At 36.7% G+C, this 53,909-nt stretch overlaps 2 protein-coding genes across 2 annotated transcripts; both read right to left on the bottom strand.

Moving 5' to 3' along the window:
• Positions 1-35,765: 35,765 nt before the first annotated feature.
• Positions 35,766-40,868, bottom strand: LOC112229045 (arylsulfatase I). Its single transcript, XM_024394930.2, has 2 exons — positions 40,133-40,868; positions 35,766-37,523 (listed from the first exon to the last, which is right to left on the bottom strand). Exons 1-2 carry the CDS (start codon positions 40,438-40,440, stop codon positions 36,113-36,115), a joined length of 1,719 nt encoding a protein of 572 aa, XP_024250698.1. The 5' UTR covers positions 40,441-40,868; the 3' UTR covers positions 35,766-36,112.
• Positions 40,869-46,337: 5,469 nt separating this feature from the next.
• Positions 46,338-47,371, bottom strand: LOC112229046 (NADH dehydrogenase [ubiquinone] 1 alpha subcomplex subunit 2). The gene is made up of 3 exons (XM_024394931.2): positions 47,218-47,371; positions 46,640-46,746; positions 46,338-46,524 (listed from the first exon to the last, which is right to left on the bottom strand). Exons 1-3 carry the CDS (start codon positions 47,319-47,321, stop codon positions 46,433-46,435), a joined length of 303 nt encoding a protein of 100 aa, XP_024250699.1. The 5' UTR covers positions 47,322-47,371; the 3' UTR covers positions 46,338-46,432.
• Positions 47,372-53,909: the final 6,538 nt, after the last annotated feature.

The following is a 53,909-nucleotide window of genomic DNA, read 5'->3' as shown; positions in this document are numbered from 1 at the left end:
CCCCACAACAAGTTCTTAATAACTTCCTCCGCCCTTTAATCTAATGACATTCAGTGGCTTATCTAATCACCCCGTTTTAGAACTGAATGCCATGCGTTCCCCAGGGAGTCCCGAGGCTCCTTCCTGCAGTTCTGCTCCTGTGGAGCTTGGCTACCTGACAGACAGAATCAGCATCAATGGTACCTCTGCCAGGGGTACGATGCTAGGCTCAAGGTCTCCAAGAGAGCTTCCCACTGACATTTATTCCTGATCGGGGCCTCCAGTGGAGACTTAGAATAAAAAGTATGAAGATTTAATTTCATATAGTAGAAAACACTGAGTATACAAAATGACAGAGACTGACCAGGTGAACCCAGGTGAAATCTATGATCCCTAATTGATGTCACTTGTTAAATCCACTTAAATCAGTGTAGATGAAGGGAAGGAGACAGATTAAAGAAGGATTTTTAAGACTTGAAACAATTGAGACATGGATTGTGTATGTTTGCCATTCAGAGACTGGGCAAGACAAAATATTTAAGTGCATTTGAATGGGGTATGGTAGTTGGTGCCAGGCACACCGGTTTGTGTCAAGAACTGCACAGCTGCTGGGTTTTTCACACTCAATTGTTACCCGTGTGTCTCAAGAATGGTCCACCATCCACAGGACATCCAGCCAACTTCACACAACTGTGAGAAGCATTGGAGTCAAAATGGGCCAGCATCCCTGTGGAAAGCTTTCGACCACGTTGTAGAGTCCAAGCCCCGACAAATTGAAGCTGGTCTGAGGGAAAAAAGGGGGGGGGTGCAACTCAATATTAGGAAGGTGTTTTTCTACCTTAATTTAACTAGGCAAGTCAGTTTAGAACAAATTCTTATTTACAATTACAGCCTAGGAACAGTGGGTTAACTGCCTTGTTCAGGAGCAGAACGACAGATTTTCACCTTGTTAGCGTGGGGATTCGACTTAGCATCTTTTTGGTTACTGGGCCAACACTAACCACTAGGCTACCTGCCGCCCCTAATGTTTGGTATACTAAGTGTATGTGGCTATTTACTAGATTTACTATACTATTATTGGTGAGGAATGCTCTGTAGACAGAAGTCAAACTCGGGTCTAACAAGTCTGAGCAGATCTTTCCACCCCAATCTGACTATGATTGAAAGGCTGTGCATTGTGTAGAGGAAAACGCAGAGGTGCGTGAGAGCGAGTCAAGGCAAAGGTCAAGTCTGACTATCCCCCAGGCTCCAGGATGCTAATGATGCTGGAGAGTGTAAATCACATGAACATCAACAATGTTGACAGCCTCAGTTACTGTATGTACTGTATGTTTCTACAGTGCAGTGGACCATAACCTTGTTCCCCCACTACTGCATGTTGCCACTCGCATGAGAGACTGCTGGTGTGCAGGATGCGCACTCCAATCCAGAAGCTAGGTGCCTGTAGGATCTGCTCGTCGACATTATTAGATTACCTCTGGGTGAGATCATTAGCTATGACCACTGACAGGAAGCCTACTGACAACTGAACCGATGACGTAGCCAGCAGGCCAATATAATGTTAACGTGTAGGCAGTCTGTGTGTGTGTGTGTGTGTGTGTGTGCGTGCGTGCGGACGAGCGAGGGAGCGAGAGGGAGAGGGATGTCAGAAGCCAGTGGTGCACAGGTAGCAAGACGGGTTGATGTGACTGTGTAACTAACTTTAATAGCCCAAACCAGATCTCCAAGACCACCAGTGAGCAGAGAACATTCTTTGGCAGTCGTAGTCAATAACGCATGGTAATCTGAGATGAGACTGAGGCATGACAGTACAGCAGAGTGCTGGATCAGATTAGGAGACTTTGAGGTTGATTTTGTCTGCAGGGCCTGCGAGTGCAGCCAGGGATACAGCATACCATAGAATCAAGCTCTGAAAGAGAACTGGCAGGCATTGAGGTAGCAGTGTAAAAACCTGATCTTGACTGCAATGTCCTGATAGAAATCTGACCCAGTCATTAGGAGCGAACCACAATGATGAGAACCTGGAAGTGATTGTCCTAAACAAAGAACATGGAGAGTGAAAGAGGCATGAGTCAGTCAGCACAGTCCTCCCCACTGGGCACACACTGGTTGAATCAACATTGTTTCCACGTCATTTCAATGGAATTACGTTGAACCAACATGGTATAGACCTTGAATTGACTGACGCCTCTGCTGAGAACTGCACTGAGCTAAGAACTTCGACAAGCTTATTTTCTGAGTGCTCACTGATAGAAATGTTCCACCATTCTGGAAAAAAATCATAAATCATCCTCTACCACATCCATCCTTTTCCCTTTAGACGTGTCTAATATTCCTAGCAGGGAATTGAGAATAACAATGAATCATTTTCCTTGAAGATATTCTAGAGGGCTGTACAGAGTATTATCATCAGGGCTGGTGTTTAAAGAACCACTGAACACGTCAATTGGCACCTGTGTTTATGTGTTGCTAATTTGAAGGGAAAAAAATACTTCAGTCTTGGAGGTGTGTTTCCTGAGCGATTCTGCGTTTGGTTAACGATGTTTGTCCCTTATGAGACAATGTAGACACAGAAGCCTATTTCACTTCCTCAAAACCCCCGGAAGGAATCGAAATAACTGTAAATAAAGAAATATGTCATTCATTTTGATGTTTTTCCCGAGGATGTTTAAGTTGCGCAATTTTACATCTAACCTATGTGTTTGGTGCAGTATTTCTCAAGTAAAACAAAATGTGTAAACGAAGTTGGAGCTGCTGGGCAGGTCTGTCTCACTGTCTATGCTATTGGATAGAGACCAATCACCACATGTTAGTGGGCAAATGGACATCGTCAAATCAAAACCCAACCTTCATTTACTCGTTGTGACGCATGGGGGTTCCAAACTCTGTTTTAGACGAGACTGACTTGGTGACCAAAATTATCCTATTTACACTTTGTAGTACATTTTGACACGAGAATAACTGTTTCTGACCTATATCGGCGCCACATACTGTAGGCCGTTTTCAAAGGGATTCGTTGCTTTTTTAAAGTCAGCCGCTCTTTAATGCCACTGGATGGGGGGCAGCCAGTACTGTCTCGTCATGCCGATGACTTCTCTGAGGGGGTTATAATAGGAGGTGGTGAGATGTACAAATATACCCGTCTAACACATCCCTAATCGGAAGTGGAACAGAAGAGATAGTGTCTGAAATACATGTGAATCATGCCAATTTGAAATATTATGTGAGTCATGCCAATTTGAAATATTATGTGTGTCATGCCAATTTGAAATATTATGTGAGTCATGCCAATTTGAAATATTATGTGGATCATGCCAATTTGAAATATTATGTGAGTCATGCCAATTTGAAATATTATGTGAGTCATGCCAATTTGAAATATTATGTGAGTCATGCCAATTTGAAATATTATGTGAGTCATAACAATTTGAAATATTATGTGAGTCATGCCAATTTGAAATATTATGAGTCATGCCAATTTGAAATATTATGTGAGTCATGCCAATTTGAAATATTATGTGAGTCATGCCAATTTGAAATATTATGTGAGTCATGCCAATTTGAAATATTATGTGAGTCATGCCAATTTGAAATATTATGTGAGTCATGCCAATTTGAAATATTATGTGAGTCATGCCAATTTGAAATATTATGTGAGTCATGCCAATTTGAAATATTATGTGAGTCATGCCAATTTGAAATATTATGTGAGTCATGCCAATTTGAAATATTATGTGGATCATGCCAATTTGAAATATTATGAAATATTATGAGTCATGCCAATTTGAAATATTATGTGAGTCATGCCAATTTGAAATATTATGTGAGTCATGCCAATTTGAAATATTATGTGAGTCATGCCAATTTGAAATATTATGTGGATCATGCGAATTTGAAATATTATGTGAGTCATGCCAATTTGAAATATTATGTGGATCATGCGAATTTGAAATATTATGTGAGTCATGCCAATTTGAAATATTATGTGGATCATGCGAATTTGAAATATGATGTGGATCATGCCAATTTGAAATATTATATGAGTCATGCCAATTTGAAATATTATGTGGATCATGCCAATTTGAAATATTATGTGAGTCATGCCAATTTGAAATATTATGTGAGTCATGCCAATTTGAAATATTATGTGAGTCATGCCAATTTGAAATATTATGTGAGTCATGCCAATTTGAAATATTATGTGAGTCATGCCAATTTGAAATATTATGTGGATCATGCCAATTTGAAATATTATGTGAGTCATGCCAATTTGAAATATTATGTGAGTCATGCCAATTTGAAATATTATGTGGATCATGCCAATTTGAAATATTATGTGAGTCATGCCAATTTGAAATATTATGTGAGTCATGCCAATTTGAAATATTATGTGAGTCATGCCAATTTGAAATATTATGTGAGTCATGCCAATTTGAAATATTATGTGAGTCATGCCAATTTGAAATATTATGTGAGTCATGCCAATTTGAAATATTATGTGAGTCATGCCAATTTGAAATATTATGTGGATCATGCCAATTTGAAATATTATGTGAGTCATGGCAATTTGAAATATTATGTGAGGCATGCCAATTTGAAATATTATGTGAGTCATGCCAATTTGAAATATTATGTGAGTCATGCCAATTTGAAATATTATGTGGATCATGCCAATTTGAAATATTATGTGAGTCATGCCAATTTGAAATATTATGTGAGTCATGCCAATTTGAAATATTATGTGAGTCATGCCAATTTGAAATATTATGTGAGTCATGCCAATTTGAAATATTATGTGAGTCATGCCAATTTGAAATATTATGTGAGTCATGCCAATTTGAAATATTATGTGAGTCATGCCAATTTGAAATATTATGTGAGTCATGCCAATTTGAAATATTATGTGAGTCATGCCAATTTGAAATATTATGTGAGTCATGCCAATTTGAAATATTATGTGAGTCATGCCAATTTGAAATATTATGTGAGTCATGCCAATTTGAAATATTATGTGAGTCATGCCAATTTGAAATATTATGTGAGTCATGCCAATTTGAAATATTATGTGAGTCATGCCAATTTGAAATATTATGTGAGTCATGCCAATTTGAAATATTATGTGAGTCATGCCAATTTGAAATATTATGTGGATCATGTCATGCCATTTGAAATATTATGTGAGATCATCCAATTTGAAATATTATGCATGCCAATTTGAAATATGATGTGGATCATGCCAATTTGAAATATTATGTGAGTCATGCCAATTTGAAATATTATGTGGATCATGCCAATTTGAAATATTATGTGAGTCATGCCAATTTGAAATATTATGTCATGCCAATTTGAAATATTATGTGAGTCATGCCAATTTGAAATATTATGTGAGTCATGCCAATTTGAAATATTATGTGAGTCATGCCAATTTGAAATATTATGTGAGTCATGCCAATTTGAAATATTATGTGAGTCATGCCAATTTGAAATATTATGTGAGTCATGCCAATTTGAAATATTATGTGAGTCATGCCAATTTGAAATATTATGTGAGTCATGCCAATTTGAAATATTATGTGAGTCATGCCAATTTGAAATATTATCATGCCAATTTGAAATATTATGTCATGCCAATTTGAAATATTATGTGAGTCATGCCAATTTGAAATATTATGAAATATTATGTGAGTCATGCCAATTTGAAATATTATGTGAGTCATGCCAATTTGAAATATTATGTCATGAGTCATGCCAATTTGAAATATTATGTGAGTCATGCCAATTTGAAATATTATGTGAGTCATGCCAATTTGAAATATTATGTGAGTCATGCCAATTTGAAATATTATGTGTCATGCCAATTTGAAATATTATGTGAGTCATGCCAATTTGAAATATTATGTGAGTCATGCCAATTTGAAATATTATGTGAGTCATGCCAATTTGAAATATTATGTGAGTCATGCCAATTTGAAATATTATGTGAGTCATGCCAATTTGAAATATTATGTGAGTCATGCCAATTTGAAATATTATGAGTCATTTTGAAATATTATGTGAGTCATGCCAATTTGAAATATTATGTGAGTCATGCCAATTTGAAATATTATGTTTGAAATATTATGGAGTCATGCCAATTTGAAATATTATGTGAGTCATGCCAATTTGAAATATTATGTGAGTCATGCCAATTTGAAATATTATGTGGAATCATGCCAATTTGAAATATTATGTGCCAATTTGAAATCATGCCAATTTGAAATATTATGTGAGTCATGCCAATTTGAAATATTATCATGCCAATTTGAGTCATGCCAATTTGAAATATTATGTGAGTCATGCCAATTTGAAATATTATGTGAGTCATGCCAATTTGAAATATTATGTGAGTCATGCCAATTTGAAATATTATGTGAGTCATGCCAATTTGAAATATTATGTGAGTCATGCCAATTTGAAATATTATGTGAGTCATGCCAATTTGAAATATTATGTGAGTGAGTCATGCCAATTTGAAATATTATTTGAAATGAGTCATGCCAATTTGAAATATTATGTGAGTCATGCCAATTTGAAATATTATGTGAGTCATGCCAATTTGAAATATTATGTCATGAGTCATGCCAATTTGAAATATTATGTGAGTCATGCCAATTTGAAATATTATGTGAGTCATGCCAATTTGAAATATTATGTCATGAATTTGAAATCATGCCAATTTGAAATATTATGTGAGTCATGCCAATTTGAAATATTATGTGAGTCATGCCAATTTGAAATATTATGTGAGTCATGCCAATTTGAAATATTATGTGAGTCATGCCAATTTGAAATATTATGTGAGTCATGCCAATTTGAAATATTATGTGAGTCATGCCAATTTGAAATATTATGTGATCATGCCAATTTGAAATATTATGTGAGTCATGCCAATTTGAAATATTATGTGAGTCATGCCAATTTGAAATATTATGTGGTCATGCCAATTTGAAATATTATGTGAGTCATGCCAATTTGAAATATTATGTGAGTCATGCCAATTTGAAATATTATGTGAGTCATGCATGCCAATTTGAAATATTATGTGAGTCATGCCAATTTGAAATATTATGTGAGTCATGCCAATTTGAAATATTATGTGGATCATGCCAATTTGAAATATTATGTGAGTCATGCCAATTTGAAATATTATGTGAGTCATGCCAATTTGAAATATTATGAAATGAGTCATGCCAATTTGAAATATTATGTGAGTCATGCCAATTTGAAATATTATGTGAGTCATGCCAATTTGAAATATTATGTGAGTCATGCCAATTTGAAATATTATGTGCCAATTTGAAATATTATGTGAGTCATGCCAATTTGAAATATTATGTGAGTCATGCCAATTTGAAATATTATGTGAGTCATGCCAATTTGAAATATTATGTGGATCATGCCAATTTGAAATATTATGTGAGTCATGCCAATTTGAAATATTATGTGAGTCATGCCAATTTGAAATATTATGTGAGTCATGCCAATTTGAAATATTATGTGAGTCATGCCAATTTGAAATATTATGTGGATCATTTGAAATATTATGTGAGTCATGCCAATTTGAAATATTATGTGAGTCATGCCAATTTGAAATATTATGTGAGTCATGCCAATTTGAAATATTATGTGAGTCATGCCAATTTGAAATATTATGTGAGTCATGCCAATTTGAAATATTATGTGAGTCATGCCAATTTGAAATATTATGTGAGTCATGCCAATTTGAAATATTATGTGAGTCATGCCAATTTGAAATATTATGTGAGCCAATTTGAAATATTATGTGAGTCATGCCAATTTGAAATATTATGTGAGTCATGCCAATTTGAAATATTATGTGAGAAATCATGCCAATTTGAAATATTATGAAATTTGAAATATTATGTGAGTTATTATGTGGATCATGCCAATTTGAAATATTATGTGGATCATGCCAATTTGAAATATTATGTGAGTCATGCCAATTTGAAATATTATGTGAGTCATGCCAATTTGAAATATTATGTGAGTCATGCCAATTTGAAATATTATGTGAGTCATGCCAATTTGAAATATTATGTGAGTCATGCCAATTTGAAATATTATGTGAGTCATGAAATATTATGTGAGTCATGCCAATTTGAAATATTATGTGAGTCAATTTGAAATATTATGTGAGTCATGCCAATTTGAAATATTATGTGAGTCATGCCAATTTGAAATATTATGTGAGTCATGCCAATTTGAAATATTATGTGAGTCATGCCAATTTGAAATATTATGTGAGTGCCAATTTGAAATATTATGTGAGTCATGCCAATTTGAAATATTATGTGAGTCATGCCAATTTGAAATATTATGTGAGTCATGCCAATTTGAAATATTATGTGAGTCATGCCAATTTGAAATATTATGTGAGTCATGCCAATTTGAAATATTATGTGAGTCATGCCAATTTGAAATATTATGTGAGTCATGCCAATTTGAAATATTATGTGAGTCATGCCAATTTGAAATATTATGTGAGTCATGCCAATTTGAAATATTATGTGAGTCATGCCAATTTGAAATATTATGTGAGTCATGCCAATTTGAAATATTATGTGAGTCATGCCAATTTGAAATATTATGTGAGTCATCATGCCAATTTGAAATATATTATGTGAGTCATGCCAATTTGAAATATTATGTGAAATATTATGAGTCATGCCAATTTGAAATATTATGTGAGTCATGCCAATTTGAAATATTATGTGAAATATTATGTCATGCCAATTTGAAATATTATGTGAGTCATGCCAATTTGAAATATTATGTGAGTCATGCCAATTTGAAATATTATGTGAGTCATGCCAATTTGAAATATTATGTGAGTCATGCCAATTTGAAATATTATGTGAGTCATGCCAATTTGAAATATTATGTCATGAGAAATCATGCCAATTTGAAATATTATGTCATGCCAGAAATATTATGTGGATCATGCCAATTTGAAATATTATGTGAGTCATGCCAATTTGAAATATTATGTGAGTCATGCCAATTTGAAATATTATGTGAGTCATGCCAATTTGAAATATTATGTGAGTCATGCCAATTTGAAATATTATGTGAGTCATGCCAATTTGAAATATTATGTGAGTCATGCCAATTTGAAATATTATGTGATTTGAAATCATGCCAATTTGAAATATTATGTGAGTCATGCCAATTTGAAATATTATGTGAGTCATGCCAATTTGAAATATTATGTGAGTCATGCCAATTTGAAATATTATGTGAGTCATGCCAATTTGAAATATTATGTGAGTCATGCCAATTTGAAATATTATGTGAGTCATGAGAAATATTATGTGAGTCATGCCAATTTGAAATATTATGTGATCATGCCAATTTGAAATATTATGTGAGTCATGCCAATTTGAAATATTATGTGAGTCATGCCAATTTGAAATATTATGTGAGTCATGCCAATTTGAAATATTATGTGAGTCATGCCAATTTGAAATATTATGTGCCAATTTGAAATATTATGTGAGTCATGCCAATTTGAAATATTATGTGAGTCATGCCAATTTGAAATATTATGTGAGTCATGCCAATTTGAAATATTATGTGAGTCATGCCAATTTGAAATATTATGTGAGTCATGCCAATTTGAAATATTATGTGAGTCATGCAATTTGAAATATTATGTGAGTCATGCCAATTTGAAATATTATGTGAGTCATGCCAATTTGAAATATTATGTGAGTCATGCCAATTTGAAATATTATGTGAGTCATGCCAATTTGAAATATTATGTGAGTCATGCCAATTTGAAATATTATGTGAGTCATGCCAATTTGAAATATTATGTGGATCATGCCAATTTGAAATATTATGTGAGTCATGCCAATTTGAAATATTATGTGAGTCATGCCAATTTGAAATATTATGTGAGTCATGCCAATTTGAAATATTATGTGAGTCATGCCAATTTGAAATATTATGTGAGTCATGCCAATTTGAAATATTATGTGAGTCATGCCAATTTGAAATATTATGTGAGTCATGCCAATTTGAAATATTATGTGAGTCATGCCAATTTGAAATATTATGTGAGTCATGCCAATTTGAAATATTATGTGAGTCATGCCAATTTGAAATATTATGTGAGTCATGCCAATTTGAAATATTATGTGAGTCATGCCAATTTGAAATATTATGTGAGTCATGCCAATTTGAAATATTATGTGAGTCATGCCAATTTGAAATATTATGTGAGTCATGCCAATTTGAAATATTATGTGAGTCATGCCAATTTGAAATATTATGTGAGTCATGCCAATTTGAAATATTATGTGAGTCATGCCAATTTGAAATATTATGTGAGTCATGCCAATTTGAAATATTATTTTTGAAATATTATGTGAGTCATGCCAATTTGAAATATTATGTGTCATGCCAATTTGAAATATTATGTGAGTTTGAAATATTATGTGAGTCATGCCAATTTGAAATATTATGTGATCATGCCAATTTGAAATATTATGTCATGCCAATTTGAAATATTATGTGAGTCATGCCAATTTGAAATATTATGTGAGTCATGCCAATTTGAAATATTATGTGAGTCATGCCAATTTGAAATATTATGTGAGTCATGCCAATTTGAAATATTATGTGAGTCATGCCAATTTGAAATATTATGTGGATCATGCCAATTTGAAATATTATGTGAGTCATGCCAATTTGAAATATTATGTGGATCATGCCAATTTGAAATATTATGTGAGTCATGCCAATTTGAAATATTATGTGGATCATGCCAATTTGAAATATTATGTGAGTCATGCCAATTTGAAATATTATGTGAGTCATGCCAATTTGAAATATTATGTGAGTCATGCCAATTTGAAATATTATGTGAGTCATGCCAATTTGAAATATTATGTGAGTTTGAAATATTATGTGAGTCATGCCAATTTGAAATATTATGTGAGTCATGCCAATTTGAAATATTATGTGAGTCATGCCAATTTGAAATATTATGTGAGTCATGCCAATTTGAAATATTATGTGAGTCATGCCAATTTGAAATATTATGTGAGTCATGCCAATTTGAAATATTATGTGAGTCATGCCAATTTGAAATATTATGTGAGTCATGCCAATTTGAAATATTATGTGAGTCATGCCAATTTGAAATATTATGTGAGTTTGAAATATTATGTGAGTCATGCCAATTTGAAATATTATGTGAGTCATGTTTGAAATATTATGTGAGTCATGCCAATTTGAAATATTATGTGAGTCATGCCAATTTGAAATATATTATCATGCCAATTTGAAATATTATGTCATGCCAATTTGAAATATTATGTGAGTCATGCCAATTTGAAATATTATGTGAGTCATGCCAATTTGAAATATTATGTGAGTCATGCCAATTTGAAATATTATGTGGATGCCAATTTGAAATATTATGCATGCAATTTGAAATATTATGTGAGTCATGCCAATTTGAAATATTATGTGTCATGCCAATTTGTAATATTATGTGGATCATGCCAATTTGAAATATTATGTGAGTCATGCCAATTTGAAATATTATGTGAGTCATGCCAATTTGAAATATTATGTGAGTCATGCCAATTTGAAATATTATGTGAGTCATGCCAATTTGAAATATTATGTGAGTCATGCCAATTTGAAATATTATGTGAGTCATGCCAATTTGAAATATTATGTGAGTCATGCCAATTTGAAATATTATGTGAGTCATGCCAATTTGAAATATTATGTGAGTCATGCCAATTTGAAATATTATGTGAGTCATGCCAATTTGAAATATTATGTGAGTCATGCCAATTTGAAATATTATGTGAGTCATGAAATATTATGTGAATTTGAAATATTATGTGAGTCATGCCAATTTGAAATATTATGTGAGTCATGCCAATTTGAAATATTATGTGAGTCATGCCAATTTGAAATATTATGTGAGTCATGCCAATTTGAAATATTATGTGAGTCATGCCAATTTGAAATATTATCATGCCAATTTGAAATATTATGAGTCATGCCAATTTGAAATATTATGTGAGTCATGCCAATTTGAAATATTATGTGAGTCATGCCAATTTGAAATATTATGTGAGTCATGCCAGAAATCATGCCAATTTGAAATATTATGTGAGTCATGCCAATTTGAAATATTATGTGAGTCATGCCAATTTGAAATATTATGTGAGTCATGCCAATTTGAAATATTATGTGAGTCATGCCAATTTGAAATATTATGTCATGCCAATTTGAAATATTATGATCATGCCAATTTGAAATATTATGTGGAGTCATGCCAATTTGAAATATTATGTGAGTCATGCCAATTTGAAATATTATGTGAGTCATGCCAATTTGAAATATTATGTGAGTCATGCCAATTTGAAATATTATGTGAGTCATGCCAATTTGAAATATTATGTGAGTCATGCCAATTTGAAATATTATGTGAGTCATGCCAATTTGAAATATTATGTTTGAAATATTATGTCATGCCAATTTGAAATATTATGTGAGTCATGCCAATTTGAAATATTATGTGAGTCATGCCAATTTGAAATATTATGTGAGTCATGCCAATTTGAAATATTATGTGAGTCATGCCAATTTGAAATATTATGTGAGTCATGCCAATTTGAAATATTATGTGAGTCATGCCAATTTGAAATATTATGTGAGTCATGAGAAATATTATGTGAGTCATGCCAATTTGAAATATTATGTGAGTCATGCCAATTTGAAATAAATATATGTGAGTCATGCCAATTTGAAATATTATGTGAGAAATATTATGTGAGTCATGCCAATTTGAAATATTATGTGAGTCCAATTTGAAATATTATGTGAGTCATGCCAATTTGAAATATTATGTGGATCATGCCAATTTGAAATATTATGTGAGTCATGCCAATTTGAAATATTATGTGAGTCATGCCAATTTGAAATATTATGTGAGTCATGCCAATTTGAAATATTAAATATGAGTCATGCCAATTTGAAATATTATGTGAGTCATGCCAATTTGAAATATTATGTGAGTCATGCCAATTTGAAATATTATGTGAGTCATGCCAATTTGAAATATTATGTGAGTCATGCCAATTTGAAATATTATGTGAGTCATGCCAATTTGAAATATTATGTGAGTCATGCCAATTTGAAATATTATGTGAGTCATGCCAGAAATCATGCCAATTTGAAATATTATGTGAGTCATGCCAATTTGAAATATTATGTGAGTCATGCCAATTTGAAATATTATGTGAGTCATGCCAATTTGAAATATTATGTGAGTCATGCATGCAATTTGAAATATTATGTGAGTCATGCCAATTTGAAAATATTATGTGATCATGCCAATTTGAAATATTATGTGAGTCATGCCAATTTGAAATATTATGTGAGTCATGCCAATTTGAAATATTATGTGAGTCATGCCAATTTGAAATATTATGTGAGTCATGCCAATTTGAAATATTATGTGAGTCATGCCAATTTGAAATATTATGTGAGTCATCATGCCAATTTGAAATATTATGTGAGTCATGCCAATTTGAAATATTATGTGAGTCATGCCAATTTGAAATATTATGTGAGTCATGCAATTTGAAATATTATGTGAGTCATGCCAATTTGAAATATTATGTGAGTCATGCCAATTTGAAATATATTATGTGAGTCATGCCAATTTGAAATATTATGTGAGTCATGCCAATTTGAAATATTATGTGAGTCATGCCAATTTGAAATATTATGTGAGTCATGCCAATTTGAAATATTATGTGAGTCATGCCAATTTGAAATATTATGTGAGTCATGCCAATTTGAAATATTATGTGAGTCATGCCAATTTGAAATATTATGTGATCATGCCAATTTGAAATATTATGTGGATTTGAAATATTATGTGAGTATAACCAATTTGAAATATTATGTGGTCCAATTTGAAATATTATGTGAGTCATGCCAATTTGAAATATTATGTGAGTCATGCCAATTTGAAATATTATGTGAGTCATGCCAATTTGAAATATTATGTGAGTCATGCCAATTTGAAATATTATGTGAGTCATGCCAATTTGAAATATTATGTGAGTCATGCCAATTTGAAATATTATGTGAGTCATGCCAATTTGAAATATTATGTGAGTCATGCCAATTTGAAATATTATGTGAGTCATGCCAATTTGAAATATTATGTGAGTCATGCCAATTTGAAATATTATGTGAGTCATGCCAATTTGAAATATTATGTGAGTCATGCCAATTTGAAATATTATGTGAGTCATGCCAATTTGAAATATTATGTGAGTCATGCCAATTTGAAATATTATGTCATGCCAATTTGAAATATTATGTGAGTCATGCCAATTTGAAATATTATGTGAGTCATGCCAATTTGAAATATTATGTGAGTCATGCCAATTTGAAATATTATGTTTGAGTCATGCCAATTTGAATATTATGTGATTATGTGGTCATGCATTTGAAATATTATGAATTTGAAATATTATGTGAGTCATGCCAATTTGAAATATTATGTGGATCATGCGAATTTGAAATATTATGTGGATCATGCCAATTTGAAATATGATGTGGATCATGCCAATTTGAAATATTATGTGAGTCATGCCAATTTGAAATATTATGTGAGTCATGCCAATTTGAAATATTATGTGAGTCATGCCAATTTGAAATATTATGTGAGTCATGCCAATTTGAAATATTATGTGAGTCATGCCAATTTGAAATATTATGTGGATCATGCCAATTTGAAATATTATGTGAGTCATGCAAATTTGAAATATTATGTGAGTCATGCCAATTTGAAATATTATGTGAGTCATGCCAATTTGAAATATTATGAAATATTATGAGTCATGCCAATTTGAAATATTATGTGAGTCATGCCAAAATTTGAAATTTGAAATATTATGTGAGTCATGCCAATTTGAAATATTATGTGAAATATTATGTCATGCCAATTTGAAATATTATGTGATCATGCCAATTTGAAATATTATGTGAGTCATGCCAATTTGAAATATTATGTGAGTCATGCCAATTTGAAATATTATGTGAGTCATGCCAATTTGAAATATTATGTCATGCCAATTTGAAATCATGCCAATTTGAAATATTATGTGAGTCATCATTTGAAATATTATGTGAGTCCAATTTGAAATATTATGTGAGTCATGCCAATTTGAAATATTATGTGAGTCATCATTTGCCAATTTGAAATATTATGTGAGTCATGCCAATTTGAAATATTATGTGAGTCATGCCAATTTGAAATATTATGTGAGTCATGCCAATTTGAAATATTATGTGAGTCATGCCAATTTGAAATATTATGTGAGTCATGCCAATTTGAAATATTATGTGGAGTCATGCCAATTTGAAATATTATGTGGATTTGAAATATTATGTGAGTCATGCCAATTTGAAATATTATGTGAGTCATGCCAATTTGAAATATTATGTGGATCATGCCAATTTGAAATATTATGTGAGTCATGCCAATTTGAAATATTATGTGAGTCATGCCAATTTGAAATATTATGAAATTGAAATATTATGTGAGTCATGCCAATTTGAAATATTATGTGAGTCATGCCAATTTGAAATATTATGTGAGTCATGCCAATTTGAAATATTATGTGAGTCATGCCAATTTGAAATATTATGTGAGTCATGGCAATTTGAAATATTATGTGAGTCATGCCAATTTGAAATATTATGTGAGTCATGCCAATTTGAAATATTATGTGAGTCATGCCAATTTGAAATATTATGTGGATCATGCCAATTTGAAATATTATGTGAGAAATCATGCCAATTTGAAATATTATGTGAGTCATGCCAATTTGAAATATTATGTGAGTCATGCCAATTTGAAATATTATGTGAGTCATGCCAATTTGAAATATTATGTGGAGTCATGCCAATTTGAAATATTATGAAAATTTGAAATATTATGTGAGTCATGCCAATTTGAAATATTATGTGAGTCATCATTTGAAATATTATGTGAGTCATGCCAATTTGAAATATTATGTGGTCATGCGAATTTGAAATATTATGCGGATCATGCCAATTTGAAATATGATGTGGATCATGCCAATTTGAAATATTATGTGAGTCATGCCAATTTGAAATATTATGTGGATCATGCCAATTTGAAATATTATGTGTGTCATGCCAATTTGAAATATTATGTGAGTCATGCCAATTTGAAATATTATGTGAGTCATGCCAATTTGAAATATTATGTGAGTCATGCCAATTTGAAATATTATGTGAGTCATGCCAATTTGAAATATTATGTGGATCATGCCAATTTGAAATATTATGTGAGTCATGGCAATTTGAAATATTATGTGAGTCATGCCAATTTGAAATATTATGTGAGTCATGCCAATTTGAAATATTATGTGAGTCATGCCAATTTGAAATATTATGTGAGTCATGCCAATTTGAAATATTATGTGAGTCATGCCAATTTGAAATATTATGTGAGTCATGCCAATTTGAAATATTATGTGAGAAATCATGCCAATTTGAAATATTATGTGAGTCATGCCAATTTGAAATATTATGTGAGTCATGCCAATTTGAAATATTATGTGAGTCATGCCAATTTGAAATATTATGTGAGTCATGCCAATTTGAAATATTAAATATTATGTGAGTCATGCCAATTTGAAATATTATGTGAGTCATGCCAATTTGAAATATTATGTGAGTCATGCCAATTTGAAATATTATGAGTCATGCCAATTTGAAATATTATGTGAGTCATGCCAATTTGAAATATTATGTGAGTCATGCCAATTTGAAATATTATGTGAGTCATGCCAATTTGAAATATTATGTGAGTCATGCCAATTTGAAATATTATGTGAGTCATGCCAATTTGAAATATTATGTGAGTCATGCCAATTTGAAATATTATGTGAGTCATGCCAATTTGAAATATTATGTGAGTCATGCCAATTTGAAATATTATGTCATGCCAATTTGAGTCATGCCAATTTGAAATATTATGTGAGTCATGCCAATTTGAAATATTATGTGAGTCATGCCATGCCAATTTGAAATATTATGTGAGTCATGCCAATTTGAAATATTATGTGAGTCATGCCAATTTGAAATATTATGTGGAATCATGCCAATTTGAAATATTATGTCATGCCAATTTGAAATCATGCCAATTTGAAATATTATGTGAGTCATGCCAATTTGAAATATTATGTGAGTCATGCCAATTTGAAATATTATGTGAGTCATGCCAATTTGAAATATTATGTGAGTCATGCCAATTTGAAATATTATGTGAGTCATGCCAATTTGAAATATTATGTGAGTCATGCCAATTTGAAATATTATGCCAATTTGAAATATTATGTCATGCCAATTTGAAATATTATGTGGATCATGCCAATTTGAAATATTATGTGAGTCATGCCAATTTGAAATATTATGAAATGAGTCATGCCAAATCATGCCAATTTGAAATATTATGTGAGTCATGCCAATTTGAAATATTATGTGATCATGCCAATTTGAAATATTATGAGTCATGTTTGAAATGAAATTTGAAATATTATGAGTCATGCCAATTTGAAATATTATGTGAGTCATGCCAATTTGAAATATTATGTGGATCATGCCAATTTGAAATATTATGTGAGTCATGCCAATTTGAAATATTATGTGAGTCATGCCAATTTGAAATATTATGTGAGTCATGCCAATTTGAAATATTATGTGAGTCATGCCAATTTGAAATATTATGTGAGTCATGCCAATTTGAAATATTATGTGGATCATGCCAATTTGAAATATTATGTGAGTCATGCCAATTTGAAATATTATGTGAGTCATGCCAATTTGAAATATTATGTGAGTCATGCCAATTTGAAATATTATGTGAGTCATGCCAATTTGAAATATTATGTGGATCATGTGAATTTGAAATATTATGTGAGTCATGCCAATTTGAAATATTATGTGGATCATGCGAATTTGAAATATTATGTGGATCATGCCAATTTGAAATATGATGTGGATCATGCCAATTTGAAATATTATGTGAGTCATGCCAATTTGAAATATTATGTGGATCATGCCAATTTGAAATATTATGTGTGTCATGTCAATTTGAAATATTATGTGAGTCATGCCAATTTGAAATATTATGTGAGTCATGCCAATTTGAAATATTATGTGAGTCATGCCAATTTGAAATATTATGTGAGTCATGCCAATTTGAAATATTATGTGAGTCATGCAATTTGAAATATTATGTGAGTCATGCCAATTTGAAATATTATGTGGTCATGCCAATTTGAAATATTATGTGAGTCATGAAATATTATGTGAGTCATGCAAATATTATGTGAGTCATGCCAATTTGAAATATTATGTGAGTCATGCCAATTTGAAATATTATGAAATATTATGAGTCATGCCAATTTGAAATATTATGTGAGTCATGCCAATTTGAAATATTATGTGAGTCATGCCAATTTGAAATATTATGTGAGTCATGCCAATTTGAAATATTATGTGAGTCATGCCAATTTGAAATATTATGTGAGTCATGCCAATTTGAAATATTATGTGCCAATTTGAAATATTATGTCATGCCAATTTGAAATATTATGTGAGTCATGCCAATTTGAAATATTATGTGGAGTCATGCCAATTTGAAATATTATGTGAGCCAATTTGAAATATTATGTGAGTCATGCCAATTTGAAATATTATGTGAGTCATGCCAATTTGAAATATTATGTGAGTCATGCCAATTTGAAATATTATGAAAATTTGATATATGTGAGTCATGCCAATTTGAAATATTATGTGAGTCATGCCAATTTGAAATATTATGAAAATTTGAAATATTATGTGAGTCATGCCAATTTGAAATATTATGTGAGTCATGCCAATTTGAAATATTATGTGAGTCATGCCAATTTGAAATATTATGTGAGTCATGCCAATTTGAAATATTATGTGAGTTTGAAATATTATGTGAGTCATGCCAATTTGAAATATTATGTGAGTCATGCCAATTTGAAATATTATGTGAGTCATGCCAAAATTTGAAATATTAAATATTATGAGTCATGCCAATTTGAAATATTATGTGAGTCATGCCAATTTGAAATATTATGTGAGTCATGCCAATTTGAAATATTATGTGAAATATCATGCCAATTTGAAATATTATGTGGATCATGCCAATTTGAAATATTATGTGAGTCATGCCAATTTGAAATATTATGTGAGTCATGCCAATTTGAAATATTATGTGAGTCATGCCAATTTGAAATATTATGTGAGTCATGCCAATTTGAAATATTATGTGAGTCATGCCAATTTGAAATATTATGTGAGTCATGCCAATTTGAAATATTATGTGAGTCATGCCAATTTGAAATATTATGTGAGTCATGCCAATTTGAAATATTATGTGAGTCATGCCAATTTGAAATATTATGTGAGTCATGCCAATTTGAAATATTATGTGAAATATTATGTCATGCCAATTTGAAATATTATGTGAGTCATGCCAATTTGAAATATTATGAAATATTATGTGGTCATGCCAATTTGAAATATTATGTGAGTCATGCCAATTTGAAATATTATGTGAGTCATGCCAATTTGAAATATTATGTGAGTCATGCCAATTTGAAATATTATGTGAGTCATGCCAATTTGAAATATTATGTGAGTCATGCCAATTTGAAATATTATGTGAGTCATGCCAATTTGAAATATTATGTGAGTCATGCCAATTTGAAATATTATGTGGAGTCATGCCAATTTGAAATATTATGTGAGTCATGCAATTTGAAATATTATGTGAGTCATGCCAATTTGAAATATTATGTGAGTCATGCCAATTTGAAATATTATGTGAGTCATGCCAATTTGAAATATTATGTATCATGCCAATTTGAAATATTATGTGGTCATGCCAATTTGAAATATTATGTGAGTCATGCCAATTTGAAATATTATGTGAGTCATGCCAATTTGAAATATTATGTGAGTCATGCCAATTTGAAATATTATGCCAATTTGAAATATTATGTGAGTCATGCCAATTTGAAATATTATGTGAGTCATGCCAATTTGAAATATTATGTGAGTCATGCCAATTTGAAATATTATGTGAGTCATGCCAATTTGAAATATTATGCCAATTTTTGAAATATTATGTGAGTCATGCCAATTTGAAATATTATGAGTCATGCCAATTTGAAATATTATGTGAGTCATGCCAATTTGAAATATTATGTGAGTCATGCCAATTTGAAATATTATGTGAGTCATGCCAATTTGAAATATTATGTGAGTCATGCCAATTTGAAATATTATGCCAGTCATGCCAATTTGAAATATTATGTGAGTCATGCCAATTTGAAATATTATGTGAGTCATGCCAATTTGAAATATTATGTGAGTCATGCCAATTTGAAATATTATGTGAGTCATGCCAATTTGAAATATTATGTGGATCATGCCAATTTGAAATATTATGTGAGTCATGCCAATTTGAAATATTATGTGGATCATGCCAATTTGAAATATTATGTGAGTCATGCCAATTTGAAATATTATGTGGATCATGCCAATTTGAAATATTATGTGAGTCATGCCAATTTGAAATATTATGTGAGTCATGCCAATTTGAAATATTATGTGGGTCATGCATGCAATTTGAAATATTATGTGATCATGCCAATTTGAAATATTATGTGTCATGCCAATTTGAAATATTATGTGAGTCATGCCAATTTGAAATATTATTTGAAATATTATGTGAGTCATGCCAATTTGAAATATTATGTGAGTCATGCCAATTTGAAATATTATGTCATGCCAATTTGAAATATTATGTCATGCCAATTTGAAATATTATGTGAGTCATGCCAATTTGAAATATTATGTGAGTCATGCCAATTTGAAATATTATGTGAGTCATGCCAATTTGAAATATTATGTGATATTTTGAAATATTATGTGAGTCATGCCAATTTGAAATATTATGTGAGTCATGCCAATTTGAAATATTATGTGAGTCATGCCAATTTGAAATATTATGTGAGTCATGCCAATTTGAAATATTATGTGAGTCATGCCAATTTGAAATATTATGTGGAGTCATGCCAATTTGAAATATTATGTGAGTCATGCCAATTTGAAATATTATGTGAGTCATGCCAATTTGAAATTTGAAATATTATGTGAGTCATGCCAATTTGAAATATTATGTGAGTCATGCCAATTTGAAATATTATGTGAGTCATGCCAATTTGAAATATTATGTGAGTCATGCCAATTTGAAATATTATGTGAGTCATGCCAATTTGAAATATTATGTGAGTCATGCCAAAATTTGAAATATTATGTGAGTCATGCCATTTGAAATATTATGTGATCATGCCAATTTGAAATATTATGTGAGTCATGCCAATTTGAAATATTATGTGAGTCATGCCAATTTGAAATATTATGTGAGTCATGCCAATTTGAAATATTATGTGAGTCATGCCAATTTGAAATATTATGTGAGTCATGCCAATTTGAAATATTATGTGAGTCATGCCAATTTGAAATATTATGTGGATCATGCCAATTTGAAATATTATGTGAGTCATGCAAAAATTTGAAATAAATATATGTGAGTCATGCCAATTTGAAATATTATGTGAGTCATGCCAATTTGAAATATTATGTGAGTCATGCCAATTTGAAATATTATGTGAGTCATGCCAATTTGAAATATTATGTCATGCCAATTTGAAATCATGCCAATTTGAAATATTATGTGAGTCATGCCAATTTGAAATATTATGTGAGTCATGCCAATTTGAAATATTATGTGAGTCATGCCAATTTGAAATATTATGTCATGCCAATTTGAGTCATGCCAATTTGAAATATTATGTGGATCATGCCAATTTGAAATATTATCATGTGAGTCATGCCAATTTGAAATATTATGTGGATCATGCCAATTTGAAATATTATGTGAGTCATGCCAATTTGTAATATTATGTGGATCATGCCAATTTGAAATATTATGTGAGTCATGCCAATTTGTAATATTATGTGGATCATGCCAATTTGAAATATTATGTGAGTCATGCCAATTTGAAATATTATGTGAGTCATGCCAATTTGAAATATTATGTGGATCATGCCAATTTGAAATATGATGTGGATCATGCCAATTTTACACCGTCCATGCTCCTTTTCATACTGGCAAAGGTCACAGGAGGATTGGAGCTCAAATGGTAAAAGCTCGTCACGTTGTAAAATATGACATATGGAATTGTTTTAACCCTCCTGTTGTGTTCCTTTCATCTTAATTCCTTCTGTGTTCCCGGTCCAAAATGACCGTCCCATTTTAGCTGATTATAAATCCATAATAATTCATATATTATCACCTAATGTTGTGTTAGATCTTTTTATCAACTTAAGTCCTTGTGAACATTACAAGTTTTGCACTTCTATTTGCTATTTATGGCCTGTAGGCCTCGTTGACCTGAGCTCTACAGCTCGTTTTTGAGTAAACAAAGCATAATGTATGGATTATTTTCACTATAACAAATACTCAGATGAAACATTTTGTGCTATTTATCACAGACTACTTTGTGTCAAAGTTTAACAAGGACTCTCTCCTCCTCACCAGTGTCATGATCAAAGACATGATCAAGAGCCTCACATACAGTATATCGTTTGTTCATTGTGCTGCTACAGAATGAATTGTGAGCAAGGCCTCAAAAAAGCTTTATATACCAAAGCTGAGGAAAAGTTATTTATTATTGAAACAATGTTGCAATTGTTTGTGAGAAGGCCAACAGGTGTGGTTCCCGTAAGGGAAATTTTTTATTGGGGAAAGGTTCCCGTGGGGGTTGCCATGGAAGCCAAGAAGGGGAGTGAGGTGTGTGTGTGTGTGTGTATGCTCAAACACACATGCATGTGGGGGTCTGGGAGAGGAAGTGTGTCCATCTGATGAATGGGCATGTGCCTGAACTCAATTTTATACAATAATTGTAGTCTCACCCATTCATTTCTAATGACCGGTCATTGTTGACTAGGAACACCACAGGTGTACAAAAGTTAAATAAAACACCCAAAATGTAATGAAAATCATCCAAATGTATTTTGTGTGTTCAGATGCCCTGAGTGGACAAAGTCATGGAACCTTATGACATTCAGATTAAATGAACTACATTTTTCAGAGATAACTTGTAAATGGGTCCAATTCGACCGGAACACAGAGGGAGGGTTAAGATGGTCATAAGATGGATTTTGAATTTCAGGACCCCTTTATGTATAAACAAATAACACATACATGAATGGCAACAAAAAAGACAGTAAAGATTTTAATCATAAGAAACTAGGTTTTGAAGTGTTTGTCCTATATCTAGGAGATATAAGAAAGCTCAGGAAATAAATCTTTTTTTACACACATTTAACCCCTTTTTTAAAAAGTTTCTGTTTGTTTGTTTGTGTGTGTTTGTGTGTGTTAGATAGATCCCTGGGAAGGAAGTGATGAGGGGGATGTCATTAAAAACCCTTAACCAGATGCCTACTTGGCCCCCTGCCAGGAAACTCTAGTGAAACCATAACAGTATTTATTGTAAATGTATACCCCAGCGGTTCTACCCTCCCTAGGCTACTTGTACTCTAGAAGAGCTGAATAAATTCAAACGCTATTCTCCTTTTCACACCTTGTTGTAGACTATGTTCTGAACATAGTTCTGTTATTTTATCTTTGTTTTAGTATGGTCAGGGCGTGAGTTGGGTGGGCAGTCTATGTTTGTTTTTCTATGTTGGTTTTTGAGTTCGGCCTAGTATGGTTCTCAATCAGAGGCAGCTGTCAATTGTTGTCCCTGATTGAGAATCATACTTAGGTAGCCTGGGTTTCACTTTTGGGTTGTGGGTGATTGTCTTCCGTATCAGTGTTTGTCGCCACACGGACTGTTTCGTTCATTTCACGTTTATTGTTTTGTATTTTCGTAGTGTTCCATTTATGTTTGAAAATAAACATTATGGACACTTACCACGCTGCGTTTTGGTCCTCCGATCCTTCTCGCTTCTCCTCCTCAGAAGAGGAGGACGAGATCCGTTACAACTACAATCGTCTGTTCCATTACATCTTGTCTAGTTGGCCAGTAAAAAAGGAATTAACCCAATGTTGTAGATGTTGTACACGTGAAATTGTGTACAATGGACATGGTGGATTGCGATGCATCCATTGCAAAAAAAACACGTTGCTCCATGCCACCTTCTCCAAAGCGCAAACAAACACTTCTTCCACTCACTGTCAACTGGAGAGGTCTCCAATGGCAGATTTCTCTATTTTCAGTCACAAAAAAACGTTGATATTAACTGTCCTTTCTGTTACGTCTTTGTGACGTGCTCTAAATTAGCATGCATTTTCCCAAATGTTTTGATTTGTGAGAGAAATAATAAGCCTTTTAGCCAAAGTGAGGGAGAGGGGAAGACTTTTAAGAAACAACAATCTAGAGAAACATTTTAGTGTGATTAATCTGTTCCAAAACATAATGTATATCTTTTCTGGGCATGAGCCCAATGATATTAAATGGATAAATCAATTTCTGATAGAAGAAAATATATATATATATATTTCTTAAGTTGCCAGATTCAACCAAGCATGTTGTCAGCTATCTCATTCCATTAAACTATCAATTTACATGTAGTTTACTGAACAGTTGCAGATAAGAGATAATTGCCCGACTATTTTTCCTGGACATTTAGTTTTTCTTGGACGCCTCCGATTAGGTCAGGAGATACCGGTAATTACGTTTGGAGTCTTTCTGTTTTCACTCCTCTAACGATCTTTAGTCTTTTTGAAAGCCACAGTAAATACTTTGACTTTCTACTACAGTGAAGTTGTTTTCTTGGTTAGCTTCCTGAAAGCTTGTGTCATGCTGTTCTCGGGGAGATGGGAAGACGGAGAGCAGAGTCAGTCTAAAACTGTAGTGTTTTGGTGAAAACATTATTTAAAGTGTGTAGAAGAAGTAGTCCCCAAGTGTGTTTAACAATTTACTGCAATAGGCAAAATCAGGGTCTTAAACAAATCTACTTTGAAACAAAAGTATACACCTCACACACATGGTTATGGGCTTAGAAAAAAGAAGACACCTGTACCATGTCAGATATAGAGTTGAAATATATTCCATTTTGAGTTTGCTTCCCAATATTACACTTTATATACATTACAGAAGACTGAAATATAACAAAACTGTTTGACATAGAAACACCAGATTATCTGTGTTTGTTGATTAATTATGAAATTATGAAAAATATTAATAACATTCCACCCATGAGGCCACTAGGTCATTTGACTGCAGGAAAAGGCTACAAGGGCCAGACAGACCTTTGTGTTTAGATTCACTGCTAAGAGCTCCGCTTACAGTACTTTCTTGGTAGACTTCTGAATAAATCATTAAAGACGCACTATGCAGAAATCACTCTGCCATTTCCTGGTTGCTAAAATTGTAATAGCTCACCTAATTTCAGTTTATGTGACAAAACAAGCAAGTGTAGTGTAGAGAATCACTGTACCATCTAAACCTCTGTGAAATATATTTTACATAAACAAAAATATAGTATTTTCAGCTGTTTGAAGCTGGTGTACTAAACCAAAGTAAAAGAGGCAAAAACAAAACTTAAGAACGGGAAGCATAGAAATAGCGCACATAGAACATATCTACCGCTTTTTAGACTTGCTTTCAATTAGACAACATTTCTATGTTAATTTGGTTTTGTCTCCCAAAAAGTTACATATTGCAGCTTTGAAGTGGTAGATCTGTTCAACCAGGAAATGGCTGAGATATTTCTGCATGGTGCATCCTTAACTACAGAGTTTAATGCTTTCCATTGGAGACAAGACACTATCAACACATCCCCTTAACAACTTTTTCCAGATGTTTGTGACATTAAGAGAGCAATCAGACAATAATAACTACGGACTAAGTATTTCACCAACACTTTTCTTTTCAGTTTTCCTTTGCCTTAAAACCTGTTAAGCCTCCCCCCTACTTTTTCGGAAATTCTGTTAAAAATCGCGCAACATTTTGGCGTCCTGCTACTCAGGCCAGGAATATAGTATATGCATATGATTAGTATGTGTGGATAGAAAACACTCAGACGTTTCCAAAACTGTTTAAATCACGGCTGTGACTATAACAGAACGTCTGTTTCATCGAAAAGCGCAGGAAAATCTGATCACTGGAGATGGAAAAAAATATCCATGCGCCACTTCAACCCATTGTTAAAGGTGAACCGTATTAAATGAGGCCGAGCTTGCAGTACCTACAGCTTCCAAGGATGTATAGAGTCTCCTCATTTGATTCTGATTTGATTCTTGGTAGATCCGGGGAAACCACCAACCTGAGGCATTGTCTCTGTGTTTTTCCGGACATTTTTTCCACACGACCAACTATCGAATTTACATCGCCTCCTGATGATTTTTATAGCTTATTAACGTGTAGTAATACCTAAAGTTGCATTAGAAAGGTATTTCAAGTGTTTTGTGAAAGTTTATCGTCGACTTTTTAACTTTTAAAAAATGACGTTACGTTATGAAACGCTATTTTTTTCCGTTTATCACAGTCTTCATAGATCGATATCTAGGCTATATATGGACCGATTTAATCCAAAAAAGACCCAGTATTGATTATGGGACATCAAGGTGTGCCAAGAAAGAAGATGGTCAAAGGTAATTAATGTTTTATATTTTATTGTGCGGTTTGTGTAGCGCCGACTATGCTAATTCTTTTGTTTACATCCCCTACGGGTCTTTTGGGGTGTTGCATGCTATCAGATAATAGCTTCTCATGCTTTCGCCGAAAAGCATTTTAAAAATCTGACTCGGTGGCTAGATTCACAACGACTGTAGCTTTATTTCAATACCAAGCATGTGTATTTTAATGAACGTTTGCGTTTTAACTAATACTATTAGCGTGTAGCGTAGCGCATTTGCATTTCCAGAGCTCTAGGTGGGACGTCTGCGTCTCAAGTAGGATCAAGAGGCCTTAAGTATCCATCTGTCTTATTTAACCATGCCAAACGTAACATATCATACTAATTTCAGTGTCCCGGATTGACATTTAATATGTTACGTCTAGTCTATGAGACCAGTTTGGCCTATCAGCTGGTGTAGGATGACATACAGTACATTCAAGGAAGTGCCTTGTATAAGAAGCGACCAATGGTCTGTGTCTGTTGTCAAGGTGAGGATGTCTGTGGGTTTCACAAAGAAGTGAAGAGGAATATGACATTAGTGTGAAAACTAGAACAACACATGATTTTGTGGATATTCACAAAAGGTTATCCAGAGAAGAGTCCTTTTGGAGGAAGGATTGTTGACATATATTTGACATTTGTATCTTGAAGCATAATTGGGAAATAATTAATTCAAGTTGGAATGTTTGTGATATTTTGGCCTGACCTAAATGTCTGTTAAGTCCGATAAGACTCCATAATGTTTCCTCTGTAGGTGCTACAAAGCAGACAATGGTCTCATATGAAGCTTCACCACTTGCTATGTAATATGAGTAGTATTTTCTTACAAACATTTAAAAATATTGAAAAAAATATTTTAAAATGTATCTGGCTAATACTTCAATATATTGTTGACCATAATACACTCTACATGCATATCAACGTTCTGGAGTGGATCTCTGCTACTTATAGACAAATGATCCAATTTGCGACAGCCTGTATGCCTTCCCACCTATTTGTTTCATGTCTAGCACACACACGTCAGCATGGACAGAATGCAAGGGTAGACTAATATGTGCCGTATTCTAATACTTCTCATGTGTCAAATGAGCCTATTGCCATGGTCCTTGCCAAGGTGAGACTTGCACTCCTGTATATCGGAAATAATTGGATGTTATAACTTGCATCCAGCCAACCAGGAAAGCAAGCGAAGCAATTGTGGCATTCTTGAAAGTCAAGACGATCCTTGTCCTGCAAAGAAACGTTTTTGTATATATATAGTTGAAAGATAGATTTAGCAAGCAGTAGGCATTTACATATGTGGAGTTGAGCTTTATGCAGTGCCTTCAGGTAGTATTCCTACCCCTTGACTTATTCCACATTTTGTTGTATTACACCCTGAAATCAACATGGATTAAATCACACATCTACACACAATACCCATTAAAGAAAAAGTTTCAACGTGTTTTTTGAAATATTTGCACATTTCTTGAAAATGAAATACAGAAATATCTCATTTCCATAAGTATTCACACCCCTGACTCAATTCGTATTAGAATCACCTTTGGCAGCGATTACAGAGGGGAGTCTTTCTGGGTAATTGTATAAGAGCTTTGCACACTTGGAAAGTTCAATATTTGCCAATTATCCTTTTCAAAATTCTTTAAGCTCTGTCAAATTGGTTGTTGATCATTGCTAAACAGCCATTTTCAAGTCTTGCCATAGATTTTCAAGCCAATTTAAGGCAAAACTGCAACCAGACCACTCAGGAATATTCACTGTCTTGTTGTTAAGCAACTCCAGTGTAGATTTGGCCTTGTATTTTAGGTTATTGTCCTGCTGAAAGGTGAATTCATCTCCCAGTGTCGAGTGGAAGCAGACCGAGCCAGGTTTTACTCTAGGATTTTGCCTGTGCTTAGCTCCATTACATTTCTTCTGTATCCTGAAAAAACTCCCCACTTAACAATTACAAGCATACCCATAACATGATGCAACCACCACTATGCTTGAAAATATGGAGAGTGGTACTCAGTAAGTGTTGTATTGGATTTGCCCCAAACATAACACCTGTATTCAAGACCATTTATTTTGCAGTTTTACTTTAGTGCCTTGTTGCAAACAGAATGCATGTTTTCAAATATTTTAATTCTGTACAGCCTTCCTTCTTTTCACTCTTTCAATTAGGTTAGTATTGTGGAGTAACTACAATGTTGTTGAAGCATCTAACTTCTCTCCTATAACAGTTCAACTCTGTAACTGTCACGTTCTGACCATCGTTCTTGTGTGTTTTCCTTGTTTTAGTGTTAGTCAGGACGTGAGCTGGGTGGGCATTCTATGTTGTGTGTCTGGTTTGTCTATTTCTATGTTTGGCCTGATATGGTTCTCAATCGGAGGCAGGTGTTAGTCATTGTCTCTGATTGGGAACCATATTTAGGTAGCCTGTTTTGTGGGTGATTGTTCCTGTCTTTGTGGTACCAGATAGGACTGTTTCGGTTTTTTCACGTTTCTTGTTTTGTAGATTGTTGTATTTTCATCTTTATTAAAGATGTACAAAACGAACTGCTGCATTTTGGTCCGCCTCTCTTTCACCAGAAAACCGTTACAGTAACTGTTTTAAAGTCACCATTGGCCTCATGGTGAAATCCCTGAGCGGTTTCCTACCTCTCTGGCAATTGAGTTAGGAAGGATGCCTGTGTCTTTGTATTGACTGGGTGTATTGATACAGCAATATGAAGTGTAATTAATAACTTTACCATGGTCAAGCGGATATATATTTTTACCCATGTAACAAAACAGTAGGTGCCCTTTTTTGCTAGACGCTGGAAAACCTCAGTGGTCATTGTGGTTGAATCTATGTTTGAAATTCACTGCTCGGCTGAGGGACCTTACAGATAATTGTTTGTGTGGGTTAAAGAGATGAGCTAGTCATTAAAAAAAAACCTGTTAAACACTATTGCACACAGAGGGAGTACATGCAACTTTTATGTGAATTTTTACTCCTGAACGTATTTAGGTTTGCCATAACAAAGGGGTAGGATTACGTATTGACTCAAGACATTTCGGGATTTTATTTTTCCTTTACTTGTAAACATCTAGAAACACATAATTCCACTTTGACATTATGGGGTATTGTGTGCAGGCCCAGTGACAAAACAAATCTACATTTGATCCATTTTAAATTCAGGCTGTAACCATTTTTATTTATTTTTGAAAGTCAAGGGATGTGATGAATCATTCCTGAAGGCACTGTAGTTATGTGACGACATCACCATGCCCCACGTACCTTCGGAATGATTCGGCAATCATCATGTATTCGAAAAAACACAGGTTACATCATTTGTCGCAATAAACAAAGAAAAACTAAAGAAAAAAACCCACCCCTGTCAAATGGATAAACATTTAGTTGATCTTTAGAACATGTATTCTAGTGCTGCAGTTTCCATTACACAAATGGATAAACATTTAGTTGATCTTTAGAACATGTATTCTAGTGCTGCAGTTTTCATTACACAAATGGATAAACATTTAGTTGATCTTTAGAGCATGTATTCTAGTGCTGCAGTTTCCATTACACAAATGGATAAACATTTAGTTGATCTTTAGAACATGTATTCTAGTGCTGCAGTTTCCATTACACAAATGGATAAACATTTAGTTGATCTTTAGAACATGTATTCTAGTGCTGCAGTTTCCATTACACAAATGGATAAACATTTAGTTGATCTTTAGAGCATGTATTCTAGTGCTGCAGTTTCCATTACACAAATGGATAAACATTTAGTTGATCTTTAGAGCATGTATTCTAGTGCTGCAGTTTCCATTACACAAATGGATAAACATTTAGTTGATCTTTAGAGCATGTATTCTAGTGCTGCAGTTTCCATTACACAAATGGATAAACATTTAGTTGATCTTTAGAGCATGTATTCTAGTGCTGCAGTTTCCATTACACAAATGGATAAACATTTAGTTGATCTTTAGAGCATGTATTCTAGTGCTGCAGTTTCCATTACACAAATGGATAAACATTTAGTTGATCTTTAGAGCATGTATTCTAGTGCTGCAGTTTCCATTACACAAATGGATAAACATTTAGTTGATCTTTAGAGCATGTATTCTAGTGCTGCAGTTTCCATTACACAAATGGATAAACATTTAGTTGATCTTTAGAGCATGTATTCTAGTGCTGCAGTTTCCATTACACAAATGGATAAACATTTAGTTGATCTTTAGAGCATGTATTCTAGTGCTGCAGTTTCCATTACACAAATGGATAAACATTTAGTTGATCTTTAGAGCATGTATTCTAGTGCTGCAGTTTCCATTACACAAATGGATAAACATTTAGTTGATCTTTAGAGCATGTATTCTAGTGCTGCAGTTTCCATTACACAAATGGATAAACATTTAGTTGATCTTTAGAACATGTATTCTAGTGCTGCAGTTTCCATTACACAAATGGATAAACATTTAGTTGATCTTTAGAGCATGTATTCTAGTGCTGCAGTTTCCATTACACAAATGGATAAACATTTAGTTGATCTTTAGAACATGTATTCTAGTGCTGCAGTTTCCATTACACAAATGGATAAACATTTAGTTGATCTTTAGAGCATGTATTCTAGTGCTGCAGTTTCCATTACACAAATGGATAAACATTTAGTTGATCTTTAGAGCATGTATTCTAGTGCTGCAGTTTCCATTACACAAATGGATAAACATTTAGTTGATCTTTAGAGCATGTATTCTAGTGCTGCAGTTTCCATTACACAAATGGATAAACATTTAGTTGATCTTTAGAGCATGTATTCTAGTGCTGCAGTTTCCATTACACAAATGGATAAACATTTAGTTGATCTTTAGAGCATGTATTCTAGTGCTGCAGTTTCCATTACACAAATGGATAAACATTTAGTTGATCTTTAGAGCATGTATTCTAGTGCTGCAGTTTCCATTACACAAATGGATAAACATTTAGTTGATCTTTAGAACATGTATTCTAGTGCTGCAGTTTCCATTACACAAATGGATAAACATTTAGTTGATCTTTAGAACATGTATTCTAGTGCTGCAGTTTCCATTACACAAATGGATAAACATTTAGTTGATCTTTAGAACATGTATTCTAGTGCTGCAGTTTCCATTACACAAATGGATAAACATTTAGTTGATCTTTAGAGCATGTATTCTAGTGCTGCAGTTTCCATTACACAAATGGATAAACATTTAGTTGATCTTTAGAGCATGTATTCTAGTGCTGCAGTTTCCATTACACAAATGGATAAACATTTAGTTGATCTTTAGAGCATGTATTCTAGTGCTGCAGTTTCCATTACACAAATGGATAAACATTTAGTTGATCTTTAGAACATGTATTCTAGTGCTGCAGTTTCCATTACACAAATGGATAAACATTTAGTTGATCTTTAGAACATGTATTCTAGTGCTGCAGTTTCCATTACACAAATGGATAAACATTTAGTTGATCTTTAGAGCATGTATTCTAGTGCTGCAGTTTCCATTACACAAATGGATAAACATTTAGTTGATCTTTAGAGCATGTATTCTAGTGCTGCAGTTTCCATTACACAAATGGATAAACATTTAGTTGATCTTTAGAGCATGTATTCTAGTGCTGCAGTTTCCATTACACAAATGGATAAACATTTAGTTGATCTTTAGAGCATGTATTCTAGTGCTGCAGTTTCCATTACACAAATGGATAAACATTTAGTTGATCTTTAGAGCATGTATTCTAGTGCTGCAGTTTCCATTACACAAATGGATAAACATTTAGTTGATCTTTAGAGCATGTATTCTAGTGCTGCAGTTTCCATTACACAAATGGATAAACATTTAGTTGATCTTTAGAACATGTATTCTAGTGCTGCAGTTTCCATTACACAAATGGATAAACATTTAGTTGATCTTTAGAACATGTATTCTAGTGCTGCAGTTTTCATTACACAAATGGATAAACATTTAGTTGATCTTTAGAACATGTATTCTAGTGCTGCAGTTTCCATTACACAAATGGATAAACATTTAGTTGATCTTTAGAGCATGTATTCTAGTGCTGCAGTTTCCATTACACAAATGGATAAACATTTAGTTGATCTTTAGAGCATGTATTCTAGTGCTGCAGTTTCCATTACACAAATGGATAAACATTTAGTTGATCTTTAGAGCATGTATTCTAGTGCTGCAGTTTCCATTACACAAATGGATAAACATTTAGTTGATCTTTAGAACATGTATTCTAGTGCTGCAGTTTCCATTACACAAATGGATAAACATTTAGTTGATCTTTAGAACATGTATTCTAGTGCTGCAGTTTCCATTACACAAATGGATAAACATTTAGTTGATCTTTAGAGCATGTATTCTAGTGCTGCAGTTTCCATTACACAAATGGATAAACATTTAGTTGATCTTTAGAGCATGTATTCTAGTGCTGCAGTTTCCATTACACAAATGGATAAACATTTAGTTGATCTTTAGAGCATGTATTCTAGTGCTGCAGTTTCCATTACACAAATGGATAAACATTTAGTTGATCTTTAGAGCATGTATTCTAGTGCTGCAGTTTCCATTACACAAATGGATAAACATTTAGTTGATCTTTAGAGCATGTATTCTAGTGCTGCAGTTTCCATTACACAAATGGATAAACATTTAGTTGATCTTTAGAGCATGTATTCTAGTGCTGCAGTTTCCATTACACAAATGGATAAACATTTAGTTGATCTTTAGAGCATGTATTCTAGTGCTGCAGTTTCCATTACACAAATGGATAAACATTTAGTTGATCTTTAGAACATGTATTCTAGTGCTGCAGTTTCCATTACACAAATGGATAAACATTTAGTTGATCTTTAGAGCATGTATTCTAGTGCTGCAGTTTCCATTACACAAATGGATAAACATTTAGTTGATCTTTAGAGCATGTATTCTAGTGCTGCAGTTTCCATTACACAAATGGATAAACATTTAGTTGATCTTTAGAGCATGTATTCTAGTGCTGCAGTTTCCATTACACAAATGGATAAACATTTAGTTGATCTTTAGAGCATGTATTCTAGTGCTGCAGTTTCCATTACACAAATGGATAAACATTTAGTTGATCTTTAGAGCATGTATTCTAGTGCTGCAGTTTCCATTACACAAATGGATAAACATTTAGTTGATCTTTAGAGCATGTATTCTAGTGCTGCAGTTTCCATTACACAAATGGATAAACATTTAGTTGATCTTTAGAGCATGTATTCTAGTGCTGCAGTTTCCATTACACAAATGGATAAACATTTAGTTGATCTTTAGAGCATGTATTCTAGTGCTGCAGTTTCCATTACACAAATGGATAAACATTTAGTTGATCTTTAGAGCATGTATTCTAGTGCTGCAGTTTCCATTACACAAATGGATAAACATTTAGTTGATCTTTAGAGCATGTATTCTAGTGCTGCAGTTTCCATTACACAAATGGATAAACATTTAGTTGATCTTTAGAGCATGTATTCTAGTGCTGCAGTTTCCATTACACAAATGGATAAACATTTAGTTGATCTTTAGAACATGTATTCTAGTGCTGCAGTTTCCATTACACATGTTGCAGTGTTATTTGCCACATAGCTTTTGCTTTGTAGTATGAACGTCAATGGAAACCTGCCTAACATGCACATATTTCTCTTTAAAATGGACCATTACTTTAAACCTAGCAAAGATCCTACTCTGGAACTTAGATATGCCCATTGAATATATTATGTTCAACAATAGAAACATTTGCCAAATCAAAAATGGTACATTTTACATGTCTATATTTGACAAAATGCATGAATTAATGTAAGACAATTATTATTTAACTCCAAATACTACTCATATTACAGAGAAAGCTGTAAAACACTATCACGTCTTAAAGCTGCAATCGGTAACGGTTGTCCATTTGTCCATTTGCAATATTACAATAGCAAAGACGTTTTTAAACAGGGAACACTGTTTTTTCCCTCAGACATCAGCACATCATTGCACACGCGATAGAAAAGTATAGAATGTACTACTTATATCCTTCCTGTTTGGCCCTGTCTGGGGGTATCATCGGATGGGGCCACAGTATCTCCTGACCCCTCCTGTCTCAGCCTCCAGTATTTATGCTGCAGTAGTTTATGTGTTGGGGGGCTAGGGTCAGTTTCTTATATCTGGAGTACTTCTCCTGTCTTATCCGGTGTCCCTGTGTGAATTTAAGTATGCTCTCTCTAATTCTCTCTTTCTTTCTCTCTCTCTCGGAGGACCTGAGCCGTAGGACCATGCCTCAGGACTACCTGGCATGATGACTCCTTGCTGTCCCCAGTCCACCTGGCCGTGCTGCTGCTCCAGTTTCAACTGTTCTGCCTGCGGCTATGGAATCCCGACGTGTTCACCGGACGTGCTACCTTTTCCTGACCTATTATTTGACCATGCTGGTCATTTATGAACATTTGAACATCTTAGCCATGTTCTGTTATAATCTCCACCCGGCACAGCCAGAATAGGACTGGCCACCCCCCATAGCCTGGTTCCTCTCTAGGTTTCTTCCGAGGTTTTGGCCTTTCTAGGGAGTTTTTCCTAGCCAACGTGCTTCAACACCTGCATCCTGGGTTTCTGTACAGCACTTTGAGATATCAGCTGATGGACAAAGGGCTATATAAATACATTTGATTTGATTTACAAATGTTTTTTTACAAAACAAATGCGCTTGGTGCGGCCAATGGCTCTGTTTTGCCTATCGCGGATCACAGCTTTAAAAGGAGGCCCAGGTAAGGCCAAAAAAGATACAAATGTCAAATACACGTCAACAATCCTTCCTCCAAAGGACTCTTCTATCGATTAAATGATATGAAAGTCCCCAAAATCATGGGCTTGTTTTGTTCACGAGGAATCACCCATTAGCTTCTGTTGAATTAAAACAGTTGTTTCTTTACTTAGATATTTTCAAAAATATAGAAAAGAAAAACAGGTCAGTTCATGTCACTACTGCTGAAATAACCCCAAGTGAGTAGGTCAACATAAACATGTTGAATTCACTTAGCTCCGCACTACAAGTGGATCACATAGAACATGTAATAAACACAATAGAACCCAATAGTCCTACATCCAAAACACATATGACAGCACACTCAAAGAGATGCAGTATAGTAAACATCATTTTCCATTGTCACACACACACAACGTGTTTGCTGGCTCAGATTACTCTTGCAGTGTAAAATGTATAGGCTACTTGTGACTGAGTGTCATTGACTTTCCCACCTCATATTCTATTGGACATTATCCTTGTATTCAGTTTCTTGAAAAAGGATCTCAGTTTGCACAGCTTGCATTTCTTCTTCTTTTTATTCCTCCCTTTCTTATAAACCCCGTTCCATTTCGGCTCATCCTCGTCCCCCCCGACCCAGGGTACCCAGGCCCCCCCGTTGCGGTCTGGATTGGCCCGGGGATCGTCGGCGGGGAACCTAACAGGGACGGCAGTGCAGTTGTAGTAGGCCAGACGTTCTAGCAGCTTCTTGACCACATCAGGCCTCTGCAGCGCCAGGTCACTGCGTTCATAGGGGTCTCCTGTGATGTTGAAGAGCCACACAGACTTCCCTGTTCCCTCAGTGTTCCGCTCCAGGTTCCACCAGCTGCCTGGGAAGTTGGCCAGTACCTGTGGTGGGACCCAGTCTCCATGGCCCGGGTCCCCTGTTAGCAGCTTCCAGTCCCCCACCCGGATGGCAGCTTGGACCGAGGTGTCCCACACATGCTGGGCCTCCTGTCCAGACCCAGACGCCAGGCCAGAGCGCCGGTGGAGTGGGTCAATGTTATGGAGGATCTCCAGGCGTGGGGACTCCCTGCCCTCACTGATAGTTGGCCATACATTGTAGCCGTCAAGACCCTCAGTCTGTGACACGTTACCCCCAGCCAGACCAACCAGGGTTGGGTACCAGTCAGTGATGTGCAAGAGGGCCTTGGAAACCCTCCGCTTGTGACGCAGCAGGGGGCTGTGTACGAAGCCCACTCCACGGACCCCTCCCTCCCAGTAGGTCCCCTTACGCCCTCGCAGGGGCCAGTTACTCCCCCCAGTGAACGGCTGGGCACCGTTGTCAGTGGAGAAGATGAGCACACTGTTGCGGTAGTAGCCGTACTTGCGCAGAGCGTAGGTGACATTGCGCACAGCCTCGTCGACGATGGACACCATGGCTGCGTACTTCCTTCTGGCTACGTTCCCCATCCCGCGGTAGGGGTAGATGTAGGCCTTGGGTGACTGAAGGGGCGTGTGGACAGCCTGGAGGGAGAGGAACATGAACAGGGGCTGGCGGGACGGATCGTGAGTGGATAGGATCTTGCGTACCCTCTGCGTGTAGAGGTGGGTGGAGAACTTGCCTCCACGGCCCCAGGCCACGGTTTCACCCTCGTGGAGGTCGTAGCCACACAGGCCTGGTCCGTCACAGGAGCCATATGTGTAGTAGTCCACACTGCCCGTCAGAGAACCAAAGTAGCTGTGGAAGCCTCGGCGTGTGGGCAGACACTCCTTCCTGTAGAAGCCAAGGTGCCATTTGCCCACCATGTGAGTAGCGTACCCCGCTTCCTGCAGCCGCTGTGGGAGCGTGGTCATGTCCAGTGGGAGGCAGTTGGGCTGGCGAGGCCGGATGATAGAGTGCTGGAGGCCTGTGTGGATCTGGTATCTGTGTAGGGAGAAATAATGTCCAACATTCATCTTCATTCATTGTGTAAAATAAACCCATTCAACGCTGGAGCTGATAAATAGAGTCATGATGCTGAGAACACTCTTATTGAAGATACACTTTCCACACAGATAAGTAGGCTGTGATCTACCAACATTAAATTACTAGGTGGTTGGCAAAGCTTGTTTTGCAGTCTGAGTGCAGCTTTCAAGACATAAAAGGCAATTCATTAAGTCAATTAGTCTTGAAGGAAACTCTTCTAAACATTAGCATCTGTTTTCAGAAGTGTACAACAGCTTGTCACCCACCAGGGAAGGGTACTGTTGGGATACTTTGCAAGGATATGGGTGAGAGAGCAAAGGAATGTTGCAGGAATCAGAAGAACGAGTATATCCCCCTATTGAACTATAGTAAACACCACAATGGCTGATGTTGAAAAGGTGCTGCGGCCACTAACAGAAATACCAAAACATTCCAGGTAAAAGAAGAGATATTGACATTTTCATCAGTCCTGAACATGTACCTATTTTTATTACTGTGTAGTATTACAGTTACACTGTACCACATGAAAACACTTGCACCTTGTCCCTCTATAACATTTGTCTGGCCACCCACCCAGGTTCTTAGCGTGGTCTGATATTTGGGTGGTCTACACTGCAGTAAGCAGACGCACTCCACTTCCTTCAGACCAAGTCCCTTCCTCCCACGACCCACACCAAAGTCCAAATGAGCATGTGGTGAGAGAGAGTCCACTGAGAGTTCATGTAATGGGTGACACAGTGCAGATATGCACACACCTATACAGAAACAGTCTATGGCTCTATTCTCCCTCTCTCTCCCTTCCTCACAGCTTTAATAACAGCCAATAGGATGGTGTCTATTAGGCCTTGGCCTTCCGTCCACATCTCTTTCAGGCACATAGGGAGTGTGTCATGTCCTCACTCCTCAGCCCAAAAAAACAACCGTCTTGCTCCTGTTCCCCCCCTGTGGGTTGTTCATTAGCTGAGAGTTGCTGGAGAGAAAACAGCTCATTCAATTCTTCTTAGAAACACTGGGGTGGAACTCTGGGGTGAACTGTGTCTTTCTGCGAGAGATCCTCTAGTGACAGGCTACCAACCAACCCCATTACACGCACACACACACACACACACACACAAATCAAATCAAATAAATATCAAATAAGTATCGGCTGATATCTCAAAGTGCTGTACAGAAACCCAGTCTAAAATCCCAAACAGCAAGCAATGCAGGTGTTGAAGCACGTTGGCTAGGAAAAACGTTGGCCTAGGAAGAAACCTAGAAAGGAACCACACACCCACACACACACACACACACACACGCACACACACACACACACACACAAACCCACACACAAACCCTGCAATGAAAAAAATTACACAGAGCTCCTAGCAATCCACTTTCACAAAATGTTTCCACAAACGTACATTGTCCTGATAAGACCTCCCCCAAGCTGTGAACTTTAAGAGATGTTAGGACATATCAACAAGTACAACCTACTGAGTACTAATGATAGAGGGAATATAGCCCGTGTGTGTTTCAGACAAATTAACTTTGAGGAGGCAAGGACTCCATCTAAGCATTCGTGTCGTTCCCTTTCAATTATTTTCCTACCCGGGCGCTCATATGGTTGTGTTTATCCAGTCTTTAGCAGCCCTCATCCATTGTTTCACAATACTGGCCTCATCCTGCAGCTCTCCACGTTGCTCTCAACAGCAGATGTTTCTGCTCATGTGCCCTGGGTAGAAACAGAGGTATCTACTACAGCACTGATCTTCCCCAACAGTTTACAGCTCTTTCCTGGTAAGTTATAGTAGAATAAGTGACTATTTGGCAAATGACCGTATCCCTGACCTCTATTGTAGATGTATTCAATCTCTGTTCAATGTCTGTGGGAAAACGAACCAATGTTGTTTAGCTTTCCCAACTCGCCTTCATTCGCTGAGAATTCCTAACTTTATGAATGATCATCTAACTCATCTGTTATGACATACTGTCGATGCCAGCAGTAGTACTTCCAGTAAATGTTGTGGTTGCTCTGGATGAGTCAGCTCAAGGGACACAGCATCAGTGCAAACATTTAACAGTTGTTTTCAGTGCTGGATGAGACATTTCAAAGTACTCTACATATGTTAGGGCACTGCACTGTTCAGCCTTTTCTTCTTCTTCTGCTTTTAACCTTTATTTAACTAGGCAAGTCAGTTAAGAACAAATTCTTATTTACAGTGACAGCCTAGGAACAGTGGGTTAACTGCCTGTTCAGGGGCAGAACGACAGATTTTTTAGGGACTCTGAGGCCCTAAGGGGAACACAAGTTGGCTAACAAAGGAATGCCTTGTGCCATGCATGCACATATTTATCACCAAACGCAACCAGCATCTTGATCAGGAGATGATGCATTATAACGTTTTGTGGTTTCTCTACACTTGCAATTACTCACCTGGCTGTACACTGTCATCGCCGATAATGTTGCCTACATAAAACAATACGTGTTATGTTTAATCTGTGATCAAGAGAACCAATTACAAGCATATGTTCAAGGATATCCGTGTCAAAACGCCTGATGCTGATGGTGAGGCTTTTATGCTTACCTGCCCGTGATCAACTGACTGCGTGACGGAGTGCAGATAGGTTGAACATAGTAATTCTCCAGCTTCACCCCCTCCGCGGCCAGTTTGTCCAGAGTTGGAGTCCGAATGTCCGGGTTGTGATAACCTATGTCATTGAAGCCTTGGTCATCCGTCAGTATGAATATAATGTGTGGTGGTTGCTTAGGCTCAAACGTAATAGAGGCATCGTTTTGAGTGTGCTCCTCCACTTGATTCGGCTTGATCCAGTCCATGGATAGGTAGCCAAAACTTAGCAAACTGACCATTGAGAGGCTGGTAACTGCGTGCATTTTGACTGATTTTAGAGTGCACTTGGACAGATCCGTTAGGGTACTCGCACTCTAGTCTCTGGTTTATCTTTTTGCATTACACACATTCTTGAAATAATACGTATACACACGCGCGTAATTGATGATCCTAGGATGCAGAGTGGAAACATTGTTTCTGCCGCAGATTCTCATTCGTCATCATGACGGTCTTCTGCGTTTACAACGTCCAAGCTTCTCTTCTGTAAACTTGACCTCTAAACTTTGAAAGCTACTACTGCACATTATAAAGTTGCATCGTTTCCAGGCACGTTTATAACCATTCCCTAGTCCCCACTAAACACTGGCCGGCCAAGTATGGTTTGATATTTACAGTAGCCTACATTAGCCTATCTTTTCCACTATTTCTCCTCTCAGTGGTTGTTGTAAACTCCGCCCGCGTCTCATCACCGAACATGAAACAAGACCCCTTCATGGACCCACCCTCTGCCCCTGGTACAAGAAAAGCCCGGTGCGGCTCATCTCAAGGAAAGTTGTCTAGACCCTGCATTGAAAAAAAATCATTTTTCTTATGCTACCAGTTTTTTTTTAAACGAACATAAATCAAACATCTCGGATTACGGGTAGAATCGCTCTATTATTACAGTTAGAATGGGAGTAGGCTACAGTGAACATACCACAATTAGGCCTTTCTTGTGCTCAAGCATGCCCGTGTTATTTAAGGAGCTGCATTTCAAAAGTTCTACGACATAGTTTATATTTTCATGACATGATAGTAACTCTATTATTTAATGTCAGAATGGGAGTAGGTAGGCTTCAGTCCACCTACACATAGGCTTATGCTGTGGCTACTGCTGTATTCCAGAGGTTGTGTGAGGGACCATGCCCTTTAGAGGAGAGAATCATGAAACAGGACACCTACCTCCTAATCAGTCTGTGTGCAGTAATCTAGCACTGCATTACATATCCCTTTATAGACTCCATGCCCTCGGCTAGGATGCGGCTACAAAGAGAAGGTACAGTTGAAGTCGGAAGTTTACATGCACTTAGGTTGGAGTCATTAAAACTTGTTTTTCAACCACTCCACAAATTTCTTGTTAGCAAACTATAGTTTTGGCAAGTCGGTTAGGACATCTACTTTGTCCATGACACAAGTCATTTTTCCAATAATTATTTACAGTGGGTCAGAAGTGACATACACTAAGCTGACTGTGGCTTTAAACAGCTTGGAAAATTCCAGAAAATGATGTCATGGCTTTAGAAGCTTCTGATGGGCTTAGGTGACATCATTTGAGTCAATTGGAGGTGTACCTGTGGATGTATTTCAAGGCCTACCTTCACACTTTGCCTGACATCATGGGAAATCCAAATAAATCAGCCAAGACCTCCACAAGTCGCTACAAAAAATGGTAGACCTCCAAAAGTCTGGTTCATCCTTGGGAGCAATTTCCAAATGCCTGAAGGTACCACGTTCATCTGTACAAAAAATAGTACGCAAGTATAAACACCATGGGACCACGCAGACGTCATACTGCTTAGGAAGGAGACGCGTTCTGTCTCCTACAGATGAACGTACTTTGGTGCGAAAGGTGCAAATAAATCTCAAAACAACAGTAAAGGACCTTGTGAAGATGCTGGAGGAAACAGGTACAAAAGTATCTATTTCCACAGTCAAACGAGTCCTATATCGACATAACCTGAAAGGCCGCTCAGCAAGGAAGAAGCCACTGCTCCAAAACCGCCATAAAAAAGCCAAACTACGGTTTGCAACTGCACATGGAGACAAAATCATACTTTTTGGAGAAATGTCCTCTGGTCTGATGAAACAAAATAGAACTGTTTGGCCATAATGCCCGTCACTATGTTTGGAGGAATAAAGGGGAGGCTTACAAGCCGAAGAACACCATCCCAACCGTTTAAATGTATTTGGCTAAGGTGTATGTAAACTTCCAACTTCAACTGTATATGTAAGGTTGATGAAGAATCAGATTTACCTGTCACCATTAGAGGCCCCTGCAATATACTTGTGTTTTCACATGGTACGCTTCATGCTGTCAAATAAAACACACACACTAACAATGTAAAGGGATGTAAAGTACTTAAGTAAAATACTTTAAAGTTCTACTTAAGTTGTTTCGGGTGGTATCTGTACTTTACTTGACTATTTATATTTTTGACAACTTTGACTTTTACTCCACTACATTCCTATCGAAGATAATGTACTTTTTACCCCATATATTTTCCTTGACACCCAAAAGTTACATTTTTTAAATGCTTAATGGGACAGGAAAATGGTCCAATTCACACACTTATAAAGAGAACATCCCTGGTCATCACTACTGTCTCTGATCTGGCGGAAAATGGAGGTGGTAGGCAACAGGGAAATGTGTCATGTTCCAAATACTTCATTTGTAAATTATGTCTGAGTGTTGGAGTGTGCACCTGGCTATCAATAAATGTAAAAAATTTAAAAATAATTGTGCTTATCTGGTTTTATTAATATAGGGAATTTGGAATGATTTACACTTTTACTTTTGATACTTATGTATTAGTTTAGCAATTGCATTTACTTTTGATACTTAAGTATATTTAAAACCAAATACTTTTAGACTTACTCAAGTAGCATTTTACTGGGTGACTTTCACTTGAGTCATTTTCTATTAAGGTATATCTACTTTTACTCAAATATGACAATTGGGTACTTTTTTCACCACTACCTAACAAGTACATCCCACTTCCCTCTATACCCCTAGGCACAATATTACCTTTACAGTGCAACGAAAGTGTGCCAGAAGTTCATCCGATTTCACTCAACACAAAGCAAGGATTTTGCTGCTTCCCTGCGACGCCACCACCAAAAGTTATCATAGCACAATGTCAAATGTCAAGAATCCACCAACGTTGCCTGACTAACATCTATGCCTGCAAATGTTTTCTTTATCAACTGTTTTCTTTTTTTGAATAGGAAGTATGCCTGTGTACCCAGAATAACCTTGTTGACCAGCCCCAGAGCAGAGGAGGTTCTCTGCTGCCATGCGGTTAGCTTTAGCTCCAGTGTTAGTGTTTAACTTGGCTGCAACTGGATATTTATGGTCCACCTGGGCATTAGGAAACAGACAGTGGGTTTTTAACCGCTCTGTAGCATTCCACCATTGAAGCGTTGATTTTCTCTCTCCGTTTTCCACTGGAGAGGGAAGTGCCTCCGATTATTAACCTTAGTTTATAAGAGCTGTCTTCCATAGTTTCGTTACTGAGGTTTTTGAAACGTTCTGTTAGCCTTTTGTCCTTGAAAGTCCTTTCCTCCCACACTGAAAAAGGAAATAGGTATTTGTAAGGAGACACAGCATTAACAACTTTGAAACTGTACAGCTTTGTGAAAGGGAATGTTCCAACAAAACAGAGAGCATGAAAGTGAACTCTATTGATTTTCTAGCGAATTGATGGATTAATCGTCCTCGGTGGTTGAAGTGTGTGTGAAGTCGCAGGACACGGTGCCAAACGCCCTAAATGCAAAGACCTGCTTTGAGAGGGGGTGTAGTTGTAACACTCACAGCAAGCAGGGCGTTAGACTTTATTAGACCGCAATAATACCAAAACATTCACCGGATTTGTTCTGGCATTAGTCAGGATTACATGAAACTTTACTTGGCTGTATGTTTATTGACAGAGATTTAATGCCATTAGCAGTTCTTCTGTCAACCCATGTAAGATTTTATTTGTGAGGGAAAAATATTTTCTTTCCTTCCCCTCCCTCCCATCCCTTGGCACAAAGTAACAGCCAATAGGGGAGTTGTCAATGGGCATTCATTCATTGAACAGGTTACTGATTATGCATGGTTATGCATTTCCTCTTTACTAGAATAAGCCTACTTCTCTTTCACACATGTATTTCAGTGGTATAGTTGCTGTAGTTGTCTGTACTGTAGTAATGTGATTGAAATAACGATAAGAATACAAAAATAAATCACAGTACAGATTGGTATTTGAGATCCAATATCATTTTTACTGAATGGCAGACAATGATCTGCCAATGATCATTCATGTTAGAAGATGTTCCTATATTTAGAGTGGTTGGACCAGAGGAATGAGCAGTTGGCATTGGTGGAAGGAAAAATAAGAGGAAACAGGCAAACGTGTCATGTTCCAACATGGAAAGCACAAGACTATGCCCATGCGGTTAGCGTTCATATTTACTCTACTCACTGAAACTCACACATCTGCTCCAGCATTTATCTGGTGGTTTTGTCATGATATACACACAGAGAGTAAATGAGACAATGTGTTATTAATGGTTCATTGACCATCATAGCGAAATGGTTTAGCATGAGAATATATTTCTAGTCACATGAACCAAAGTTTGAACAGGAAGAGTCTGTTTTTTGGTTGGGCTGATTTAGCACATATCTATTATTTAAGTATGACATCAGATTAGAAAATGTGTTCTGTGATTCGTTGTTCTTTGTTTAGTTTTATTTTGTATACATGGCAGCTAAAATCTGAATTGCGTATCCCAAAGCACATAACAAAACAATAACATTGTAACACAGTAGGGAAGCTAGGGACTGGAAGAATGAATGACGAATTGAAGCAGTTACGATGGCATTATAGGTGGAGGAACTTCAGGCATGGATGGTCACGGAGGAGGGAGCCGGTCAGAGTCAGTGACACAGTCAGGTCCGCAGCCTCAGCAGCTCACCTCACCATCCTGTCTCCAATGTCCTTGCTCCGGGCTTAGTAGCTTGATGGTTAGATAACTAGCTATCTACTCCTCTCCAATAACTCTGTGTATCACCCACTTGGGTGATGCTAACATTACTGCTGCCACAGGGTGCTGAAAGCTCCACCACACATAATTCAAATCCAGTGCAGGCAAAAAGTCCTAGCAAAATTCTTGCTTGAGAAATTACTCTTTGCTAAGAAGCTACTTTTGTCTCTTTTTAACCATTTTATTTTAAAACAATCACAGTAAGGTACTTAATTTAAACCAGAAATGATTTGATAAGAGATTAAAAAAAAAAAAAAACATCTGCATTAGAACTTTAAAGGTAAAGAGAGTATATTCACTAGTACAAGCCATCTTCGTATACAGTTCTCTACTTTTCATGAAGTCAGCATTTGGGCATTCAAGTCCAAAGAGTTCTGTCCTCTACATGTGCATACTTATGGTTCTAAACATGCATTTTAGGGCAGGGTTTCCCCAAACTCGGTCCAGGATCCCCCCTTTGTTTTAGGGAACATCTGTATTGTGATAGATTTTATACATGTAGTAACCTTGCTAAACCAGGCATGTGTTGACATGGAAAGGCAAAAATAGTCATACCATCCTATTCGAAGTGTTGATTGAACTGGGTAAAGGGTACAGTAATTAACACATTTGCACTGCCTGAAAGTTGGCAAATACACTGAAGATGGGGTTTGCAAAGTTACCTAATTCTAAAATGCTTTAGGTATTAATATATGCTTGGTTTAGCATGGCTATCTAGCATGTTGTGAGTTTTATTTTCTGGTCTTTAAGCTATGAACACTGCCACATAACTTTCTGTGGAAGGAAAGGGATTAAAATATTTCAGATAACAACGAACTCCTCTCCCATTTCGGATCGTTTATTGATAATGATGAACATGGTTCTTTTAATCTGGTTTCTTTACTCAAAAGCTAATTACTGAGGTGTTTATCTATAGCATGAATATAAAACTACATTGTTGCCAGACACTTGTGTATGAACCTTGCACTGCAATGCGGATAGCCTGGTCGCATTGTCTCGGACAGACCATTGGGTACATAGAACAAGCTTCTTTAACCTTCTGAGTATGACCGTATTGGGTGCACATCAACATCAGCACTCCTACAAGCTTCACATTCCTACGAATGGAATGAAATTCACATGAACACACAAACAATGAACACATCAACGCAGCAGCTTGTCACAAGTTAGTAGTCAGATTTATTAAAACAGCAATAGAGATGTGATACACATGTAATTTACAAATCACTGTCTTCGGGGCAGCTGGACTGGTCATGCTTTTGATTTCACAACTGTCTCCAGCGCTTTAGCCACTTGGTCAGCGTTCATATTGTCAAGGGCCACACTGCTCTCTTTACCAAAATCTGCAAAACAGGTACATTTGAAAGAACCAAATGAATACATGGCCATAAACATTGCAGTTGAATTGGCATACAGTGAAACATGTTAATCACCTAGCTACTGAAACAATGCTCTCACCATATCTTGCCCAAAGCTTAGGCTGAACACCTGAGCACTCCCTGATGAGGATGGGGAATGTGGGGTTTGCTTTCTTCAGTTCCACATAGTGCTGCTCCACAAAATCCCTGAAGAACATGGAATAAACAGTTATAGTTATTTCACCATTTCATAATACTAGTTACTATCCACATACTATTCCATAGTAGTGAAATAGCTAGCTATTAAAACAAGGGAGACAATTCTCACTGGTAACGGGAAAGCGCAATGCAGCTGACTGATAAAGCGGCCTCATTTAGATGTATACTGTTGAATTAATATCACGATAAATCATATAAAGGATGTTGTAGAGCTGTATCTAGCTAGATAGGTGCGTGGACTGCAAATTATTTCAGTTGAGCTGATTGCAATTGTTTGCTAACCTACTATGTTCACATGTAACGTTAACGCCTGTCTGGCAGTGCAGTAGCTTGTGCTAGTTATGAGTAACGCGGTGACCGCTAGCGAAGTACCTAACATAGCTATGGTGATAATTCTAATATTGGTTAACACATTTCGATTCCGTGAACATATAACTGCCGTCACGTTTGAGAAATTACCTTGCTCCTTGACTCGCAGGCGATGTCTGGCACAAATGTAGACGAATCTCTCGAAGGTTTTTAGCAAGGTTAGAGCCAATGCCTCGTACTACGGCAGCGGCCATGATGTTTTTTTCTGCTTTGGGTGAATATTCCTGAACACGCCCATATCTCAACAACAAATCATTTAAAAGAAGTGTTGTAATTTGAACCAATCACTTTCCACGTTCAAGATGAACGTAAAATTCGGGCCAAGAAGAACACCAATCGATGAAGATTGCCACAAATCGAGCAGTCATTTCTATCAAAATTAATCTAGCCGCTATTATAAATGTAACTTCACGCTAACTCTTATGTAACAGTTGATCACAAACTCGATATGTTACTTGAGAGTGTGATCAATTTATTTCAAAATGCCCAAACGAGAACGAGAGAGAAGCTAAATTACATTTATTTTGGATTTGTTTGAGCTAACGTTACACCAAATATGTTCTCATTGTTCTATCTGGAGTTATACATTAGCTAGTTTTGGCGTTTGTTTATAGCTAGTTAATTAACTAACGTTACAGTGGTGGAAAAAGTACATTAATAGAAAATGATTCAAGTAAAGGAGTAGGTCACCCACATATTTAATTTTAAATATACTTAAGTATCAAAAGTACATGTAATTGCCTATATATACTTAAGTATTAAAAGTATAAATAATTTCAAATGACTTATATTAAGCAAACCGTTTAAAAAATATATTTCCTAGGCATTCAAAATGTAATGAGTACTTTTGGGTGTCAAGGAAAATGTATGGAGTAAAAAGTACATACTTTTCTTTAGGAATGTAGTAAAGTAAAAGTTTTCAAAAATACAAATAGTAAAGTACAGATATCCCCAAATATTACTTAAGTAGTATTTTTACCAAATTTTACACTGGTTAGCTAACCATCTGACCTACTACTAGCATTGTTAGCTAATGTTCCTGAATCACGTTGTGTATAAGCGTTGAATTACCCATTCAATGTTCACTGTCTATATTTGGATTCACATTTCCTGGCTCAAAACAGTTGCTTTGAATGCTGAAAATCATAGTTTAAGAACACTTTTAAAGCCTCAAAGGATAAGATGATCCAACTTTCAAACAAATTATTTTTGGCCAGCCACTGCAGTCAACATGTGTAAACAATTAACAAGCTAATTAACTACAACATGCTCTTGTCACATGGAAATATGGCCATGTGGGAACTCTAACCTTATAAATGTTCTAGTAATTTATCCTTCTGATTTTAGAAAATAATTTATCGCTGATATGAAAGACAAGGTACTTGTGTTTACAAAACTACCGCAAGCGATGCGTGTTAATGTTTGGACCGAGCCTCTGGGCTCTTAACAAAACTCCCCCGGACAGAAGACAGCTATCTAGGGTCTATGAATAGACTACAGCATGGTATGAGCTGCCCCCCAGAGCAGCCTCACTACCTCAGCAGCCCTGCCAATGTGGAATTATTGTTACAGACTCACAGGGGTAATTTTGGCTCCAGCGGATAGTATTTGAGGCAAAGCCAAACCTGAAACTGCATTCGCCTCTCTGTGAGAATGTCTTTATATAACATAATCTATCCACAATAGTTTTATGGCTTGTACTATGGTAAAACACTTTCTCTAACCTGTAGTGGACTTTGTGATATGTTTGTGTTTCTTCTGACCAGAGGGAGCAGGCGACCTGTGTTTCTTGCTTTGGTCTTAGGAAAAGGTTGCCATTGAAAGCGGGGATTTCTGGGGTAGCGTTAAGTGCGGAGGTGGAGCAATTGAAGTTGAAAATTCCTGATGTTTTTGACGCCCACCATTTGATGCGAAGCAGACCGGGTGGGGAGCGTGGTGAAACAGAGGAGTCATTGTCAGTGCTTTTGAGTCAGCGTCTGTACCAGACAAAAGCATGTTAGGGTAGATCAGTTATTTTGATAGAGCAACGTTTATGGTCATGTTGCAGCAGGAGGCAGATTCCAAGATGTGGGAAGTGTGCATGGGACAGAGAATTGTGTAGATTCGGTGAATAAAGTTGTGTGTGTCAACTGTAGGGGTGCTCATGTTGCTGGGGATCGGAAGTGTCCAGTGCGAGAGTGGCCAGTTGAAGTGGCCAGAGTCAGACCACTGCAGAAAGAGGGTGTCCTATGAATGTCAGTGAAGAATGTGAAGGAGGATGGGTCAAGGGTGAGTGATCCTGCGAGGATCCCAGTGAGTAGTAGATTTGTGCCAGTGTAACAGTATAACTTTGGACCGTCCCTTCGCCCGTACCCGGGCGCGAACCAGTGACCCTCTGCACACATCAACAACAGTCACCATCGAAGCATCGTTACCCATCGCTCCACAAAAGCCACGGCCCTTAAAGAGCAAGGGGAACAACTACTTCAAGGTCTCAGAGCAAGTGACGTCACCGATTGAAACGCTATTTAGCGTGCACCGCTAACTAAGCTAGCCGTTTCACATCCGTTACACCAGCACAGAGGGATAGGGCAACAAATGATTTATGCTTCTGTAAGGTTGGCTTCTTAGCGTTCACAGCAATGGTTATCAACTGTACTGCAGAAATGGAATGTAAATCACAGAGAGTAGATATTGTGGTGGCAGCTGCAGAGACATATTTGGGTATACAAGATTTGACTTCAGAAGAGTTATAGTGTGTATTGAGGCATTGTGTCCCATCTTCCAAGGCCGTTGGCATGGTGCAGGAACAGATAGGGTCAAAGTAGTGGAATGGGGTAGTGTGTTTTAATGAGTGTAGGTGGCAGCTGCAGAGAAGTACCTGAGTGTATGAGATTTTGCTGAAGAAGAGTTAATAGGGTGGTGATTTTTATGGAACAGTGGTATATAAACTCAGCAAAAATGAAATGTCCTCTCACTGTCAACTGCATTTATTTTCAGAAAACTTAACATGTGTAAATATTTGTATGAACATAACAAGATTCAACAACTGAGACATAAACTGAACAAGTTCCACATACATGTGACTAACAGAAATGGAATAATGTGTCCATGAACAAAGGGGGGGTCAAAATTAACAGTCAGTATCTGTAACAGTCAGTATCTGGTGTGGCCACCAGCTGCATTAAGTACTGCAGTGCATCTCCTCCTCATGGACTGCACCAGATTTGCCTGTTCTTGCTGTGAGATGTTACCCCACTCTTCCAGCAAGGCACCTGCAAGTTCCCAGACATTTCTGGAGGGAATGGCCCTAGCCCTCACCCTCCGATCCAACAGGTCCCAGAACAAGCAGTATGGCTGGTGGCATTGACATGCTGGAGGGTCATGTCAGGGTGAACCTGCAGGAAGGGTACCACACGAGGGAGGAGGATGTCTTCCCTATTGCACACAGCGTTGAGATTGCCTGCAATTACAACAAGCTCGGTCCGATGATGCTGTGACACACCGCCCCAGACCATGACGGACCCTCCACCTCCCAATCGATCCCGCTCCAGAGTACATGCCTCAGTGTAACGCTCATTCCTTCGACGATAAACGCGAATCCGACCATCACACCTGGTGAGACAAAACCACAACTCGTCAGTGAAGAGCACTTTTTGCCAGTCCTGTCTGGTCCAGCGACGGTGGGTTTGTGCCCATAGGCGACGTTGTTGCCGGTGATGTCTGGTGAGGACCTGCCTTACAACAGGCCTAAAAGCCCTCGGGTCCAGCCTCTCTCAGCCTATTGCGGACAGTCTCAGCACTGATGGAGGGATTGTGCGTTCCTGGTGTAACTCGGGCAGTTGTTGTTGCCATCCTGTACCTGTCCCGCAGGTGTGATGTTCGGATGTACCGATCCTGTGCAGGTGTTGTTACACGTGGTCTGCCACTGCAAGGATGATCAGCTGTCCGTCCTGTCTCCCTGTGGCGCCGTCTTAGGCGTCTCACAGTACGGACATTGCAATTTATTGCCCTGGCCACATCTGCAGTCCTCATGCCTCCTTGCAGCATGCCTATGGCACATTCACGCAGATGAGCAGGGACCCTGGGCATCTTTCTTTTTGTGTTTTTCAAAGTCAGTAGAGAGGCTTCTTTAGTGTCCTAAGTTTTCATAACTGTGACCTTAATTGCCTACCGTCTGTAAGCTGTTAGTGTCTTAACATCCGTTCCACAGGTGCATATTCATTAATTGTTTATGGTTCATTGAACAAGCATGAGAAACAGTGTTTAAACACTTTACAATGAAGATCTGTGTAGTTATTTGGATTTAGGTGTAGGGTTGGTTAGTGATGCAAGTTTTTTTTCTTTTAGGAACAGGACTAATGAAGAGAATTTAATGTAGGTAGGCCGTGACTGGCCTCACGCTTTAGTACAGTAGTTGGCGGTGTATGCACCTTTAAATTGGATGCGATCTGCCAACCCAATCCCAGCGATGAAGAAGGTGACAATGCCTGCCAGTTCTTTGGCAAGTCCAACAGCTATGCTAAGTGCTACCCAGCCACCTGAGACCTCTAATTAATCCTTGTCACCCACAGTACATGTCATATTCTACAGTAGGCATTTTGACGTAGTTGGTGTACCTGTTTGATTTGAGTGTTCTCTCTCTTGCTCTCTGTGTTGCATCTCTGATTAAAGGAAGTGGGTTCTTTTTAGTTGTTGTAAAGAGAAACTCGACAATATAAAGCATTAACATCACAAAGAAGTTTATTTCCAACATGACAGCGGATACAACATAGCCGGTTCCAAGCTGAGTCCATCTGCAGCCAATCAAAGGAAGCACACTAAAATACCTTGGCCAACAACCAATGAGGCCTGCCAATTTTTTTAAAGGCACACGTAGCCTACATATCAATGCACACACTCAAACTATCTAGGTCAAATAGGGGAGAGGTATTGTGCTGTGAGGTGTTGCTGTTTTTTCAAACCAGGTTTGCTGTTTATTTGAGCAATATGAGATGGAAGGAAGTTACATGCAATAAGGGCTCTAAATAATACTGTACGCTTTCTTGAATTTATTCTGGATTTGGGGACTGTGAAAAGACCCCTGGTGGCATGTCTGGTGGGATAATTGTGTGTCTCAGAGCTTCCGTCCCTCTCCTCGCCCCTACCTGGGCTAGAACCAGGGACCCTCTGCACACATCAACAACTGCTTCCCATAAAGCATCGTTAACCATCGCTCCACTAAAGCCACAGCCCTTGCAGGGCAAGGGGAACAACTACTTCAAGGTCTCAGAGCGAGTGACGTCACCAATTGAAACGCTATTAGCGCACACCCCGCTAACTAGCTAGCCATTTCACATCGGTTACACTGGCATGCATAGTATTTAGATCTGCCCTCTGATTACAATGAAGAGCAGAACATGCCGCTCTGTTCTGGGCCAGCTGCAGCTTAACTAGGTATTTTCTTGCAGCACTGGACCACACGACTGGACAATAATCAAGATTAGATCCTGCAAAACTTGCTGTGGTGTCAAAAAAGCATAGCATCTCTTTATTACGGCCAGACGTCTCCCCATCTTTACAACCATTGAATCCATAGGTTTTGACCATGACAGTTTACATTCTAAGTTAACCAAGTAATTTAGTCTCCTCAACTTGTTCAACAGCCACACCATTCATTACCAGATTCAGCTGAGGTCTAGAACTTAAGGAATGATTTGTACCAAATACAATGCTCTTAGTTTTAGAGATGTTCAGGACCAGTTTATTACTGGCCACCCATTCAAAACAGACTGCAACTCTTTGTTAAGGGTTTCAGTGACTTCATTAGCTGTGGTTGCTGATTGCTTTATGGTTGAATCATCAACATACATGGATACACATGCTTTATTTAATGCCACTGGCAGGTCGTTGGTAAAAATAGAAAAGAGTAGAGGGCCTAGAGAGCTGCCCTGCTGTACACCACACTTTACATGTTTGACATGATAACCATTTGAGTTATATTAGATAGCTCTGATTCCACGATATGGCAGAGGTTGAAAAGCCATAACACATACGTTTTTTTCAACAACAGGTAATAGTCAATAATATCAAAGTCTGCACTGAATTCTAACAGTACAGCTCCCACAATCTTCTTATTATCAATTTCTTTCAGCAAGCTTATAGGTACAGGCTGCAGGCCCAGACGGCATCCCCAGCCGGGCCCTCAGAGCATGCGCAGACCAGCTGGCTGGTGTGTTTACGGACATATTCAATCAATCCCTATCCCAGTCTGCTGTTCCCACATGCTTCAAGAGGGCCACCATTGTTCCTGTTCCCAAGAAAGCTAAGGTAACTGAGCTAAACGACTATCGCCCCGTAGCACTCACTTCCGTCATCATGAAGTGCTTTGAGAGACTAGTCAAGGACCATATCACCTCCACCCTACCTGACACCCTAGACCCACTCCAATTTGCTTACCGCCCAAATAGGTCCACACACGATGCAATCATCCACACTGCACACTGCCCTAACCCATCTGGACAAGAGGAATACCTATGTGAGAATGCTGTTCCTCGACTACAGCTCAGCATTTAACACCATAGTACCCTCCAAACTCGTCATCAAGCTCGAGACCCTGGGTCTCGACCCCGCCCTGTGCAACTGGGTACTGGACTTCCTGACGGGCCGCCCCCAGGTGGTGAGGTTAGGTAACAACATCTCCACCCCGCTGATCCTCAACATTGGGGCCCCACAAGGGTGCGTTCTGAGCCCTCTCCTGTACTCCCTGTTCACCCACGACTGCGTGGCCACGCACGCTTCCAACTCAATCATCAAGTTTGCGA

This window comes from Oncorhynchus tshawytscha, linkage group LG30 (genome assembly GCF_018296145.1).
Source record: "Oncorhynchus tshawytscha isolate Ot180627B linkage group LG30, Otsh_v2.0, whole genome shotgun sequence".
Classification (NCBI taxonomy): Eukaryota; Metazoa; Chordata; class Actinopteri; order Salmoniformes; family Salmonidae; genus Oncorhynchus; species Oncorhynchus tshawytscha.
Note: the sequence above shows the minus strand (reverse complement) of the source record. Positions and strands in the feature narration are given on the sequence as shown.

Bases quoted from the DNA above. Each gene is read 5' to 3' on its own strand.
- LOC112229045 (XM_024394930.2), bottom strand. From the start codon at position 40,440: ATGCACGCAGTTACCAGCCTCTCAATGGTCAGTTTGCTAAGTTTTGGC. The intron at 37,524-40,132 runs GTAAGCATAAAA...CTCCCTACACAG, and splicing joins AGTCAGTTGATCACGGGCAG to ATACCAGATCCACACAGGCC.
- LOC112229046 (XM_024394931.2), bottom strand. From the start codon at position 47,321: ATGGCCGCTGCCGTAGTACGAGGCATTGGCTCTAACCTTGCTAAAAAC. The intron at 46,747-47,217 runs GTAATTTCTCAA...CATGTTCTTCAG, and splicing joins CCTGCGAGTCAAGGAGCAAG to GGATTTTGTGGAGCAGCACT. The intron at 46,525-46,639 runs GTGAGAGCATTG...CCTGTTTTGCAG, and splicing joins TAAGCTTTGGGCAAGATATG to ATTTTGGTAAAGAGAGCAGT.